Raw genomic sequence first — 71,354 nt, 5'->3', positions numbered from 1 at the left:
CAGAGAAAGAACTGGAAGAGCTTGAAGGGGCTCGAGACCCCATATGTACAACAATGCCAAGCAACCAGAGCTTCCAGGGACTAAGCCACTACCTAAAGACTATACATGGACTTACCCTGGACTCTGACCTCATAGGTAGCAATGAATATCCTAGTAAGAGCACCAGTGGAAGGGGAAGCCCTGGGTCCTACTAAGACTGAACCCCCAGTGAACTAGACTGGTGGGGGGAGGGCGGCAATGGGGGGAGGGTTGGGAGGGGAACACCCATAAGGAAGGGGAGGGGGGAGGGGGATGTTTGCCCGGATACCGGGAAAGGGAATAACACTCGAAATGTATATAAGAAATACTCAAGTTAATAAAATAAATAATAATAAAGTGTAAAAAAAAAACTCAGGTGTTAGCAGATGCTGGCGAGGATATGAAGAGGAACACTCCTCCATTGTTGGTGGGATTGCAAGCTAGTACAACCACTCTGGAAATCAGTCTGGCAGTTCCTTAGAAAATTAGGACCCAACTATACCACTCCTGGGCATATACCCAAAAGATGCTCCAACATATAACAAGGACACATGCTCCACTATGTTCATAGCAGCCTTATTTATAATAGCCAGAGAAACAACCCAGATGCCCTTCAACAGAGGAATGAATACAGAAAATGTGGGACAATTACACAATGGAGTACTACTCAGCTATTAATACAATGACTTCGTAAAATTCTTAGGCAAATGGATGGAACTATCGTCCTGAGTGAGGCAACCCAATCATAAAAGAACACATTTGGTCTGCACTCACTGATAAGTGGATATTAGCCCAAAAGCTTGGAATACCCAAGATACAATTCACAAACCACACGAAGCTCAAGAAGAAGGAAGACCGAAGTGTGGATGCTTCAGACCTTCGTAGAACGGGGAACAAAAATACTCACAGGAGGGAATACAGAGACAAAGTGTGGAGCAGAGACTGAGGAAAGGCCATCCAGAGACTGCCCCACTTGGGGATCCATTCCATATACAGACACCGAACCCAGATACTACTGCAGATGCCAAGAAGTGCTTGTTGACAGGAGCCTGGTATAGCTGTCTCCTGAGAGGCTCTGCCAGAGCATGACAAATACAGAGGCAGATGCTCACAGCCAAATATTGGACGGAGAACCTGGTCTCCAATGGAGGAGTTAGAGAAAGGACTGAAGGAACCGAAGGGGTTTGCAACCCCATAAGAAGAACAACAATGCCAACCAACCAGATCCCAGAGAGCTCCCAGGGACTAAACCACTATCCCAAGAGTACACTGGGATGGACCTACGGCTCCAATCACATATGTAGCAGAGGATGGCCTTGTGGGCTATCAATGGGAAGAGAGGCCCTTAGTCCTATCAAGGCTCGATGCCCCAGTGTAGGGGAATGTCAGGGCAGGGAGGTGGGAGAGAGTGGTTGGGTAGGTAGGAAGCACTCTCATAAAACCAGGGAGAGATAAGGGTGTTCTGGAGGGGAAACCAGGAAAGGGGATAACACTTGAAATGTAAATAAAAAACTATTTAATAAAAGAAAAAATGTCAAAAGAAAAAAATACTGGAGAATTCCAAAGGCTTGTGGAATTATATGTTGAGCCTCCAGCTATTCCTGGACTTTTGTCATAGACCATTGCCCAATCTATTTTTTTTTAAAGATTTATTTATTTCATGTATGTGAGTACACTGTTGATGTCTTCAGACACACCAGAAGAGGGCATCAGATCTCACTTCAGATGGTTGTGAGCCACCATGTGGTTGCTGGGATTTGAACTCAGGACCTCAGGAAGAGCAGTCAGTGCTCTTAACCACTGAGCCATCTCTCCAGCCTGACCATTGCCCAATCTAAATGGTTTGGTCTGTCAACTACCTTAGTGGTAAGGCTGTTGGCGTCCTATCATCAGTGGCTTCTTGATGTAAGGCTGAATTGTCAGCCCCTGCTGCGTTTTGTTTATGGACGGCCTGGATGGTCTGTGACTGTCTTTGATAACATTCCTTAACTAATTTAATTTTTTTATTAGGAGCCTGACCGGTTTTGTGGCCAGCCTCTGAAACTAAAGGGATATTAATTCGTGTTTCCCACTGTTGTAACAGATCTCTTCCCCATAAATTTATGGTTATATCAGCCACATACGGCCTTAATTTTCCTATACAACCTTCTAGCCCTGTATATTTTGTTTTATTTGGGATAAAGTCCCAACTCCTTGAAATTGGATGTCTACTTCTTGAAAAAGTAGACAACCTGTAGGTCAAAAGTTTGGAGAGATAATGGCAACATCTGCTCCGGTGTTGACCGTTCCTTCGGTCTCAATATTGTTCACTAATACTCTTAGCCTGGGCCTTTGATGCTCTATAGATGTTTGTCGAAATATTTGGTTTTGGCCCCTTTTTAGGTTTTTTTGAATCATTTATAGAATTTCCCTAAGCCTGGTTATTGGGTCTCACAATGTCTGTTTTCAGAGCAGTGGCATTTAATTGTCCTGATGAAGAGAAGTCTCCCTGCCTGGCATTGGGACCCACAAGAGCCCCTTGGGAGTTTTTGGGTAGTGTGGCCCCATTTGTCTGTTGTTGCTCTACGTTCCCTAGTCAAATGTTGGCATTTGCCACATCTTTAACATATTCCAGGAGGCATAAGGCTTCCTTTGGGATTAATTTGGTTTTCTCTGTAGTTTATCTTGAAATGACCCTGCTCACCACAATTAAGATATCAGAAATTTTGGGCTATCTCAAGGCCTCTAGGGGCACTTTCTTTTATTAAGATCCTATCAGGCAAACAAGGTCCGATATCAACTGTATGTCTAATCCCCTCATCTGTTGACGCTGACCTTTAATGGTCTGATTATTTCTTTCTATTTAGCATTTGTGTTTCAAAAGCTAAAGACACGATTATTGCCGTTCTTGGCTGATGGATCCAATATACTCCTTTCTATAGCAGAAGTCAATTTGTAAAACGTCAGGGAATGTTTTCTTTGGACCTTGAATGGTTTGAGAAAGGGGTTCAAGTCTTTTCCCTGTTTCCGTGACCTTGTCCCAGGCATTTAAAGCTGTCAAGGTTTCCTCATCATACTCAGCCTGAACCTCAACCCCAGCAAAACGACCCTCACCAAGCAGTTGATCTTTAGAAATATTGCTACCTCTGGTTTTATTTTGTAATGTTATCTCACTTACCTCTTCTCTCCACCATGAGAACCATTGTAAATGTGACCCAGGTCACATTTTAATATTTTAATATTAAATTTTAATATTGGTTTTTGACATATCTTCCCAGTCTTGGAGGATTGGTCTATTTTTAATAGCCCAAGAAGTCAGGATTTATTCTTAAAATGGCGAATGCATTCCAAATTTAGTGTCACTTTCCTTACATTTTCTCGGTTCTAACTCATCCATGGGTTGCCATTCAAATTCCTGGTAACCCTGTAGACGATCATCGTCTGGTGGTCTTTGTTGTATATGAACCAGAGAAACTAAAGTTCATTTTCTAACAAGCTTTGGTGGGCTTCCTCTGATTTTATCTTCTGTATCTACCTGAGTATTTTCCCCAATTAATATCTTAAGTTCCTCCCTTAAGGTCAGTGCCATGCTTCCTATCTCTCTCCTTTTGCTGTTCCTCCTGCTCCATAAACGTCTGTATCCTCTGTTCAAGGTTCTGCTTCCCTGCTTTCTTTCTTTATATTGTAATTCTGATACTCTGATGTCTATTCTATTTTGATTGATTGATTTTTAAAGACTCTCCTCCAAGCCTTGTTTCCAATCTTCATTATTTTATCTCTGCCACTCAGTCTGATCTGTGAGCTCTACCACCTTTTTTTCTAGTGTCTTCTCCAGCTCCTGTCTCCAAACTTCATTCTCCTCTCTGTTGCTTATCATAACCTATAAAGTCCTGTACCTTTAGTTTAGTCAGGTCCTAAACGTATCCCTCTGTTGATTAGTCTCATCTATTAATATATATAAAATATACACTTGTATTATCAATGTATAATTCTTATTACCTAATCTGGAGCTTTTTTTTTTTTTTTTTTTTTTTTTTCGGAGCTGGGGACCGAACCCAGGGCCTTGTGCTTCCTAGGCAAGCGCTCTACCACTGAGCTAAATCCCCAACCCCAATCTGTAGCTTCTTGTACCTTTGTCTCCCTCTGGTGTTCAACTCAGGATATTGTTCTCTCGAATTCTTTTATTCGAAGGGAGGCAAACTGTAGAAGGACCAGCAGCTTTTGTGTTTTTGAGCCCATCTCTGTCTTCCTGTAGGTTGTGGCAGGCAGTGTGTGTCAATCTCAGGTAGTCTGTAGTGTAAGAAAAGATCTGGCCATCCCACATCCTGTTTAGACATGGAGGACATGGGAAATCGAGCACGGGAAGTGGGGGATATGGGAAATCGAGCACGGAAATGGGGGATATGGGAAATCAGGCACAGGAAGGATCGCTCAGTGGAGATTCCCAGATCAGCCTGTTGCGTCTATGAGAAGGCTTTGGAAAGTTAAATGTCATTTTGTTGCTGTTGTTGTTGATCTTTAGTTGTGACGGCTGTTTTACAGGTAGTTGTAACCCAGGGTCCTTGGTCTTGTTTTAGGGTCAAGGAACCCCAATTGTGTTGTGGCACTGGACTAAGTTCCAGCACAGGGCTGGAGTGCTGTTTCTGGTTGTTGAGGTTTGCTTGGGGCTTGGGAGGGAGCCTCTCAGCTCTCTGAGGACCCCTTAGGCCCACTCGCGTTTAATTTACACACTGCTGCATGCAGCTTTAGAGCACAGCCCTAGCTGCTTAGGGGTGGGGGTGGGAGGGCGGTAATTATCTCAGGTTAGTTGAGTTCTAAGCCTCACGTTGGGTGCCAATTTGTTGCTGAAATTTCCAACCCCAATAAGCCTATATAAAAAACACACGCTCCAGTTATTATAATTAAAAGCTATAAACCTAGATTGGGCAGATCTAACATTATACCAACTTTTCCCCAGGTATGAGACCCCCTTGTTACTTGTGGTTTCCCCTGGCCACATGGCTCTGGTCCATCATGGCTTCCTCCTCCTCTTCTTCAGTCCTCTCTCCACCTCTCCCCTCCCCTCCCCTCCCCTCCTCCCTTCCCCTCCTCCCCTCCTCCCCTCCCTCCCCTCCCTTCCCCTCCCCTCCTCCCCTCCCTCCCCTCCCCCCTCCCCTCCCCTCCCCTCCCCTCCCCTCCTCCCCTCCCCTCCCCTCCTCCCCCCTCCCCCCTCCCCTCCCCTCCCCTCCCCTCCCCTCCTCCCTTCCCCTCCCCTCCTCCCCTCCCCTCCCCTCCTCTCCTTTCCACCTGCCCCCACTCACAAAAACCTCTTGACCTATCTTTGCCCTCCACCACGGGCAATCACGGGCTCTAGTCTTTATTGACTAGTTAAAATGGGGAGAAGTTTCACATAGGATCACCTGGGTAAGTGATCAACTGCTTATTGAAAACAGCAGTTTTGAAGAAACAAAATTAACATCAAAATAGAAACAACATCAAGACAGCCAGCAACATCTGTAGGCTTAGATTTTTCAAAACCTACTTTTTTAAAGAAACGATTTATTTATTTTAGGTAACTGAATACACTGTCATTGTCTTCAGAAACAATAGAAGAGGGCATCAGTTCCCATTTACAAGTGGTTGTGAGCCACCATGTGGTTGCTGGGAATTGAACTCAGGGCCCCTGGAAGAGCATTCAGTGCTCTTAACCTCTGAGCCATCTCCCCAGCCCCAAAACCTACTTTTAATAAGGGTTCTTAAGTGTTTTAACCTCCTTTCTAGCCCACCACCCACCAGAGGTAATGGAAAGGAAAGGTTAATTGAGCAAAGGAGGATGTGGACCTGTTTAGAGCAAATCCAATCTGTTTTGTCAGGATATCAGCAGTTCAGTTCAGACAAATCAGCAGTGGCAGCTTGATCCACTCGCAAACACCACTCATGACTCAGTAATGGGAAGTCAATCCAGAAGAAACCACAAGGCTCCGCCAATCAGCCCGAGTCAGCAGAAGTGGCAAGAAAACTACCAAAAGTTTTTTGGCACATTTCTCTCTATGAAGTCACAACAAATGATGACCAGCAAAAAAAAAAAAGGTAAGGCATACCAATACCACACAGCATCATCAGCGAAGACCAGCGTCCAACGATGATCAGCAAAGAGTGGCAAGGCGTACCAATACCATCCAGCATTATCCACTGTCCTTGTGCTATATTTATGTCCTTTCCAAACATCATGTGTTCTCTCAAGCATGCCCTTTAGCAAAACATCACATACTCTTTGCCCAGGCTCCCTCCAGAAAAACACCACGTGTTTGTTCTCAGCAAAACATCCCCTCCCCATGTGTCTGTTTCAGCAAAAGCATCCTCTCATAAGACAGTTTCCAGAAAAACATCACATGACACAACGAAGTCTCCAGAGAAACCACAAATTTCCACTTCAGACATCAAATTCCTATATGTGCTGAGCCATTTCACTGGCCCAAGAGATATCAGATACATACAATAGGCTCTACCAAACCACACTGCCTCTTAGTTAGGGTTCTCATCTCTCATTTCCACACAGGATGTTGTAAAAGGGGCTTTGATAGCTGCCTGTTTCGTCCACTTGCAGAAATGGTTTCTTGGTATCATCTCCTGGAAGACAGTAGAGTCTCCCTCTTTCCCCACAACCACAATCTCACTTTGACCCTGCCTCCTATGTCATATGAAATGGGGGAGCAGGGTCTTTATGGGATTTTTAAAAGATTTATTTATTTATGGGGCTGGGGATTTAGCTCAGTGGTAGAGCGCTTACCTAGGAAGCACAAGGCCCTGGGTTCGGTCCCCAGCTCCGAAAAAAAGAACCAAAAAAAAAAAAAGATTTATTTATTTCATGTATGCAAGTACATAGTCGCTGTCTTCAAACACACTAAAAGAGGGCATCAGATCCCCATTACAGATGGTTGTGAGCCACTATGTGGTTGCTGGGACTTGAACTCAGGACCTCTGGAAGAGCAGTCGGTGCTCTTAACCGCTGAGCCATCTCTCCAGCCCCTGTATGGGGTTTTTAACTTAAAATTTTTTTTTACATTTACTTTATTTGGTTTCTGTATATAAATGAGTGTAGTTCAGAAAACAACTTGAGAGAAGTGAGATCTTTCTTTCTATCTTCATCTTAGAATAGGGATCAGCTGCTCTCTAGGAACGTCGTGGGCTTGCAGGTTGGGACTACAGAGGCCTTTGGACTAAGTGACGACTGGTTGTCAAATCCCACTCACTACCCAATGAGAGACAGCTATTCTGAAACTACTCGAGAGCATTGACACACAAACCTCAAGGACTGAGTATTGGTTTCTCATTATTATTTTAAAGCCTTAATAAATGTATATATGTATGTACACACACATTCACACATGTATAGACAAGCACATATACATACTATATATATACATATATACACACACACACATATATATATACACATACGTACACACACATATGAATACATTTTCATCCTCTTGATTATGTCCCTCTAGAGAACCTGACTACAATAAGTTGTTACCAAAAGTGATTCTGGAGAAAAATAATTTTAAGGATGAGTTTTCTAGTGGGCTTAGCTGGAACGGATCTTCAGCGGGATACACAGAACCTATTAACACGAAAGACCCCGCAGATAGTATTTGGAGCACTGAATCCGTGGTGTGCACTATTTAAAGAACTTGTCTAGACAAATACACTTGATCTCCTACGTGAAAAATTCGAACGTTTGCGGGAAATGCTAGTTGGCTCCTTTTAGCATCCTTGAACAAAGTTACAAAAAGACAGTGAGCTGAGTGATAAAACTGACTGGCCCCAGACACGTATAAACATTCCGAGGGTTTCTAAGTGTGCAATGGGAGAGACTCTTTCCTCCTGAAGTCATAGAGCTCAGGTTTCAGAAAACCAAGCCCAAGCCCTCATTATACGATTAGCTGAGTTCCAACATAAACTTAGCTGTCAGCTTTGTTGAATGTCAGCAGTTACAGCACTGAGTTTTAAAAGAGTAGGATCCCTACTACCACCATCGTATGGTGTGAGAGGGCCCTAATGAGGTTGGAGGTGGTAACCCTTCAGATTCTGAGGGGTCCCTTTTCCTGGAAATGGGTGCTCCACTATTAGCAGAAGATGCACCATACCCTCCCTCCCGACCCCTGCAATGCTGCCTCCTCTGCCTTTGCCTAACTTGATTAATCCTGTCCCCTGTAGAGCAGGCTATGACCTTCCCTAAAGACATCAGACACAGCAATGCTGCTGTCCCCCAGGAGCCACCTATTGTCACCTTTAGATCTATAACAAGGCTCATGCTTAAGCAGCCCCTGGAGGTAAAGCAGACGTGAGATGACATATGAGCTGAACTTCACCACTAAAGAACCGAGGGCAACAGATTTTACAGGCATGGAGAAATGGTGGAAGGGACATAAAACCGAATCCGGCTGAGTTTATCATCAGCATGGGGTCACCAAGCAGAGGTTCCAAGCTTGATATTAAAGCTGGCACCGTTAGAAAATGACAACAGGGGGTTGGGGATTTAGCTCAGTGGTAGAGCGCTTGCCTAGCAAGTACAAGGCCCTGGGTTCGGTCCCCAGCTCCGGAAAAAAAAAAAAAAAAAAAAAGAAAAGAAGAGAAAAGAAAGAAAAAAAAAGAAAATTAAAAAAAAAAAGAAAATGACAACAGATACCAAGAGTTTGAAGTAGTTGTGAAAAGATGGCCTACTGAAAAGGAGCTAGAGGTGCCTAATAGTCCTTGGTTTCATGTCAAAGGAGAGATTTTTTAAGGCTTAAAGAAATTGGGATGCTGGAGTGAATTTTTTTTGCTTAAAAACTAATCCTTGGGACTGGAGAGATGGCTCAGCGATTAAGGGTACCTGCTGTCCTTCCAGAGGACCTTGGTTCAAATCTCAGCACCCACATGGCAGCTCACAACAAGCATACAAGCAGGCAAAACACCAATGTAACATATGTGTATATTATATATAATATGTATATATGTATATTACACATGTGTATATGTGATGTGTGTATACATATGTGTATATATACATATATATATATGTGTGTATATATATATAAATAAATATATATTCTAATCTTCCACAATGGGAGGGACCAGTGCCATCCCTTTCACTAGTACTATAAAGTGAAAAATAACGAGAGAGACACCAGCACTTTTGAAGAGTTCTGTTGTCGTCCTTCTTGTGCCAGGCCTTACGGTGGGAGATGTTGATTCTCAATTGGATGAGTTAAATATAACAGGTTTAATTGTGCCTGAAAGTAGTAGGGACCACTGGCACGTTGACTCACCGAAGGCTAGGTGAGCAGTCACCATACAGGAGCCCATACAAAGTGACGGCTGTAACCCTGGTTCACATGAGACTTTGGGACTGGCTAATCAATCGTGGTTTTCTGGAATGGAATAGGTAAGATTACTCACTTTCATTTTTTGTTCGATCTATACATGTGGAAAACTCTAGAACAAGTGAAAGCCTACATTGGATCAGAAAAATCACAGCCAAATAATTTCCAGACCAGAGCCAGTTTAAGGGGCAGCTCCCTGGAGGAAGGACTTCCCGACACCTACGAGCCTTCCTCTGTCCCACCCAAGGACCCACGGTGTTTTACCAGAGAATCTGTACATTGGGCAAAGGATTCTGGGTGATTCGTTGGATACTGATTCTGAGACTCCCCTCCCCAGACACTGTGAGCCTCCCATTAAAGTAAAAGCAAGATTGTAAGCAGCCTCACTCCATGGCCTCTGCATCAGTTCACACAGATTCCTGCCAGAGTTCCTGCCCTGGCTTCCCTGGATCACGGACTTCGAGCTGGAAGATAAACAAACCCTTCCCTCCCTAAGCCAGTCCCTATAGGTTGTGGCATTTTATCCCAACAATAAAAACCCTAAGAAATCAAACTCAAGTTGTCAGCATTGGTGACAAGTGTCTACACCCACTTAACCTTCTTGCCACCACATCCCTGGGTGTGAAGATTTCTGAGAAACAGTCATAGAGCCCAGGTTGCTGGAACTTACTACACAACTGGTGCGCTCCTTGAACTCCTTCCTAATCCTCTTGCCTTTCCTTGCCAGTGCTGGAATCACAGGCAAGTGCTACCACTCCAGACTCTATGGAATATTAACTAGCTCTTGACAGGTCCCCAGTCCCTGCCGCCATCCCACCAGAGAGAGTATTTTAGTTTTATTTATATTTATTGTTTTAACTTTTGTAGACTGGATCATAACATGTGATCTTGAACCCCAGATTTCCTCAGACTTTTGAGAGGGTTCTAGTTTTAAAATTCAAATCTGGAAGGCATAATGCATTTAGGATGGCCTGAAACCTACTACATAGCCCAGGTTGGCCTCGAACTGCAGCAATCCTCTTGCCCTCAGCCTCTTAGAAGGCTTTTAGTTTAGGCACAAGACACAGGTGTGATATTCAGGTGTGATGTAATTTTTTAAAAATGGGTTTTATTATGGCATTTTGTGTGTGTGCATGTGTGCATGTTCATTTGTGTGTGGGTTCATGCACATGTATGTGTGCATGTGTAAGTTAGGGGTCAACCTTAAGGGTCACTACTTTGTTTTATTTTGTGACAATGTCCTTCTTTGACCTGGGGCTTACTGATTATGCTAGGTTGGCTGGCCAGTGAGTTCTAGGGATGTACCTCTCTGTCTCCCCAGCCTGACGGTCCTGGGGGTTGTACTCAGGTCCTCCTGTTTACAGAGTAGGCACTTTACAAACTGAGTTACAATGGGCCATCTTCCTATTAACCTGGCTGGATCTAGAATCACTTTAAAAGGTATTGAGACATAGGTGTGTCTGCGGGGGCATTCACAGAGAGGATTAACTGAGGGGACAAATCCACCCTGAATGCAGGCAGCACTCTCCCATGGGCTGGGGCCTGTACTGAATGGAAGGGGGAAAGGGAAAAGCCAGCTAGGCACTGCCATTCCCTTCCTCCTCCTCCTCCTTCCTCCTTCTTCCTCCTCCTTCCTCCTTCCTCCTTCCTCCTTCCTCCTCCTCCTTCCTCCTTCCTCCTTCCTCCTTCCTCCTTCCTCCTTCCTCCTTCCTCCTTCCTCCTTCCTCCTTCCTCCTCCTTCCTCCTTCCTCCTCCTTCCTCCTTCCTCCTTCCTCCTCCTTCCTCCTTCCTCCTTCCTCCTTCCTCCTTCCTCCTTCCTCCTTCCTGGCTGCCTGTCTTTCTCTGACATGCCCTCCACACCAAGATGGACTGACACTTCTGAAACCATGAGCCAAAATAAACCCTCCTCTTAGAAAGAGAGGAAGGAAGGAAGGAAGGAAGGAAGGAAGGAAGGAAGGAAGGAAGGACAAAAGAAAGGGAGGGGGCAGGAGAGAGCCGGGAAGGAAGGTGATTTAGCTTTCAGCCTGCCATAAATAACCCCTGAGGAACGTAAAACAAACCTGCTGCCTGCTTGAGGAGGGGAAAGGGAGAAACTTAGGGATGAATTCCGTCTGTAGCCCAGAGCATTGCTCAACCTCAAGAAGTTTAATAACATGATATTGTGAACCATGGATGTTGGGATGCAGTCTGTGGGCTGAACATGAATTCCAACAGTCTGACACCACACACTTGGCAAAAGTTTGTTCCAGATTTAAAATTCTCAAGTTATTATAAAACATGGTTGACTAAGGACAGCTCAGTGGGCGGAGGTGCATGCTGCCAAGCTGATGAGTAAGGCTCAGTCCCTTGGACCCACATAATAAAAGCAGAGAACCAGCTATCAGCTCCACACATGTGCCATGGCACCACACACACGCACACACACACACACATGCACACATATACAAGCGTGCACGCACACATACACACACGCACACTCACACGAGCGTGCATGCACACATGCACGCACACGCACACACACACAAGCGTGCACGCACACACATATACACGCATACACACACACGCACACACACGAGCATGCACACACATGTGCACACACGAACATGCACGCGCGCGCACATACACACTCGCGCGCACACACACATGGTGTGCACGCACACATTCACACACTCACATGCACACACACACACACACGCATGCACACACACTAAATGAAATGTAATAAAACTTTTAGAAAAACAAAACAGAAGATGGCTGAATAGGTTACTACAGCACCTGCTCTTGGCCTCTCAGCTTTACGTTCTTCTCTACACCCACGGGATCTCTTTCCTGATGACAATTCCGTTGCACCTATATGACAGAACGCTCACCTTCACTTCTCCAGCCACGACTTCTAACTTCACCCTTGTGTCTGTGGTGCAGACGCCACACGACAGAGCCATCTGAGCTCCTCACTGTTGCTCTGTATCCCAACCCCTCACGTTTACCCAGATGGCTGTCTCTATACACACTTCCTTGTCAGTGAGACAGCAGAGTGACGGTCTTGCCAAGTTTATACCGTCCTCTTTGAGAAGCTTCAACATATCCGCTGAAGTTCTCAACATGGGGCTGCTATGCAGAAGTCAAAACTATTGGGGGGAGCAGCGATTCCCAGGGTATCCAAGTTGTGAGCCAATCTAGACCTGAAGTAGCTTAGAATGAAAACTACCAGTACATCGGGACCAGCCCGACATTCAGCTCTTCCTTGGGACTTTAAGGAGACGAGGAGCTATGGCTGGTCACTGAGGGACAGATAACGGCTGAATTCCCTGTAGAACTCTGCTGATCTTATGCTTTCAAGTCCGTGAGCACTCCACGTGTGTGTGTGGGGGGGGGGGAGAAAGGATATTGAATGCAGGAGTTTCTCCTTCTTTTCCTCCCTTTCTCTCTCTCTCTTTTTTTTTTTTTTTTTTTTTTTGGTTCTTTTTTTCGGAGCTGGGGACCGAACCCAGGGCCTTGCGCTTCCTAGGTAAGCGCTCTACCACTGAGCTAAATCCCCAGCCCCTCCCTTTCTCTTTTTATTTGTCATTTATTAATGTGCTTTCCCAAGTGGCTTTAGAATGTCCCTCACAGGAACCTGGCAGACTGCAGGGCCAGAATTCCTACTGCGGACGCTATTGCCATCTTATTGGCCATGACGACCTTTGCTCCAGTCCTGATGACCTGGATTCAATCCATGGGACCACACTGTGAAAGGAAAGAATGGACTCCCACAAGCTGTCCTCTGTTACCTGAATTCCCCCTGTGGTGTGTGACCCCCCTCACACACAAATCATAAATGTCATAAAAAATAAAACTTTAAAAGACTTAGAGGATAATGCAAAATACTATCTGTACCTATATTCGGAAAGCATCAATGAATAAAACAGAAGTAAGGGATTAAGACGGATATGGTGTAGGAATAAATGTCTCACTAGAAATGGCAGCTTCCTGTTTTGGAGAATGTTAAAGTCTCATTCACTGGTACACTTTACTGTTTTGGTTGTGATCATGTGTAAATCCTGGTCACTATCATACTCTGAAGTAATGTCTGAAAGGCTTAGAAAAATCAACTTGCCTTATTAAGACAACAAATGAAACTATATAGGTTCTTTTCTACGCCAAGGATTAAAACGCTGAGGGGTCTGGTGATGTGACGCAGCTCAGTTGTTTGACCACTTTCTGAGCATGCACCAGGCTCTGGGTTAACTGTCCCTGCACATCAACCAGGTGTGGTGGCATGGATCTCCAATCCCAGCAAGAGGACCTCAGACGATCAGTTATTCCTGTCTAGCCTAAGATATACGAGACCTTGTCTCAATAAGGAGTGGGAGTGGGAAGGAGGAGGAGAAGGGAGGGAGAGGAGGGGGAAGGGAGGGGGAAGGAGGGGGAAGGGAGGGGAGGAGGAGCCTATAGGGTAGGTGAGAAGAAGGTGGTATAGTCCCTGAGCAGTGCAAGATCTGTCAAAGTGTTGGCGCCAGCCTGCCGCTGTAAAACACCACCACAGGAGTTATCCAAAAACAGCAACTGTCAAAACAGCTACATCTCCTCAGCCTGCAGGAGGTACCCTACAGGAGCTGGCAGCACTTCCCACCTCAGCTTACGGCCTTCCCGAAATACCACAGCAGGAGCTGTTGACAATGATAACACCTTCTCCAGCCTCCCCCAGCCTCCCCAAGCAGCTCAGCAGTGATGGTGCCCCAGCCTAAGCAGCCTGTGGCTGAGAAGGACTTCCCATCCCAACCCATAGATAGACCCAGTGCAAGGAAAAGGGGGTGGGGGAAAAAAGCACCAATCCCTGAGCAGAAAACTGGCCAATCCCTGAGCTTCGAACAAAAACATACTAATCCCTGACACAAAAAACCACCAATCCCTTAGCTCCCCAAGCTCCGACTTGAAATCTCACCAATCGTTAATCTGGAAATCTCTCTCCTAAAAAGCTCCACCCTCTAAGAAATCCTATATAAGCCCTGCTCTCTTTTTTTTTTTTTTTTTTTTTTTTTTTCATCCCCTGCTGTCTGCTCCTGTCAGAGGCGGACACTCTCTACATCCTGGACCATCCAATAAATCTTTTTTGAGATTTGCTACCTGGTGGGACTCTCTGGTCAAAAGAAGCCAAGAAGCAATGGAGAAGGAACTGAAGAACTGGAGCGGGGCTGAGGCTCCTGAGTTCCTCAGCTCAGCTGGAGATACTCTCCCTTGGGAGCTGCACCGCCTCTGCTGAGGAGGCTTCCTCTCTGAACTGTGTTTCCTGAACTTCTGGGTTTCAGGATGCCCTTCCTACTGAGCAGGAACATTTACAGAAGGACGGTGGGCCAAGATCAAAGAAGAGTACAGAACACACCTTGTTGAGACCATCCAGATGCTCAATCGCGTTTACAGTATTGACTGCTAAACGACTTCGTTTAAGTCCTTTATTTTTTTTCCCCCCTTAAACAAGTAACTGGATACACACTGGTAAATGCTAACTTCCCATTCGACATATTTCAGTTCTGAATTCCTTTTTAACTTTTTCCTTCTGGGTTGAAGAGGGAACTAAAGGCCTTGTATATAACAATACACTTTCACTTTAAAACACCCAGTACTTGGAAGACAGAGACAGAAGATCGGGAGTTCAAAATCAGCCTGGGATACGGTGAAACTTACTCTCACAAAAAAAAAAAAAAAAGCCAAATAAAAAGCTGGTCATGATAGAGCTTGCCTGTACTCCCTACACTGGGGAGGCTGAGGCAGGAGAAGCCCCTTGACCAGGCCAGCCTGGCAGTCAAGTTTGTGATCCTTAAGTTGGACTCTGTCGTGTTAGGATCAGTCCAGCTCCTTCTGTAACCGCACAGGCCCAGGCCACTATGGAAGTCCCTTCTCCAACTATTGGTGTTGACAGTCTGGGCCTCCTGCGACTCAGAGGCTCCGAATGGTGATGACCGGCAGAGGGATGCTCAACCCAATCCTGGTCCTCGCCCGCCTCCCGCCCTTGCTTCGAGCATGCCTTTGGGGTTTCCACACAACGTAAAAGGGGGAGCACCAGGCCTGGAACCACCCTCCCTGCGGCGGAGAGCACGTCCGCCCAAACACAAGCCTGAACCCACAGTGGCCCCCTATCCGCCAAGAGCGCGCCCTGCTACCCGCGCCAGTCCGCGTGGGCGCCAGGACCGCGAACACCCACCCCGCCCGCGCGTCGAAGCAGCGGAGAAAGGAGCTCCGGCTTCCCATAGGCCAGGGCCCTGCAGGGGGCGGGCTCTCATGCAGAAGCGGGCTGCGGATTAGTGAAGCATCCGAACCGAGGGTCTGGATTGGCTGCTTCTTCGGGCGTCCTCCACGGAGAAGCGGCACGGGCGGAGGGCGTGGCGGGCGCTGGGCCCTCCCAGCCCCAGGAGTGCGGGCGCCCGCAGGAGGCCCGTCGTCGCTGCTTGGGACCCCGGCCCAGCTATCCCAGCCGCTTGGGACGTGCGGCGGCGCGGAGTGAGGTAAAAAGGCTGTGGCGGGCGCGAGTGTCGCTGCGCCGAGACTCGAGACCGGGCATTCCCCGCGTGCCTGGGGCTGCGCGTTGGGGGACCCTGTTGGAGGCCCGCGGCCCGGAGGGCACAAAGGCTGGCCGCAGTGGGGGCGCCTCGCGCCTTCGCCTCCATCTTGCGGGCCGTGCGGGGTGGAGGGGAGCGAAAAGGCAGGCTGTGGAGGACCGGCGCGGCCTGCAGAGCGCGTGGGGCCGCACCTCTGGCAGCCATGCAGCTGTGCGCGCGTCGACCTTGGTCGTGGGGAATCAGCGGGTCACAGCGACTCGCGTCCGGGTGGCCGCTGCTTCCCCTGGCACAGTGAACGCATCCGAGGAGGAAAGCAAAGCGTCTCACTGGTTATCTCTAAGATCTACCCTTGTCACCTGTTAGCCAGTCTCCACAGCCCCGGGGCACATGCCCCAAACTTAGTAATTTTATGATTACCATGTTTTATTCAGTGCGTTGTTTATTATTAAAAAAAAAAAAAAGGAAGCGAAAAACTGCCAATGCCCGAGCAGAGTAGACCTCACTTGGAATTGATGAGGTTTAGACACGGAAAGAGGTAGTCTGGTATACAACTTGCGACACTTTATGGTTCGGGCTTGGTTAAAATACAAGCCACCACTCCTCCTGTTCTCCCCAGCGGACTGGGTTAAATCTGGATCCCTTAGGAACAGTGTAAGGAACCCAGCTTCACATCATCACGAAACCTTTTTTAAAAGTTTTTCCCTGTCCCCACAACTGAAAAACATACCCTTCTCTGGGCGGCCTTTATGGGCTTCTGTTGGCACTGAGGTGGTTTCCCCATCCCCTAACAGGATGAAAGGTCTGTAAGGGAAGGAAGCCAAAAGAAAACAAGAACAAGTTAAGCCAAAAGTTGAGGAAACCGGGACCTTTAAAAGCCTTTAAATTGTTGGATTATTTTTACAGGTTAGGGAAGCAGCTGTGCTCTCGGAATTGAATCAGACGTCAGTCCCTTCCACACTACTAATTTAGGATAAGTTCACTTCTCTGTGCCTTAGTTTTCTCATCTATAAAGTGGAATTTAGGCCCCAGCACGACGAGGAAAAAAAAAGAAATGGATAGGTAGAGGAATAGTGCAAATCCCTAAAACACCTAAGATAAAAAGAGGTACTTGAAAAGACCTACTGGAGTGCTTAGAAAAGAGAGGCAGGTGCATCACCGAGACTCAGGCAAGCCTGGCCTACATAGTGTGTCCAGGATAGCCAGAGCTATATAACACAGAGACCCTGTCTCGTCTTGCCCCCGCTCAAGTACCAGTACCAAGCATCTGTATAATTCTTGCTTCTTCACTGTCTCTGTCCTTTCATTTTTTTTAACTTACCAAATTGTTTAATGAAACACTGCAATACCAATATCAACATTTGACAAGTATGACATGAGAAAAGAAAGCTTCACACCGGTTTCTCGTAATTTAAGTGGAAAAAAAAATCAACTAAATATCAAACCAAATTCTGGTATATACAAAAAAGATAATCCAGCACAGCAAATTAAAATAAATCTAGAATGTAAGTTGGCATTTGAAAACCAAATTATCACCGAACTGCCTCGACCTGCCAGCCGCCCAAGTAATGATAAAGAGATCTTTTATTAGTTTTGAAAACTTAGCCTTAGGTTAGGCTTGTTTCCAACTATCTCCTATAACTTAAATTAACCCGTTTATACTTATCTACCTTCTGCCACATGACTTGTTCCCTCTCCCCAGTACTGTCCCGTTTCTTTCTCCATTTCTGGCTGGCCATCCTTCCCTGTCCTTTCATTCTTGAGCCCTTTGTGAAGGCTGCTGTGACCTGGGAAAGTATTCATAGATTTAAAGTCCTTACCCTGTTGTGGCAGGAAGAGGGTCTGGAAGTATGTACCAGGCCCTGGCCCCCACTGCCTACCGCTGTCAGGGCAGCACCAATACACCACCACCATCCACCCACAGGGCCACTAGGACCACAAGGTTGAAACTTTTTAAAAATTTTAATTCTTGAACCTTTCATATGGGGGCTGGAGAGATGGCTTAGAAGTTACGTGCACTGGCTGCTGTTCTTCTATAGGACCCAGTCTCAGTGCCTGACACCCACATGGCCACTACAATTGTCCGCAACTCCAGTCCCAGGGGGTCCACCCCTCTTCTGGCTTCTGTAGGTACAGCATACATGTGCATAGGAAAATTGCATACCTGTATGCAGTGTGCTGATCATATCTGTCCTTCACCACAGTTCTCCTCAGGGATCCCCACCACGTGAAGCAGTTACTTGTGTGGAGGTCAGAGGCAGCACACATGCGTGTGGTAGGGACAGGACAGTTTATGAGAGCATTTTCTCTCCTTTTCTAAAAGCTGACCACAGTTTTCCTGATACCCACCCTGCATACAGCTAGTTTCGGCCATCTCAAGCCTGTCTTCCCTTTTGTCATTATGAATTTACCCCTTGTGTGTTACCGTCCTGCCTAGCTTGGCCTCCACTGTGCTGCCCGCTCCCAGAAGCCGTGAAGCCACATATCCTGTTGAGCTCCATGCCCTGCTCACACCTTTCCTCTTCCTCGCTTACTAGACACGATCTGCCGCTGGGTGTGTTATGGCGTTTCTCTCTGGACCTGTGAGTCCGGTGAGGCTTCATTGTTGAGGCCCCAAACCGAAAGGAGCATCCCTGCTGGTACAGGTGGCTGTCGGTGGCTGTGGGTACAGAGACCGCACTTGTCACAACAAAAATGTTGACAGTTGGGATAGATGCATGTTTCCTAGGGCGGTGCTGCTTAAAGAATCATGCAGAGGAATTTTCTGTTGTTCAGAGATTTGCTCCTTGGTGAATCATTCCTCTGTTTGAATGAGTTAGAAGTGAACGCGCTCCTTCCTGCACTTGCCAGTCCTCTCTCATTTGCTCTGAACAGGAATGTGTGGGAAGAAGCCAGGCAGCTGGGACAAGCTTGCTTGAGGGTGACTCAACAGATACCAGGAAGGGTCAGGTGTCCTGGTGTGTGTGTGTGTGTGTGTGTGTGTGTGTGTGTGTGTGTGTGTGTGTGTGTGTGTGTGTGTGAATGTGTGTGTATGAATGTGTGTAGATACAGTGCTGAATGTGGTTTTACTATGGGATGAGAGAAAGCCACTTGATCACACCTAGTGATGGCTGATGGTCAAATAGCCTTTGCAGGGTCTGGGAACTGAGAGATTTAACAGTGGGTTTCTGTTGCGCCCTGGAAGATGCTAAAGCACAGGTAGTCCCTTGATTGGCAGTTCTGTGTTCAGACCTTCCTCAGAAAGGGGGGCGGGTGGCATTGTTCATTTCCTGTGCTGGCGGTGACTAAGACCGTGGTATATCTGTAAAGGAAAGTTGGGTGTGTGGACCGAGGCCCACCCAAGAGGCTGTACCAGCATCTGCAAGGCAAGCCTTGGAACCCAGAGTATTCCAGCTGGGTCCCAGACGCTAGCCATGGAGCCGCAGGAGTTGGTGTTTGCTCTCCCATGTATGGTCTTGATCTTCTCCCTTGCTATCACTGTCACCCCGTTCTTCGCTTCGGGAGCGGGACTGTATACCCTAAACCTTGTATGCTGGACGTATGTGACGTCGTTGGCTGTACAGGAACTTACAAACCAGAGTACTGAGTTTCAGAAGACTTGGTGGTGGCTGTACGTTTTCTGTATGTATGAGTGTTTTGCCTATATGTATGTATGTGCACCACATGTGTGTCTGATGCCTGAGGAAGCAGAAGAGACAATCAGACCTCTAGAACTGGAGTTTAGATGGTTGTAAGCCACGATATAGATGCTGGGAATCAAACCCGGGTCCTGTGGTAGTCAGTGCTCTTCACCTCATAGCTCTCTCTCCAGCCCCCAGCAGTTTTGTTAAACAGTATCGGATCTGTCACTGTGAATGTTTTTTTAATGTTGGACTGAATGTATTTTGCATTATAAGATGGCTATGAACCTATTAGTGGGTAGGGGAAAGAGAAGGAAGGTTATGGCTTAACAGTGGTTAAGTTTGGGTATGGAGTTATGGTTATTATTTCATCCTGGCAGGATATGGAATCATGTAGGGACAGTTTTCTGGGTGTATCTATACTGGATTATTAGCTTAGGTTAGTTGAGGTGGGGTGCCACCTCACCTGTGGCTGGGGCCCCAGAATGGATGACAAGGGAAAGTGTGAGCACCATCTCTCAAGCATCACTTCGTGCACCTACTGTGCATGCAGTGTAGGCGCAGCCCACAGGCCCCCTCCCAGGACCTTCCCACTGTGACAGATGCATTCTTGAACTGTGAGCTAGGATAAACCCCAGCACCTCCATAGGTGCTTGTCAGCAGCAAGACCACAACCTATGCAGGGCAGACCATGATTTATTAGCAGATTCATAAGTCAGACTGTAAAGAGTGTGGTTCTCCCAACTGGGAGAATAACCACATAGATTCTGTCTTCAGAAGTATTATTCAGTGGAAATCATCAAGTTTCAGGCCTTTTTAAAAAGAAAAACTTTTTATTACATGTATTTTTGTGTAGCCAGATCATCCTCACATCCTGAACCTAGAATCTTGTACATGCTAAGTAGCCAAGTTCAGAATCTAACTCTTGATGAACCAGACAGCGGTCAGTGTACCAGAAGCTATGCTACCCTTAGATCTCCAGACGAGCTCTCGGGTTCTAGGTTCAATCCCTAGTACTGTTTTTTGGGGTTTTCTTTTGAGAGAGGGAGTTGTTTCTTTTGTTTTGTTTTGAAGTGGGGAGAGACAAGGTTTTGAATGGTATGTCTTGCCCTGTTCAGCACTTATAAAGTATCTATGTGGGAAGATACTTGTGTTTGTGTGTGTCTCATGTGATAGGAGTCACACTAAAACTAAACAATACTACTTGCCTGTGTTTGTGGGACTGACTGTTGAGTGGTAAAGACTTGGTTGTTATATGGAGGTTAGGCGCTGTTGCTAACAGAAGACAGGTGGGCTCTAGTGAGCCCTGAAGGATCTAGTGCTTACAGGAGTGAGCTGGGTGCATTTAAAGTAGGTTTTCCTTTGAAGTCGTGTCACAATGGCCTGAGCCCCATGTGCCCAGGTAAGGGGGAGCAGGAATTTCATATTCTACCTGAGTTGTATTTCGTGGCGTGAAAGCCAAACAGGATGAGCCTGAGGTGGCCACTCCTTCCCACCTTGTCAGCTTCTAGTCTCTGAGAAAAGTAAGGCTGTCCCTGTCCAGGTTTTGGTCTTGAGGTTAGTCCCAGTGCAGGTGACTGCACACACTCAAGTGCTCACTGCTCCCCGTACCCACTTCCATGTCCTTCAGGTCAGACTTCCTCCTGTCATCCCACCAGTGCTGGGAGGAGCGCTGGCTGCCCTCTGTTGTCTGGAGCTCTCGTTCTGCAGATCCCACTGAGTCTTTCCTTTTTCCCCAGCTCCTCCCTCACCAGTCACCTGGGTTGCTCTGCTTTCTCACACAAACTCACCCTGTTATCACCCAGCTTTCTGGGGCTTCCTGGGGCTGCCAAGGTCAGCATACACCAAGGCAGCCTGAGAAGGAGTGCTGATCTGCTTCTGGTCATTGGTCATTGAGAAACCCCATTTGGTCCATAGTCTGGTTGTCTCCTCCCACCAAAAAATAGTTAGAAGCATCCTCCTGAGCCCAGTGAAGGTCTAGGCATACCTGAAATTGCTATCCTCTGAGGTAGAAAGGATAGAACCAGACTCAGGCTGCTAACCAAGCCATTGGCTGAAGAGAACCACTACAGGGCTGGACCCCTTAATGAGATTGAGGTAAAGAAGTGACAACATACACACAGGCCCAAGATTCTTCTCTGAACTACCATCTATGGAGCTGCACACAGAAGCAAGGCCTTGCCGTTAACCCCTGTTCCATTCTCCCGAGTGCAGTAGCCACCTCTCCAGTCTGTCCCTGTGCGATGGCCACAACAGTGAGAAGAGCAACCCTAAGACAGTGATCTGTCCTGAGGTGTGGGGACCTGAAAAGCATCTCATGAGCAGATGGTCAGAGGGGTCTTATCACACGCCTCCACCGTGGGAAGTCGCCATTAGCCTGTGCTTACCTTCTTTGTCAGCTGCCAAGCTAGGAAGATAATGGCCTTGGGATGTGGGTCTGCCTCCCAGATCAGCTGGCTTACACTTCTTCTTTCTTCTGTCGCCGTGTTTTTTGACCCAATGAAGCACAGGCTAGCCAAGTCACCCCTGTCCTGACTCTTAGGAGACAGTGCCACAACGACAGAGGACAAAGTCATACTTGGGCATTCCCTTTGAAGGGTCTGGGGCTGAGGAAGAGCCAGATGTTGGCACTCGGCCATGGAAGTCATCACCATTCCTTTGGCCAGAAAAGTTTGTCTTCACTTAAAAATCAAGATTTTGATGCATACATCAAAAAAAATCTATTTTTCTCTTTTCTTCCCTCGTTTTGTAGGTTCCTGAAGGCTTCAAAGGAAACCTGACAGGGGAGGCTCCATGTCCCTGGGTGAAGATGAGGCTGAGACAAAAGTGTCTGTCAACACAGAGGTCCCATCCTGTGGCAGGTGGGACTCTGGGAATCTGCTGTCCCCAGGGCAAGAACCAGAGCATCTGGAAGTCCAGGGAGGGCCACAGTGGAGGGCCGAGGCTGACCCTGGCTGCATCTCTGGAGTTTTCTTGTCACAGACCTACACTGCCAGCAAAGAACCAGTAGCAGGCAGGTCTGAGCCTCCCCTCAGTGGCCCACTTCCTTCTGCCAGTGTGGGAACTGGAGAGCTTTTACACCCTATGGGAAGCCAAGTAAGTAGGAGGGAGCTGAGGCTGGAGCCAAGCTGGGGCTGTTGTTGGGGTGTCCATTTCCCTGACTCTTACCCTCGCCCCAGGCACTGTAAGGTGGGAGCTGTGTGATCCAGGAATGAGTTGTTTTACAGGTTCTCCTGGTGAGTTGGACCTTGAAGTTGGCAAAGGGTTCTGTGTGTTCTCCTGTTCCCAAAGAGTCGCTGAGGACTTCTGAAGCACAGTGATAGGTTCATTAGGAGCCTACTGTCCAGAGGACTAGGATCAGGAGTCGCTTAACAAGGGAACCCCACCCCCGTCCTGCTTCTGATTTAGTGATCTGAAAGCCTTTAGGGGACCCTGGGAAGACTTGGTAGAGGGCTGTGGGCTCCCAGACCAAATCCTCCTGGTGCTGGCCAGAACCTGAAGCTCCTTTAGTGGGCAGCTGTCTCTGACCTCCATGACTCTGAAGAACAAGGCAGCGCCCTCTCTCTCTGGTGAGCCGTGTGAGGCAGGGGTCCCCTGTGTCCTAAGGCCAGTGCATCTTCTCAGCCCTGCAGCAGGGAGATCTGCTGCTGCTGGCTCTGACAGCCTGTTATGTTCAGCCCACCACAGCCCAGAACAGCTCTGATTTGAGCGTGTGGCTGCTCACTGTGCTCGGAGCCCCATCCTGTGAGACGGCTCCAAGCGTGACTTGGAGAGAATAGTGCCAGGGTCCTTACAGAAGGTGGTGTAGACAGTTCATTAGCCTCAGGTCATCTGGTTCTGAAGCCCTGGTGTTGGTTACCCTGTCTTCTTCTGTGGTGACTTACTCCCTGAAGATTAGAAATCCAGAGTGAAGAGGGACTGATTTTCCCAGCCTACTGGCGCGTGAACTGAACAGGGCACACCTACCCCACCCTGTGGTTAATGGTGATGGAGAGGTTTCACTTGCCATGACCCATAGTCAGAGAGGCTTCTGCATGCAGAACTGTCTTTGAGTTCTCCTCTCAAAACGTGAATAAGTAACTTTTGAAAAGATGGGTGGGGCTTAGTTGCAGGAGACTTCCCAAGATGGGATGAGTCTTGGTACTAACCACTAGCAGTAGGCAGACACCTTGAGATCTTCCCTGAATACCTCGGGCACACAAGCAAATCTGTCTTTCTACCTTCCTTTCTTGTTTCTTCCTTTTCTTTGTTTTTATTGATATTCTTCCCGAATCCCCTCCCTCAATCTTGTGAAGAAAACTGTTCTTTAAAATCAAGAAGTCTGCTCAGTTTCATCACAGTGCCCTTCCCCCTTGTTATTGTAGATGGAGGAAAACAAGCCTCCTGCCTCCCGGGACCTACTTCCAGCTATTAAAGTCCTTGGAACTATAACCGTTTGCTCAGGACGTGAGGCTGACAGTGAAGACTTCCAGCCTGCAGTTGCTCCATCTCAGGTGTTGGGCCTTGGCCAGCAGCCACACATCTCAGGTCTCCCTCTCCTGTCCCAGTGGAAGCCCACGGTGAGCCCAGGCGCTCCTCAGCTCTCTAGCAGAAGCATCTCTGTCTCCTCAGTGGGCAGCAGTCTCCAGGACCACCTAGACAAGGCAGAACCTCAGAGTGGCTCCTTTGCCCACATCTCCTCTCAGGAGTTGACTGTACCCCAGGCAGCCCACTCTGTGGTGGGGGCAGGGTCTCCATTCCAGTGGTCAACACAGCCTGTGGCCTCTGGCGGTGATGCTACAGGCCTGGGTAAGAGACACCTCTCCTTTCAGGCAGAATACTGGGCCTGTGTGCTTCCAAATTCTCTGCCTCCTTCCCCTAACCGTCACTCTCCACTCTGGAACCCAAATAAAGAGTACGAAGATCTGCTTGACTACACTTACCCTCTGAGGCCTGGGCCTCAGCTCCCCAAGCAACTTGAAAGTCATGTGCTGGCTGACCCTGTCATGCAGGACTCAGGTGTAGATCTGGACAGTTTCTCTGTCTCCCCAGCAAGCACTCTCAAGTCACCCACTAATGTCTCCCACAATTGCTCATCAGCGGAAGTGCCTACTCTGCCATTGTCTGGAGCCAGAGAGCCATGTCTTGAGCGCTGGCCCTTGGGAGTGTCCCAGAAACAGGGTGGCGCAAGCTTGGCATCCTGGAACCAGTTGGCATCGACCCCTAGAACCCCAGGCACGGAAGGTGCTTCTTGGGAGAACAGAGAGGCAGCCCTGAGGGGCACAACAGAGGACTATCTCCCTAGAGGCAAGAACGCCAGTGCGGGCTCTCCCCAGCTGAAGACGAAGGAGAAAGGACCACCCTTTCCCAGAGGAGAGAGGGAGAAGACAGGCAGACAGAGTGCTGGTTGTCCAGCCTGTGTAAAGCCTGAGTGGCCATCAGAAGAGGAGATTGGAAGTGATGAGGAGTACCTTGCTCTGCCCTCCAGGCTGACGCAGGTCTCTAGTTTAGTGTCCTACTCAGGTGCCAGGCCCACCTACGTGAACCCACCCACTGGGGCTGCTGAGGGACACAGGTCACTGCAAGTGTCAGACAGTGATGAGCCAGCTTCCCCCACGCTGGACTCCAGCCAAAGGCAGCATCCTTCTGGCACTACCTTTCAAGGGCCTGTGGGCCAGAGCCCCTGCTTCGGGCATTCTGTCCAGCCCCAGGACTCTAGAGGTAAAAGTAGGCTGATGAGCAGCCAGACCCTTGGGGTCTCTGCAAAACAGCTGAAAACTCACCCCTCCTCAAAAGCTGTGTCTGACAAGTGGCTGTTGTCAGAGCCAGTGGCTGGAGAGAAGCTTCCCAGGAGAATAGAAGAGCAGGAGAAAGCGTCTCTACTGCAGTGTGTGCAGGTAAAGATGTTCATGGAGAAGCTTCTGGAAGAAGTGGTCTTTCCCCAGCCCACCAACAGCATGTCTCAGGACCCTCAACATATATGACCCCAAATTCTAGGTGTCGTTCTCCTTTAATGATTGTAAAAATTGGCAGAGAAATTAGGTCACGTGTAGCAGCAGTGTTGTGTGTGCTTTGGTAGAAGTTGATCAGTGTTCACTGTAGCTCGGGTAGCTCTAATTTACTCATTCACCATGCATCTGCTTTTCTGCATAGAAAGTTTAGTGTTCGCTAACGGTCCTTGTTCCTCGGTAGTCCCATTCTCACCTTCAGGACTGCATTCTGAGCCTGGTTCTGATATCACGTCTTGCTGAGACACAACCAAGTATGGCATTCATTATCCTCACAGAGGAGAATCTGGAGTCATGGGGTGGAGGTGGAGACAAACGACCAGATGAAAAAACTCTAGACAGTTTGTATGCCAAAATGGTGGCATTTTTAGCCTTTGGACAAAGTAAATAGCAGCTCAGTCAGATGTACCATGTAGACTTCTTTTGTTGTACTGGGCCCTGAACATGGCTGAAGTAGGCAGACTTCATCACTCAGCTCAGTCCAGCCCACCAATTGTTCTTGTTTCCACAGACATTTTGCTGTCAGCTAGAAGAGCTGATCTGCTGGTTGTATAATGTCACAGATGTTGCTGACCTCAGCGCTCCACCCAGGGCCAGCCTTACAGGTCTCAAGTCTTCTCTGCAGCTTTACCGGGTAATATGTAGTCCTGGCTTGTTCATCCATGGGGATGGGAGTTAAATCACTTTTACAAAATAAAAAAAATATCAAGTAACTGGAATCTTGTAGCACAGTTGACTATTTTATCTGATAAATCTAATTAAGGCGTCTTTTTCAAATTCTCAGTGTTGAACACTAAAATATGAGGTAACTTGTAAGTGAGAGAGAGGATAATCCCAGTCACTGAGAGGAGAGACGCTTCAGAGGAGTTTGCATGGGATTCTGGCAGACATCTCAGGATTAGAATCCTAGGCTTTGATTTGCAGACACTAGTCCAGTATGACAATTAGCTAGACGTGTACAGCTGTGCAGTGGCCGCCACACCAGACAGTGCAGACACCGAAAGTTCTTTTGGAAGGACTGTATTGGTGTTTATGGAGCTGAGCTGAAACTACTGGATTCAGGCACAGACAAGAACAGATTTATGCCAAATTTATCCAAAAGTTTGACATCAGTTTGTGCCTGTGTTTGGGACTTCAGGTTTTATTTCGGCCTTTGTGTTACTAAGGTCTGTTATTTCACCCCTGTGAGTTTTAGTTAACTTGATACTAGATTAAAAATATATTGAATTGGAGGGTAAGTCAGTAACTACTACCTCAGTTAACCTTGGCTGACTTTAGTCGCGTGGTGGTGGGTAGCGTTTCTGGCCCAGGCCTGCTGCTAGTCTGGAGGGAGGGAAGAGCACAGGTCTTCATAACCTAACCCTTCTTCAGCAGCAGGGGGAGGTTTACTTCAGCTTCTACTCATTCACCACCAGCCTCTGACTTGGCATCATGGGGTGAGGAGACCACACCTCATCTGGAGGGGAGGCCCTTTGTTTTCTGTCTTAGAAGCAACTAAAATCCAGCCTGGCCAGCCAGCTGTCCCCTCCTGGTGGGGATGCTGTTAGATACAGTGTAGAGACAGGACCGTGAGGACGGAGATGAAGGCTGAATCTGAAGGTGCACCCCGTTCACTGCTGTGTGATGGGGAGTCCCGGGACAGGGACTGCTCTGACTTCCCTCAGGAGCTTTTCCTGGCCGAGCTAAACAAGTCAGGTGGACTTATAACATTCTCCATCTTAGCCCTCGTAACACGCTGTGACTCAACTCCCAGACGAGCCATCTTGCATTGTAGGTAGCTGGGATCTGAGCCAGGAGTCACCCCTGCATGCTGGTCCAGCTTAGGCCTCTGTGTGTACACAGCTACAGCGGTGGGAGGCTTCTGTGGCTGTGCTCACAGTTCAGCTATCACTCACCCTCCCTCCTATACTGCATCTTAATGTAGCAGGGACAAGGCAATGTCTAAACTGCTAAGCACAAGACAATAAAAGACAGAAAACAAATCCAAGAACAAAATGAGCACCTTCAAAATACTAACCAGTGATGCCTGTCCCATGTCATGGGTTCAATTTTATACAGTTCTTAGTGGCTAAGGGAAGATTTTTTTTTAAAAAATTGCTATAGCCTTTAATCTCAGCACTGAGAAAACAGGCAAGCTAGCTCTGAGTTTGTGGCCAGCCCAGTGCACACGGTGAGTTCAGGGACAGCCTGGATTCCATAACAAGACCATATCGGTGAAGAAGTAAGAATAGGAATCATCAAGGCCTTGTAGCTTCGAGGGGAGACCTGCTTGGATGAGCTCTTCAGAAAAGAGCAGCTACCCTGATACCAAGGTGTAGCATGGGGTCAACAGAGGGGGCATAGAGAGAGAGAGGTCCCAGCTCTGCATGGTCAGTGCAGTGGCAGACTGCTGCTGGAGGGTGTGCTTTATCGTGTCAACCCCATAGCGCAGAACACCAGCAAGTAGGATACAGCACGGAATCAGTGTTCAAGAGGCAGCCTCTTCTGGGGAGAACCTTCTGTTGGGGGGGATGCAGGTTTGTGGTCTTACCACTAGGGGGAGTAAAGAGCCTCTGTGAGACCAGCCTGAGCTAAAGCAAAACCCTGTCTCCAAAAACAAAAACAATGCATGTATTCTATGGGCTCAGAGGCTTGACACAGCCAGACCGCCGAAGGACTCCTGAGCGCATGCTACCTGTCTGCCATGTTAGAGAGGGCTAGCGGAACCTAGCACAGTGTTCATCTTAGACAACTTCTACAGCAATGGTATTAAAGCTTTTCTTCTCCTGATATCTTAAGCAATTTAAGAAAGATATAGACGAACATCAGTCCCTGACAGAGAGCGTCTTGGAGAAGGGAGAGATTCTTCTTCAGTGCCTGCTGGATAACACCCCAGGTGGGTAACCGAGAGCAGTCTGTTTGGTTATGCTTGTATACACGTAATTGACTTACCTGTAGGTCCAGTGTGAGGCCACCACCGTTCTACTAGCCATTTTAACTGACTTGTTGCTTTTTCTAATACCTGCTTCTGAAGTATCTACATCGTTCATCCACATCTTTAATCAAATGACTATTAACACTAGTAGTTTGTTTCTTATTGCTTGGCTAGCCAAGAACTCACTACAGATAGGCCAGGCTAGCCCTGAATCTGTAAGGATTCTCCTGCCTGTGCCTTGAGTCCTGGAATTACAAGCTTGAGCCACCACAATCTCATTTTGTGAGACAGTCTCCTAGCACCTGATAGCCTTGTGATAGGTATTTATTTGCATTCCTGTGTATGATATGGATTCCAGAGGTCAAAGTCAAGTCATCAGACTTGGCAACAAAACTTTTGAGACCTACTGTGCTGGCTCTATAATATCTTTTGTTTATTTTGAAACAGGGACTCACTATATAATAGCCCTAGCTGTCTTGAACTCACGAAGCTAGCCTTCAGCTCAGAGATCCACCTGTCTCTGCCTCCCAAGTGCTGGGATTAGAGGCTATGCCACCATGCCCAGGAAATCCCTCACTTCCCCTTTAAAAGACTTTATTTTCAGTATGGATGTATCTCTGTGAAGGTATATGCGTATAAGTACAGGTCCCCTTGGAGGACAGGACATCAGATCCCCTCCCAGCTACAGTGGCTTGTAAGCAGCACAATGCAATGCGATGAACTCAGGTCCTCGGGAAGACCTGTGTTAGCCTAACCACTGAGACACCTGCACCGGCATGTCTATGTTTGTTTTCGTGTGTGTGTGTGTGTGTGTGTGTGTGTGTGTGTGTGTGTGTGTGTATACCACATGCATGCAAGAACATGTGGACATCAGAAGGTGTTGGATCCCCTGCAACTGTACCTAAAAGGTAATTGTGAGTCTCCAGGCAGGTTAGGAACCAAAGTTGGGTGTTCTCCAAGAGCAGTAAGTGTTCTTAACCATCTCTAGCTTTGAGTGGCCTTCTTTTATTTGGCCTTTGTTTGCTTGAAGCCACTGCCAAGGAAATCTGTGGCCGTGAGCGTGAAAGATAGACGCTACCACTGCTCAGCGGCTGCACCTCCAGCCTTGTACTTCGGGTTTCAGAAGTAGCCAGAGCTCTCCTGTTCTACAAGTAAAGATGCATACTGCCTAATAGAGTCCCACAAAGAACCCGCTAGCTTCCTTCCATCACTGTCGCCAACCCATGATGGTGGAGTTGTGGGCATGAAAGGAAGTTATTGTAAATCAGGCACCAAACCTACAAAAAATACTCTTTTTAAATAATCTTTTTAATGTAGTGTGTGAGGCAAGGCACAGGCATACTCCCCCTGGCTTCTTCCCGGCTGCCCGCCATCTTGCTGAACCCTTTTTTTTAAAAAGATTTGTTTATTATGTATACAGCATTCTGCCTGCAACTATGCCTGCAGGCCAGAAGAGGGAACCAGATCTCATCACACGTGATTATGAGCCACTGTGTGGTTGCTGGGAATTGAACTCAGACTTCTGGAAGGTCAGTGCTCTTTTTAACCGCTGAGCCATCTCTCCAGCCCCTTCCTTCAGCTTTTCTTTTTTTTTTTTTTTTTTTTCCCCCTGAGCTGGGGACCGAACCCAGGGCCTTGCGCTTCCTAGGCAAGCGCTCTACCGGGTTGGGGATTTAGCTCAGTGGTGGAGCACTTGCCTAGGAAGTGCAAGGCCCTGGGTTCGGTCCCCAGCTCCGGAAAAAAAAGAACCAAAAAAAAAAAAAAAAAAGGCTCGAGGCAAGCGCTCTACCACTGAGCTAAATCCCCAACCCCTCCTTCAGCTTTTCTTTTTTTTTTTTTTTTTTTTTTTTTTTCCTTTTCTTTTTTTTCGGAGCCGGGGACCGAACCCAGGGCCTTGCACTTGCTAGGCAAGCGCTCTACCACTGAGCTAAATCCCCAACCCCTCCTTCAGCTTTTCTACTTGGCTTCCAGGTATCAAGCTCTGACTGTGAGGGCTGCATGGCAAGCACCGCCTTCTCTGAGCCATCTTGCCGGGCCCCAAGAAGTGCACTTTTATCAGTCTCTGGTGATGTGTGCATTCCGGTGTGTGTGCATGGCACAGGTATATAAGAGGTCCACGCTCTCAAAATCAGACCCAGGAATCCAGAATTTGATCTAGTCCTCAGTTGTGGCTGGGGTAGTCAATGTAAGCCCTCAAACCAGGAACAGACTGATTAAAGACTTAGACTTATTAGGGGAATGAATGGGGAACTGTATGATCAGAACACATTATATAAATTTCACAAGTGGATGTAGTACGGATGGATGTATGAATTTTGAGAATTAAACGGGAGTTGGGCATGTGGTGCATGCCTCTGATCCCAGCATGATCAGGAGACAGAGGCAGCTGGCTCTGCACTCAAGGGCTAGCCTGGTCAGGACAAGACAGCCCAGGGCAGCCAGGGCTATTACACAGAGAAACCCTGTTGGTTGGGGTAGGAGTGGAGAACTGAACTGATCGGGGTCAGGGTTAGTCACATACAAGCCAGACTCAAACCCATTTGTAGGGTAAATTCCAAATTTAGCACAAAATGAGAACTTGAAGAGTATTTCTAACTGCTTGTTGCCAAGAACTGATGTATCCTTAAAGCCTTAAATTGATAAGTAGCTAGTCACATTGTGTAGTACTGTATAAGAAGGTACTAGAAGAATCCAGTTATATTATGCCTCAGTTCCAGGGGAAGAATTTACATGGGAACTAAATGGCATAGACATTCATGATGAACCTTATAAGAGGTGATGGCCAGGTACCTACTGGAAAAGTTACAGAATATGGTTTCTCAGGGTTGGTTCCGCTGCCATACAGAACTACATAACTTTGTTGTAGGGTGTTCCTGTGCATTGCAGGATGTTTTACAACACAGAAGCCCTCACAACCCTGCAGTGCTAACACCTAAAACATTTCCAGGCAGTGCCAGGTGTACCCTGGGAAGTGAACACATGGAGAGGTTTCAATGGAGAGCAACCACTAACAGGTCTCCAGCAGTGTGAACTGGTGAGCCCTTTGCCTCCCTGAAGGCCTGTTTTGAAAGTCCTCCTATATTCTCTTACATAGGATTTTTAGGTGTTGCTTTTGTAGCTTAGCCTTAATGGTTTTGTTTTGGTTGTTTTGTATATGAATGGATGTGATTGTGTATGTATGTATGTATGTATGTATGTATGTATGTATGTGTCTCTGTGTGTGTATGTGTGTGTGTGTAAGTGGTCAGGTGATAACTTGTGAAGTTAGTTCTTTTCTACCCTTATACATATTTTAAAGATTGAATTTAGGTTGTAAGCTTTTGTGATAAATGCCTTAACTTGCTAAGCCATCACACCAGCCTCAAGTTTTAGGTTTTGTATTGGGGCAGAAATTTGGTGTAGCAAGCTTTATTGCTTCCGACTACACTGGCATTTACCAAACAATCTTAGCATCGGGCTAGAGAGACTTGTAGATCCAGGGCCTGAGCAGGAAGAGTTCGGTATAGGCCTTCTCTTCACAGAGGGCATCCATTAATCCATGTGTAATAGAAGGCTGCCCAAAACTATTTTGACTTTCACTTTTAAATAAATCCATTAATACTTAAATGAGTAAGCTAACAAGAACACTCCACTTTGTCCTCCTCTGAGAAGAGACTTAGGAGTCAAACTGGCCAGAAGAGGCTTTTGGGTTTCATTGTGTCTCGGAAGATGCCCAGATACTTTCAGATTGGTGCTCTAACCACTCCCAGCGCTCCTCCAGGAATAACTGGAAAGCTTAGCTGTTTTGTTCAAGTCACTCTTGATGCTTTCTACTTCCTCTTCCCAGAAGCCTCCTGTTAGCACACACACTGTCCCATCCTGCTTCTTAAGTGCCTGCTTTCTTTCTTGGCTCCAAGTGTAACTGCAGGAGTGGCTGAGGCTTGCCCCTACCGCCAAGAGGCCCCTGTCAGCACCCTGTCAAAGGAAGTTTGATTAGTTACAGAAATACAGGCTGACATCTTCTTTTATACCCCAACTGCTTATGAGTCACGTGACTGGGACTCATGGCAATTACACCAAATGAGGCCCCCATGTGAATGTATACAATGAAAGCATGGGTGTGGAAAAAGGAAAATCAAAAACAGGGCTGCAGAGATGGCTCAGAGGTCTGCCCTTCCACAGGTCCTGAGTTCAATTCCCAGCAACCACATGATGGCCCGCAACCATCTGTAATGGGATCTGATGCTCTCTTATGGCCTACAGGCATAATGCAGGCAGGACACTATCTACATAATAAATCTTAAGGAAAGAGAAACCTGTACCCTTTCTTCCATGACTGTTTAAAGTTTCAGATAATAAGTTCCAGAGTTCTGCGGCATTCAGGAAGACTGGACGGAGCTTGGCTCAGCCACCCTGGCAACATTCATCCCTCTGCCACCAGAGAATTGTTAGGCCAGCACTGGGCCCTGACGTGGCTTCCTAAGGGGCTGACCTCAGCCGGCTCCCCTTCCCTTCCGGCCCCATCTAGTCCACATTGTGAGCAGAACAAAGGCTTCCTCTTTCTTATCCTCTGCTGGCAGATGTTGCTCTGACAGGAAGCTAGGGAGCGTTTATCACAGCTGATAAAGCTCGGGAAAGCAAGCAGCTTCTGTATTTAACAAAAGAAAACAGCCAGGCATTTGTGAGCGCTCTGACCCAGCACCTCTCTCTTCCCCTTTCGACAGGCAGGGCTGACTCTTAGCCCATTCTCAAACCATTCCTCCAGTTTTGGCCACTGATCCTTCTGACCCCCAAAAGTGCACAAACTTCCCCAGTACAACATAAGCCTCTGGAGCCTCTAGAGGGCACCTCACTGTGTAAAGGAAGAGTAAATGGCTGGGACAGTGGCTGAGTGCTTGCGTATCTCACATAAAGCCTTGGTTGGCTTCAGTCCCCAGAATGGCATAAACTGCTGTAGTGTTCTGCAGTGGTGTGTACCTGTATCAGAAGCTCAAGGTCATATACAGCAAGAAAGGTTAGGTCAGCCTGAGCTGTATGAGACCCTGCTGGGGTAGGAGTCACTGAAATTATGACAGTCCTATCTGAGCAACATGCTACACCTTTTTATAACCTGACCATTAGTTTTAAAGGATGTCCTTGTGAGGATCGCAGAGCAGTCTGGAGAGCTGGAGAGCCGTGCAGATCACCTCTATGACTCTATCTTAGCGTCTTTGGACAAGCTGGCTGGCTGCACCCTCATCCCTGACAACAAGCCAAGAGCAGCAGCAGAACACCTGCACGAAGGGCCTTGACTCAGTAAGTAGAGAAACCCAAGAAGAGAACTTGCTATCCAGCCACTGTGCTAGTAAATAAGCACACGGCTGTCCTAGTGAATAATTACTTCCTAGGTACCTGGCTGGGGTAATTAATACTCATAATTCTGAAGGAAGACTGCCCTTGCCGGGAACATGGGTCTTCCTGTGGTAGAACTCACTGTTTCCAGTATCTATTTACATGTGCTTGTTGAACAGCATCCCACGTCCCATACCTGTCTTCTCTTTACCTCCTCTGCTACCCACAGTCCACAGTGGTAATCCTTACAGTGCTCCTTTCTCTAGTGTGGGACCATGATCAGACTGTGACCGTGGCTGTCCTGGAGACTTTCTTGCCCAGGTCACTTAGCACCTGTCTCCGAGCATCTCTGACAACACAGACATCTACAGAAACCCAGTTACCTGCCAGATCTCTATGCTACAAAGGACCTTTGCAAATCTCCCATACCACATCATTCCCCAAAACTGGGGGATGACACATCTTAGAGACTTAATTAATGCTACTTGTTAAATACAACTTTTAGACTGGGAATGAGATAGGAAAAAGCCAAGAGAAAAACAAGGTTACCTGGTGCCTATCCTGGGATCTCCACTATCTAGCACTTCAGAATCCCACGTTGGACTGCATTTTTTCCTCTTACAAAATGTTTATCAAATAAATCTGTGAGCAAATGCTGGAAATATGTCGAGCAGAGACTCCAGCAGAGGGAGGACGGTAGTACAAACCTGTAATCTCATCCTTCTGGAGGCCGAAGCAAGAGGATTCTATAGAAGCCAGCCCAGGCTACATACCAAGGCCATCTCTAAAAAAAAAAAAAAATAGTAGGCACTTGTATTTGCATCAAAGTGATGTAAATAGATGTGGTGGGGCCATTTCTGCCTCTGCAACAGGACTGTAACCCTTGCTGTTCTCTCTTTCAGGCAGAGGTGGCGTCATCAGCTAATTGGCCGTTGGGAAGAAAACTCAAGAACTCCTTGCAAGGGCCATTTAATAGTTAAGGAAGGGGAGAGATTCAACTTTACCGTACTTTAAGATGCCTTTCTCACCTCTGAAGGGTTGAGTTATTACTGTTTTCATTTACTATGAATCCTCCAAACTAAGACCTTATCTTTTGGTGCCTCTCTACCAAAAATATGTGGCTTTATAACTATTTGGTAAAACACTTCGACTTGTGGGTCTCCTGCACCCCACCCCTCTGTTTAAAAACCAGCAGACAAATGTGTTGAAGCCATCTACAGAAAGCGGTCGCAGACAAAATGTGTTGAAGCCATCTACAGAAAGAAGGTCCCAAATACTTGGGGATTCTCAGGCATACAGGGGGGTGGGATCTAAGAGAGGGAAAAATGTTAGCCCTTAGTCCACAGAAGTCAGGAGATCCTCTACAGCGTCCTTTGGCAGCGGCCTACCGGGTGCCACCTGTAGTGGTTAGTCTCCCACCCTGTGGAGAAGATGCCTCAGGAGTTGGCCTGCCATCATGCTTCTGAACTACAAGCTTTGCTTACCTCTGGGGCACTCAAACCGCTACTCCTCTCTCCTTTAGAAGACTAGTCAAAGGAAGGGAATGGGTAGAAACAGCCACGTGGTCTGATCTGTACATAAATTAAAACAGCCATTGGTGATGGGGGCGTGGGGAGGGAGACGACTCTGTGATTTGGGAGTCAACAGGTAGTGCCTTGTCAGTAAGAAAAAATTTTTGTGGACCTATCACAATCCCTATCTATCAAGCTGTTCAAAGCATTAATTACAGCTTTTGAAGCAAAGTGTTTGTATGCTGGGTACCACAAATTCCACAAAGTATCAGAGGTGGGCTTTTCAGCTTTAAAAAAGAAAATAGCTGCTTAGATAAGCATGTACGTGACTTTAGTCCTAGCGCTTGGGTTTGAGGACAGCCTAGTTTATGTTAATTAGAGTCCAGGCTGGCCAGGCCTTTATAAAGAAAAGATTAGCTATTCATTAAGTTTATATAAAACACAGTATTTTCACATGCCTGCTGCTACACAGTATGACTTACCGTGTTTACGGGCATGATCCAAATTAAAGATTTTTGTTGTTACTGGTTTGTTTTTGGTTTTTTGAGACAAGGTTTCTCTGTAACAGAACCCTGGCTGACTGGGACTCCCTCTGTAGACCAGGCTGGCCTCAAACTCACAGAGCTCCATCTGCCTCTGCCTCCCAAACGTTGGGATTAAAGTCATGCACCACCACCGCCCAACTCAAATTAGTTTTATTCTGCCATCTCTAAGTTAAGCTTATTTCTTATACTGTACATGCTGCATGACATGGTGCATGGTGCTTTCAAAAGGTTAAAACAAAACTTTTCTAGAAAATAATTAAGTTAAATGTAAAACATCCTATGAAACCTAAATTGGCCAGAAGCACATCTTACCCTTTTGATGTGGCTTTAAACTGCCTTTCACCAATGTTAGAGGAGCCCTCAGGTATTAAACCCATTTGACAAGCATGAAAGTCAGGGGACTCAGAAAAGAGCGAGCTGTACCAACTGAATGCAAAATGGGGCAACCCTCTTCTTTCACTGTGTAATTACAACCCATTCACCTGACATGGTGCGCAGCAGAGTGCTTGCCTGGACATGGTCTGGTTTGCTCAGCCTCTTTGTAACAGAAAGGCAGCCTTTACTGTAACTTTAGGGTCTGGCTGGCCTTGGCTGGGACTGCTGTTTAGGAACATCAACCCAGCTGTTAGTTACATCTTCTGGTGTGTGTTATGATTCAACTAAAATTGTCTCAGCCTCGGATGTCGCCGCCATTTCCACGTGCAAATGTGGCCAGGCTAGACTCAAATAGCCTTTTTAGAATTTATAAATGGTCCCTTAAATTCATTGAGTTCACAGTAAAGTAGCATCTCGAGACAGGGTTCTTACAGGTCTACAGGTAAGCTCTAGCACAAAGAGGATTCAGACACAAGCTGTTTTGAAACTTAGATGGAACCCAAAGGAAACAGTAGGACAAGGTTTGGCCAAATACATGCCCGAGGGAACTTCTATCCAAGTGAGCACAGGAAGTTAGGGTGAGCCACGGACACAGAGAATGCTCCTCATGCAACTTACTCCACGGCAGTCATTTTTAAAATATATTGAGGAATAATCTTCTATTATGTGAACAAGTTGGAGTCTTGAAATGTTTATACTTGAAAAATGGGGGCTAGAGAGATGGCTCAGGTTGAGAGTGCTGACTGCTCTTCCAGAGGTCCTGAGTTCAAATCCCAGCAACCACATGGTGGCTCACAACCATCTGTAATGGGGTCTGATGCCCTCTTCTGGTGTGTAAGAAAAATGGGTTATTTCTCCTCTAAAACAGCAATTGTCAGCACATACATAAAAGCAAACAGTGAAGGATGCTGAAATGATCTGGTAGCCCTAAGCTTGCTGCCAGTGGGGAAAGAGCACTAGAATTTTACAAAGTCTGTAAATATGTTTATATTAAAAATAAAGTCATATAATATTTTCTGCTAACAGAATAAGCTGACAGTTTGGACAACTTTTGCTGTGTAAAATTAAAGAGCTTGGCATCATTTGTCTTATACTGGTTTTGTATCATTTAGTTATTGACAGAAAATGGCTTATGAACTCTTTCTCCCTTTGTATTGACAAGGAAAAAAACCAACAGCTACAAAAGAAAAAGTAAAAGAGATACCCAATTACTGGTGACCTGAGGAATTTCCAGTTAACCTTCTTTATATATAAGGATGAATAGACCCAACAAGCGCATCTATAATACAAAGTAAACTATGATTTTATTGTGAAATTCTCATAGATGGAAAATTAAATTGAATATTTATTCTGTCCATTTTTCATTTTACAATAATCTTACCACTTATTTTTGTACCATGTATTTCAATTGTCTGTTTAGTGAAAAATAAACCTGTAATTTTTGGCTTATTTTTAGATTAATATTTTATCATTAAAGACCCCATAATAAAATGTGTTGTCAACAGCCACACCCTAAGCCCCCAATTGAAGAATGCTTGGCTGCCGCTTAAACCAAAGGAAACAACCTTTGACTTTTGTCACCTTAAAATGCTAGTGTCTACAAGAGACTCTGTTTCCCACAGTAAGACAAAAGCAGTCTAGGATCTCGAAGGTCCTAGTTAACAAAACTTTCACACATGCAAAATTTCACCGAAATAAATATATTATTTCTCCCATCATTCCCATCTAGCGTTCATGTTTTCAGTTAATTTGGGGAATAGAATGTCTACAGTTAGGGCAATCAACATTTCCTGCTTTCTAATCTAATGCTTAACCTCTCCTCCAACATGAGTTATACAGTTGAGAAGAATAAAGGTGACACCTGGAAGTGGAGGCAGGAGGATCAGGAGTTCAAGGCCATCCTTGGTTACAAGTGAATTTGAGGCCTCTTGAGCTATGTGAGACACTGTCTCAAAAAAATGGGTGCAGTCTGGGACATGCCTTTAATCCCAGCACTTCTGAGGAAAAGGCAGGTGGGGGAGGGGTGGTCAGCCTGTTTTACATACTTAAGTTCCAGGCTAGCCAGGGCTACATAGTGAGACACTGTATCAAAAAAGGAGGAAAAAAAGCCAGGTGTGGTGGCGCACACCTTTAATCTCAGCACTCAGATACAGAGACAGGCGGATCCCTGAGTTCAAGGCCAGCCTGGTCTACAGAGAGTTCTAGGACAGCCAGCGATACACAGAGAAACCCTGTCTCCAATAGCCAAAAAAAATAAAAATAAAAAATAAAGAAGAAATAGAAAGGCTTGTGTGTCCTCAGACTCAGCATGAAGAAACAGCAGCACACATACCAGATCACTGCCTATGAGGAAGCATGTGCTGTGCTCCATCTCGACCACACATGCATGACAAGTGCTGCTGGTGAGGCCACTTCGGATGGTCTGGGCTGGAGATGAAGCGCTAAGAAGCACACAGTCCACAGAGTTTGAGTTCCTTGAACCAGTGAGGTTGGTGAAGTCTACACAGCAGAAAGCTTCTAGGTCACTCATCAGACTGTTACTAGAAAGCAAACCCTGGGCGCTGTGCTGTTAAGATAGGTCTACAGTGCTGCACACACAAATGGCTGTTGAGTAGACTGCAAAGCTCTATTTCCCTTTAACCATAGGAATTAAAACAATACTTATCACCATACAGTTTGATATTACTTCCAATAAGTACAATATTTATTAAACATATCTTCAGTTTTGTTACATAGTGTGCAACAAATTACAATATTCTGCAGCCACAAATTATATGCAGAGTATGAAGAAACTATTAATCAGATAGTGTAATCTTTCCATTTATAACTCTACCAGGAAGAACTAGCAAATCAGATCTTACATATAACGTCTCACTAAACTTTATGCATGGAAACTGACAGACACTGGTTGTGCTGTTTGATACAAAATGGCTGAACTTCATCTTCAGAAGACTAAACCCAACATCTAAACATGCCAATATAAACATCAAAACAAAATATATTCTAACCAACCACGGGAAACGATCTGGTATCAGGAAAGCAACAAGGATTACACACATTATTTTATAAACCAGCACACAAAGGTTTAAAACAGTTCTGAAAATGAAGTTAGCTGTCTTGAGTCAAGGGAATAAAAAAAAAAGTCAGTATTGACCATTTACAATCTCTGACCTTGTGGAAACGGTAAGAATCTGTTGTAGTGCAGCTACATACAGTACAATTCAGGCAATTTGTTTTTTCACTTGGGTTCAGATTGCGAATTCATTGCTGTGAGAAAAGGACGGAGGCGGATTTTAGCAGCAGCCTCCACCTGACTGCTTGACTGGAGTGCTCTGGATTTTAACATTGGACTTCTCCGCACCTCCAGCTGTTGCTCCAGGACCCATCCGCTTTTTAATCTCCGCTGCCATGGTCATGAAAGACTGTTCTACATTCGTTGCGTTCTTAGCACTGGTTTCCAAAAATGGAATTCCAAGGGAATCTGCAAATTCCTGAGAGAATAATAAGGCACAATGAACAATGGAAAGTCTCTCTCTGACCTAGTCTGCTCCTGCCTTCTGAAATGGGAATGGGGAACTCCGCTCACTGGCTTTTAGCAGGTGAGGCAGTCCCCACAATTAGAATGCAGTGTTAAAGTCAAACCCACACATACCTTGGCTGTTGTGTAGTCTACTACTTTCTTTGTGGTCAGGTCACATTTGTTCCCTACCAACAACTTGTTGACATTTTCGCTGGCGTAGCGATCGATCTCCTGCAGCCACTGTTTCACGTTATTGAAGGACTCCTGCAGAGGGAGAGAAAAGGGTGATGCAGCTCGGGACACCAGTGACCAACTGAGAAAGGGCTCGAGGCCACTGTTAGCTATAACTAAGGAAAGAAATCTGCTAACACAACGGTGCGCACCCAGTCAATGGGAAGAAGGACTCACAGGCCTGGAGTGAAAATAGCTTATTTGGAAAGGGAAACAGTTGACATTTAATGATAAGCAAGCCCAATTTTAAATTGAAATTTTAAAATATTGGTAAGACCTAGTTTCTGAAACGGTAAAATTCTGGTTTATGAGCTGGGTGCAGTGGCACAGCTTTAATTCCAGGACTTGGGAGACAGATACAGATTGATCTCGAGTTCCAGGCCAGCCCAGTCTACAAAAGCTGTTGCAGGTCAGCCCGGACTACACAGTGAGATCCTGACTGAAAAACAAAACAAAACAAAACAAAAAACTGGTTATGAAGAACACTAGTGTCAGCACTATTATTTGGCCTAGGGTGCACAATGGCTGACAAGTTGCTGGGCATACAGAAAGCCCTGATCTTAAACCCCACTGTAAGACGGGATGGGAGGAGAAATCTACAAACAACAGGTAAGGATTTTCCATTTTGTTTTTCACATAAAAATGTTTTACGTGAGGCTGGGCATGGTATGGTGGTGCATGCCTTTAGTTCCAGTGCTGGGGGACAGAAGCAGGCAGATCTCTGAGCTCAAGGTCAGCTTTATATACAGCCAAGACTACAGAGAAACTCATCTTAAAGAACAAACAAAAATTATGGTAACAGTCTACAGATGTTTAAAATTAACAAGTTACGTCTGCTTTGGGTTTTTACTTTACTGAGATGAGATCCTGCTCTGCTGCCTAGGCTGGTCTCAATCTCCTGGGCTCCTGAGATCCTATTTCAGCCTCCCAAGCAGCTAACTAGAGGCACAGGACATCATGCTAATGGAGCATTTTCTTTCCCTATTCATATTCCATTACCTTTTGCTTGTAATGGTAAATCTCTTAAGTTATCTCCAAATTAACTATCTCATTCAGATAGTTCAGATTTAACATTTGCTACAAGCAAATGAGTTTTTTGTTTTTATTTCTCGAATAGTAAAAATAAATTTCTGACCGAAAGTCTGTTCAAAAGCCTTCAAGGACAGCCAGTCCACACAGTGAGTTCAGGCTAGCCAAAATTACAGTGAGATTGTGTCAAAATCATCCACACACATACACAAAAGTAACTAACTTCCTGCTTTGTTGGTAGCATATAATATTCTCTAGAAACTTACCTGGTCTGTCACATCATACACAACTATGATGCCATGGGCTCCTCTGTAATAACTGGAGGTGATTGTTCGAAATCTTTCCTGGCCTGCTGTGTCCCACTATAGAAAAAAATCAGGGAAGGCAAACAATTCCATTAAAACATACTTGGGGGAACATGCAGGAGAAAACTGTAGATTACTAGGATTTGAAATGCCAGCAGTATTTAATGCTTACATTATTAAATTGCATTGCAAGTATCAAATATGTTAAAATCCAGAAGAGAAGATAATGCCTACGGTTTAGCAGGTAGTACTGATGCCAAAATTCTAAATTCTTTGAGAATATAAGCTATGCTAGGCTAGGCTAGGCCGTCAGTAAAACTAGAGTCCAGAGCCACAGCTTACTTCTTGGCTGCAGCCACTTGTCACAGACCAGGCTCTGCCACGCCCTAGGGTAACAAGGAGGCGCTATCTCAGTCTGAGCAGAAATAATGTAAGGAGAATGTTCCTTAACACCTTTGAAATGAAGCTCATTTCTTCTAAGTGGAGAAGAGCATGGAGGGAAGGTTCAACTGTTAAGAGGATATATTGGTCTTCCAGAGAACCTGAGTTCAATTCCCAGTACCCAGATTAATGCTTGTAACTAACTCTAGCTTCAAAGGCATCCAATGCCTCTGGTTTCTTCAGGCACATGCATTCATATACACATATGCTTAATAAAAATACCTTTTAATGAGAAAAGACAGATAAGATTGGCCAGCAAGAGCTATGCAAACCTGACAACCTGAGGTTGATCCCTGGAACCCATGACAGAAGGAAGAAACTATAAGAAGGTATCCTCAGGTCAAGTATGGGGACTGCCTATAGTCCCTGCACTGAGGCAACAAAGGCAGGTGGAGCTCTGTGGGTTCAAGACTAGCCTTTTCTATATACAGCAAGTTCTAGGCCAACTACGGTTATATAGTTTGAGACCCTCTTTTAAAAATAAAAATCCTCTGACCACCACAGATGTGCCATGGCACAGAAGTCCCACACACATGGTAATATTAATAGGGCCTTTTAAATTTTTATTTTGATTTTGGTTTTCAAAATAGGGTTTCTGTGTAGTCCTGCCTGTCCTGGAATGTTGTAGATCAGGCCATCCTCCAACTCAGAAATCTGCCTCTGCCTCTGCCTCTGTAATTCCTCCCCTGTGCTGAAATTAAAGGTGTCCACCATCATGCCTGGCTGACAATTATTAATTATGTTTTTAAAGACAAAAATGTGTAACACATTAGGATACCTTATCATTTAGATGCACATGTGCACGCATACACACACACAAAAACTACATTTGGGGAAATGTGAAAACTAGATATATAATATTAATGATAATTCTGTTAAATATAATGGTGAAACAGATAATAAAATGTAGATGCATATTAATTATAGTAAGTCTTTTTTTTTTTTTTTTTGTAAAATTGGGCATAGTGGTGCATAACTGTAGTCCCAGCAGCAGTGAGGGCGCAGAAGCAGGATGATTACAACAAATTCAAAGCCAGCCAAGGCTACATAGTAAGTCTGTCTCAAAACACCCCCAAAGCCTTTAAACATTAACAAAGGAAACTTCCAGATGAAACAGAAAGCAGCCAGGTGTGGTGGCACACACCTTTAATCCTAACACTTGGGAGGCAGAAGCAGGTAGATCTGTGAGTTCAGGGCCAGCTTAGTCTACAAAGCAGTTTTCAGAAGAGTCAGGTCTGTTAAATGGTAAAGAGAGGGAGAAAAGAAAATGAAAGCAAATAATATTCAAGGTGAGCAGCTACTTATCTAAAATCCAAAATAAAATCAATACTGGCTTCATTTCACTTTTCCCTCTGGAGTCTTCCAACCCAGCTCAGGGAGACCTGGCCATCATGACAGAGCATAAAACATGAAGGGACAGACTTAGAGCACTTGGAAGAAAGCACACGGCCTGACAAGCTGACATGCAGTGGGCTAGACGTACAATTTTGCATTTACATTCTTATAACATTTTCTTTTTGTGTGTATATATGGCATGTATATGTAGGGACCTAAGGCCTTCCTGGATTACACTCCACCTTACTCACTGAGCCCAGAGCTGACTGAATGGCTGACAAAGCTGTCCCGTGCTCCTGTAACCCACTCTCTGCCTTCCATGGATTACAGACAGGTGGGTCCCCACCTACAGCGTCTTCACAGGTGAACTCAGGTCCTCGAAGTCACAAGTACTACTGGACCATATCTGCAGCCCTTTCTACACACGCCCCAAATTAAAGACAAGCAAACCTAAATCTTAACAATACAGACAGGGGTTGGGGATTTAGCTCAGTGGTAAGAGCGCTTGCCTAGGAAGTGCAAGGCCCTGGGTTCGGTCCCCAGCTCCGAAAAAAAAAAAAAAAAAACAATACAGACTGCTAGGGAAGGTGCTTAATGTAACAGTGAATGTAAACTCATGCATTCCTTTTTTATTCTTTAGTAGATTAACAATAAGCATGAAGTCCACGAAGACCAAGAGAGAAATTTTATTTTATTTTTTTTCATTTTTCTTTTTTTCGGAGCTGGGGACCGAACTCAGGGCCTTGTGCTTACTAGGCAAGCGCTCTACCACTGAGCTAAATTCCCAACCCCGAGAAATTTTATTTTTATGTATGAGTGTTTTGCCTGCACGTATATCTGTACACTAAGTACATGCCTGTCGGCCACAGAGGCAAGAAGGCATCGGACTTCATGGGGCTGAAATTATGGTGTGTGCAGCACTGAACCCCCAGTGCACTGAGCCACTTCTCCACACCCAAAGGAAGAAAATTTTTAAGAAATTCAGAAAAGTTTGTCTCACATACTGTACTGTACTATATTTTAGGGAACCCTTTTATAAAAGGTACTTGAAAATGCAAGACATGAAAGTTCGATGCCAAAAGAAAAGTAATTAACTTGATTCACACAGCTTCAAACTGCAGAGGAATTCTACAAAAGTTAAAGGACACTGACTCCAGCCCAATATAAAGAATGGAGAGCTAGAGCCAGTAAACTAAAAGTACCTGCTTTTGAAAATGGTGAATTTCCTAAATATGTTTATGTAACAACACCAGATAAGGAAAGAAAATTCCTGTTAAAAACTCCTGTTACAGAGAGTAAACTGCAAGATCCTTTCCAGACAAAGGAAGTAACAAAATTAAAATATTTTAAAATACACAAATCCTGTAGAGATTGATGACCACATATTCTACTGATACCTAGGCTTGGATGGGTCCTCTACAATATTGTGTCACATAGCGTATCATACAATAGCATACCCCAGAGCCCACTGACCTGTCTCCAAGATCAGAAAGGGACACACATAGCAAGAGCCATGTAATTCTCAAAACTACCTCATAAATTAGTAAGCCAGGAGACAGTACGAGGGGTGGAGCTGAGCAAACTTGTTATTTTTCTAAGTCAACATCAAAAAGCTTGGCATACCCCCATAACCCCAGCACTTGGGAGGCAGACGCAAGCAGATCTCCGAGTTGGAGGCCAGCCTGACCTACAGAGTTCCAAAACAGCCAAGGCTACACAGAGAAACCCTGCCTCAAAAACCCAAGAGAAAAAGAAAAGAAAGAAATATCAAAATCAAAATAATAACTTTGACTCAAAATTCAGGACTTCAGCACAGAGCAAAATCCATTTCCATGAAAAGAGCAATGGTCAGTCTTCAGTGTTCCTTTACACTAAGCCTGCTCTACAACACACTAACTTCTGAAATTAAAACCCTACTTAAACAAACAAAAACTCCTATTAACTGTGCGCGTGCACACTCGCATGTCTGTGTGTCTGTGTCTCTGTGTGTGTGATGATACTCATATTGTGAACACCCTTGCCACACAGAGGTCAAAGGAGAACTTGCAGGAAGTCCCTTCTCTCCACACAGGTCCACACAGGTCCTGGGAGTCGGACTCAGGCCGTCCGTAACTCACCAAGCACCTGCTGGGCTGTCATACTGGCCCATCATCACTTTTTCCTTCTTTTTTTTTTTTGGGGTTCTTTTTTTTGGAGCTAGGGACCGAACCCAGGGCCTTGCGCTTCCTAGGTAAGCACTCTACCACTGAGCTAAATCCCCAGCCCCCACTTTTTCCTTCTTAACCTGTTGGCAGTTCCTAGACTCATGCTCAAGACATAGAAGCATTCGACTGGAGTGGGAGTGAGGACAGACAAGGTACTGAAGATAGCAAGGGAACACAGGTTGAAGATGGAGAGCGCTGGTTCTCCATCTTGGTTCTCCTAAACAAACGATTCTCTGAGCATCCTTTTTGTCTGAGAGTAAAACACGCATATTTAAGAGTTTCCTTCCAATAAAACTCTGTTTCTACAGTTGGAATATAGGACCTTAAAAAAGGAGAAACACTCACAGAACGAAACAGTCGCCTTTAAAGCAAAGAGGCTCCCCTAGGTTCCTTCTAACATGTGGTACCACTCAGCACAGGAGGAGACACCCAGAAGATGCCAAGTAACACTGTGAGACGAGGAGCTCAGACTTCTGACTTAGTAGGAGAAAAGGCTGACTTAATTAAGTAGAGTCTGCCTTACAAACAAATTTCAACAAAGAGGACGTGAGCTGTAGCTCCATGTGAACAGTGCAGACTTAGCATATGGGAGACCTCGGGTTCAATCCTCGAAATAGATGTTTATCAATAAGAAAAGTTAAGCCTGGGAAATGCTTTTTGGTCTAAAATCTGTATCAATGCATGACTCTTTTTAAGAAACTTTATATTCAACTTTGTTAGCATACTACATACATACTATACATTACCAACATAATTTCCAAGACCACTTACTATCTGAAGCTTGATTGTTTTCCCGTCTAGCTCTATAGTCCGTATCTTGAAATCCACACCAATCGTGCTGATGTAGCTTTCCGTATACGTGTCATCCTGAGGGACAGTCAGTGAAATCAATGTTTAACACAGGAGATCTGTTAGTTTGCTTACATTATAAACTAAGTTTTTAATCATCTGACTCTATCTTGTTTTATGTTCTAATTATCTCATTACAAAATACCAATTAGTTAAAAGTTTCTTTTTACTTTGAGATATTTCTCAAGTGTTTTTTTTTTTTTTTTTCATACATCTGTAATGGTTTGTATATGTGCTGCCCAAGGTGTGGCCCTGTTGGAGTGGGTGTATCACTGTGGTTTGGGCTTTAAAGTTCTCATTCTAGCTGCCTGGAAGTCAGTATCCTGCTAGTAGTCTTCAGATGAAGATGTAGAACTGTCAGCTTCTCCTACACCAGGCCTGCCTGGTGCTCGCCATGCTTCCGCCTTGATGATAATGAACTGAACCTCTGAACCAATTAAAATGTTGTCCTTGTAAGGGTTGCCTTGGGGGCTGGAGAGATGGCTCAGGGGTTAAGAGCACTGAGTTCAAATCCCAGCAACCACATCGTAGCTCACAACCATCTGTAATGGGATCTGATGCCCTCTTCTGGTGTGTCTGAAGACAGCTACAGTGTACTCATATAGAATAAGTAAATAATTTTTTTTTTTTTTTAAAAAAGAGTTGCCTTAGTCTGTTTACAGCAGTAAAACCCCAACTAAAGACAGCATCTCTTGGTAAATTCTTTACATGTCAGGAAAAGATTCTGTAATTGTCAGAGCTCCCCTACCCCTATGAGTTTTCCTAACTGCTAACCAGTAAAGTTCTTGAACCTCAAACATCCAATTCATTAACCACAAAACAGTGCTCATTTCATTTTCCTCTTAGGGATGGATTTCAGAGTCTGTTTTACAACCTGGTTGAGTTTTTAAATTGAAATTTAATGCATGTAAGGGATTCCTTGTTTATTAGTATGTAACTCTGTGGTTTTTAGTAAACATATAAAGTTATACAACCATTATTTAATTCCAGAGTATTTCACTACCCAAAAGGAGACTCATTAGCAGTTTCTACTGCCTTTTCTCTTTCAGATCATGGCAACCAAACTATTCACTATCCCTGGAGCTTTGCCTAGGGAACACTTCGTAGACATGAGAGTCTTGCTGGTAGCTACTGCTGGCCTCAGACACGAGCCTCCTACTCAGACTTTGGAATGCTGACATTACAGGCATACCACACCTTACTCAGATTAATAGTTGTTTTTTTAAGTATATTACTTTATCAAGTTGTTCGTGGTGGCGCACACTTTTACTCCTGCACTCAGGAGGCAGGGATCGGTAGATCTCTGTGAATTCAAGGTCAGCCTGGACTGTAATATTGAGTTCAGCAAAGGATACATACTAAGACCCTGTCTCAAGACAAATTACTCAATGTCTGTGTGTAGACATGTGCGTGCCTAGTACATACATGTGGTGGTCATAGGACAATCTGTGTTAGTCAGCTTTCTCCTTCCACCCTGTCAGTCCTGGGGACAAGGCTTAGCTCATCAGCCTTGGCAGCAGGCATTTTTTTTTTAACCTGCTGATTCATCTCACCAGACGTACTGCTTCAGGTTTTTTTTTTTTGTTTGTTTGTTTGTTTGTTTTTTTTGGTTCTTTTTTCCGGAGCTGGGGACCGAACCCAGGGCCTTGCGCTTCCTAGGCAAGCGCTCTACTGCTGAGCTAAATCCCCAACCCCTGCTTGTCAATTTTGTAAACCAATGTTTCTCTTTTTGGGGACATGCTAGTAATCTCAGTACTTGGGAGTCTGGGGCAGAAAAGTCACTTAAAATCTGAGGCCATCCTGTCTAGGAAATCAAAGGCCAGACAGGGATACACAGTGAGGCTCTACTTCAAATGAAAGAATTCATGAGGGGCCCTGAGATGGCTCAGAGAACAACACTGACTGCCTCCAAGCCTAACAACTTGAGTTCAATGTTGTTAGGACTCAAAAAGTACAAGGAGGAAACCAGCTCCTGCAAGTTGTCTCTTGACCTTCGACCTGCTACTATGCTTGTGTGTGCTTCTGCCCAGGCACACATACATAGAAAAACAAGTAACTGGTTGGGTTTCTGGGGGGGTTTTGTTGTTGTTGTTGTTGTTGCTGTTTTGGTTTTTTTGGTGTGTTCTGTTTTTTGAGACAGGGTTTCTCTGTGTAGCCTTGACTTCTCTCCACAGACCAGGGTGACCTCAAACTCACAGATCCACCTGCCTCTACCTCCCAAGTGCTGGGAGGCTGGGATTAAAGGTATGCACCACCACCCAGAGTAAGTAACTGTTTTAAAAGAAGTTTTCATTAAAAGCAATTCCAGAATTGGGGCTGGAGAGATGGCTCAGTGGTTAAGAGCCTGGCTGCTTTTCCAGAGTTCAACTCCCAACAACCACATGGTGGCTCACAATATCTTATGATAGGATCTAATGCCCTCTTCTGGCACAATGGTGTACGTGCACATAGAGCACTCACTCGCACATAACTTTTTTAAAAATCCAGACTGGAACGACTAATCATCACAGAACTGTAAGGCAATACCTCAGAGTACTCTGGAAACAATGATGGACCTCAACTTAGTCAAGCCAGACTCTAGTAAGAGCAGTGTATGACATAAACTGCCAGGCAGTGAGGTAGCCACTAGCCCCAAGTGGCTTATGAAGTAAGGAACTAATTTTAAAAAATTTTAAATTTAAAAAAAAATTTAAAAAAAAAAAAAGCTACAAAGAACTATGTTATCACAGCTCTAGAGCTTAATCTGAGTTACAGGATTGTACGTGTCACCTCAACACATGTAACATATAACAGCCCACTCTGCCGGCTGGTAACACTTCTCTTTAGTCTTTTAAGATATGGCTCGAGTCTGTCTTTTCAGGTCACTTTCAATATAGGCCAAGGCCCTCATCTTCCTCTCCTCCTGTGTGGGACTCAGCAGCCTTCTACAACGAGCACTGGACACCAACTTTATCTCATACTTCCCTGCACTTCTTCCTTGGCCATTTCTTTTCTTTTCTTCTTCTTTTTCCTCTTCTTCTTCTTCTTCTTCTTCTTCTTCTTCTTCTTCTTCTTCTTCTTCTTCTTCTTCTTCTTCTTCTTCTCCTTATTATTATTATTATTATTATTATTATTATTATTATTATTTCTTCCTCCTCTTCCTCTTCTTCTTCTCCTTCTTTTTGTTTTTTTTTTTTTTTAAACTGACTTCAAGCCCAAAGTGACGCCCGCTCTTCACCTCCCAAGTGGGAAGATTACAGGCAATGCACTACCAGAGCCAGCTCTCCCTTGACTTTCTTTTAAAAACATTTATTTTAACAATCAAAGACACCACTGGGGGTAGGGGCGCGTTGCTTGGGAGCACTTGGGAAGAACTATATAAAATTGTTTGATTTTTGTCTAAAACAAAAACCACTGCATTATTTGACCAACTAAGCACACTGCTATGTGTAAAAAGTATTTTAACTTCAACTTACCGCAAACCTAAGGAGAAGGCAAGACTTTCCAACCCCAGAGTCGCCAATCAGGAGTAACTTGAATAAATAATCACTGCAAAGAGAGAAGGGAACCGCATTTATAGTAAGAGCGTGTGGCACCGTAAGCTCTACAAGGAAGCAAAGCTAATGACAAGCAACGTCATGAAGACTGCAGGTCCTGAAAAGCCAACAGCAGCCCTTGGTGCACAGCTGAACTCCAGTAAGGCAGGCAATGCCACCATGGGCTCTCAGATGAGTGGGCTTCCTCTTCCAAAGAAAGTACAACAGGAAGCTCATGATTCCTGTTCTGAGAGGACCGAGGAGCCTTACGCTAACAAAATCCCAGCCCTCTACCCTATCAGAATAGAGGAGGTTATGCTCCTAGTAAAATAAGCCTCTCCAGGCTTAGTGGCCCAACCCTATAATTTCAGCAAGCACTTGGGAGGGGGAGACTGGAGAATCATGAGTTTTAGGCCAGCCTCATAACAAGTTAGAGGTCCAGCCTGGAATATATGAGACCTTCTCACAACAACAAAAGTCTCTCTTTCAAATTCGAAAACCAAATGACTCACTATGCAGAATAATCCTCCAATGAAATAATTTCTATGATCCTTTTCTAGACTTAGGTCTAATGTCCCCTCATATGGCTCCATGGTAAAGAGCACTGGCTTTTCTAGCAGAGGACCCAGGTTTGAGTTCCAATGCTCCCAAGAACTCCATTCAGTCCCAAGAGTTCTGATGCCCTCTTCTGGCCTTCCAGGGCACTGCATAACATGGTGCACAAGCAGACGAAACACCCATACACATATTTAAAGCATGTGAAAGCCTGTATTTTGAATGTTGAACTCTAGAAACATAATAAAAATGCTACCAACATTTTAAGCTTATTGAAGTAAGTCTTCAGAGACCTGGACAAGTAGGTTCTGGCGATAGAGATAATAGCTATGGGGAGAGAGTTCACCAAGCATATACACTCTATATTAAATCCCCAAGCTGGGTGCTTGGGGGGCATCTTGGCTCTGAAGCAGGTTATGGTGGCATGCCTTAAGGGGCCAAGGTAGGACTGCTAATCTACATGGAGAACTCTAGGCCAGCCTGGGCTACAGGGTTAAGACCCTATCAAAAAGGGTAGGAAGGAAACTTGCTAGACTCTGATAGATAGATAGATAGATAGATAGATAGATAGATAGATAGATAGATAGATAGGCAGGCAGGCAGGCAGGCAGGCAGGCAGGCAGGCAGGCAGGCAGGCAGGCAGGCAGGCAGGCAGGCAGGCAGGCAGGCAGGCAGACATAGATATAGATATAGATATAGATATAGATATAGATATAGATATTGTCATCAGTGTAACCATAATGCCTAAAATGAAAGGGAAATTTTTCTTAAGTTCTGTTGGGACGGTTTTGATTTAGCTTTAGTTTTTAATCACTATGTATCCCTCGATGTCCTGAAACCTGCTATGTAGATCATGTTGTTCTCCAACTCAGAGATCCAGACTCTGACACCTAAGTAAGGAGATGAAAGGCATGTGACACTACATCCAGCTTTCTTTTTACATTAACTGTGTGTGCTCATGCACACGCCACATGGAGGTCAGAGGACACCTTGTAGGAGTTAGTCCTCTCTATCATGCACATTCTAGAAAGTTAACTGAGGCTGTCAAGCTTGATGGACAAGTCTTTACCATGGAACCAATTTCCTCGTGCAGAATGAGAATATTTGAAAGAGAAACTTTAACTTTCCTTTAGTTATGCCACTAGTAGAAACAACAGACCCCAGGGAACTGAAAGATCCCCCAGGGATCTCATGCCAGGAAAAGAAAAGCACAGAAGCCTGGTGCCAGCACACAGTCCTAGCCATTTCTCAGACCACCTTGGGATGAGAGACTGAAGCCGGACAGTGACAGGCAAGAATTCACCTTGACAGAGACTGGTTGGTTGCATAGAGAACTCTGGCCTCTACTTAGACCTCACCCTCATGTCAGAGCCCTAAAGAGGGACTCAAGGTGTTGCTGGATCTCTTTGCCCTTCTTCCCAATGTGTCATGCTGAATAAATGTCCCCCTTTCTGCTTTTTGCTATTAATTTGGCTCTTTTCACTGGCTTGCCAAAGATGAGTGGCCAAACCTAGCTTGTTGGGGCCACTCGATGGCACAGGCTTTGATTTTGATTCTGGTATCCCACTGCTAGGACTGACTCAAATAAGCACCACTTAAAGATGTCTTCCCGACCTAAAGGCAGCAGATGATCCCATCCCCCGCAGGAGTCCCTGTCCTCCCTAAGCCTGACTACTCTCACAATCTAAGCACACCCCCAAATCAAGACTCTGAGTCATTTCAGAAGGTACACTTCATTTTGAGCTTTGTTATTTAATTAAAAAACAGCTAATCTATTAAGACTAATCTTTATTGTGGAAACTATAATTCCAATGTAAGCAAGTTGTGACTATCCATAAATTGTTACCTATCTCTGCTTGCAGAGCTGTATTATTAAACATCTTTTTGATTTTACCAAATTACCACAGTATACTTACTCCTAAATATATCTGAACAAAAAAATTAAAAGGAAAAATCTAAACTGCTAGTGAGCAGTGAAGCAGAGGTCACAGAAGAAAATAAAGGGCCTTTTTGAACAAATCAGTGCTGGGGCATACCGGTTCAGCTGCCGAACACATGTCTATCACACATGATGCTCTGCATTATACACAGCTGCACACCCCTATAACCCCTGTAGTTGGGAGGTGAAGGCAGGAAGATCAGAAGACTCTAGACCAGGCTGACATACATGAGACCCTACCTTTAAAACAAACAAACAAACAAACAAACAAAAAGTTTCAGGACGGAGATGGCTCAGTGGTTAAGAGCACTCGTTGCTGCTCCAGAGGCCCTAAGTTAGACGCTCAGCGACCACGTGGCCGCTCACAACCATGGACACTGCATGCACATGGTGGATGGGCATACATGCAAACAAAACACCTATATACATAAAAATAGTAAAATGTTTTCATCAGTAAAGGAGGCCTGGGCATGTATATATAACAAAGTACTTGCCTAGCACACGCCAGACCCTACATTTCATGTCCAGGCCTTTTACAAATCAAAAAGAAACACAGATAAGTTGCCAAATTTGAGATTTCCAATCTGACACTGTCTGAACAGCATATCCTCCCTAAGCTGTCCTGAGTCCTGTTACAATAAAGGACTGAACTGGGCCACCAATGATGTCTGAGGTGTCATTGCCTTTTTAAAGAACTATTGATTTTATATATTTGAGTACACTGTGATCAGACACACCAGAAGGGGGCATCAGATCTCATTGCAGATGGTTGTGAGCCACCATGTGGTTGCTGGGAATTGAACTCAGGATCTCTGGAAGAGCAGTCAGTGCTCTAACCACTGAGCCATCTCTCCAGCCCAGTGTCATTGCTTAAAGATCAACCAACGACTCTGGTTTATTCAGCACAATGACAAGGATGGAAGATATAGAAACACTGTTACTAGCTATAGCACTGACCTTTTAAAAAAAGCATTTAACGGGGTTGGGATTTAGCTCAGTGGTACAGCGCTTGCCTAGGAAGCACAAGGCCCTGGGTTCGGTCCCCAGCTCCGAAAAAAAGAACCAAAAAAAAAGCATTTAACTTAACATAGTCTAAAATTTTGCGAGCCACCATGTGGTTGCTGGGAATTGAACTCAGGACCTCTGGAAGAGTAGTCGGATGCTCTTAACCGCTGAGCCATCTCTCCAGCCCAAGAAAGATTTTTTTTTTTGTTCTTTTTTTCGGAGCTGGGGACCGAACCCAGGGCCTTGCGCTTCCTAGGCAAGCGCTCTACCACTGAGCTAAATCCCCAACGCCATAAAATTTTGCAAATCTTATTTTTGAGCATGGAGTTTTCAAGTAAGTCAAAGCCATTACAGAAGCTGGGGTTGGTGGTGCATGCCTATAACCCTGCACTCTGGAGGCTGAGGTGACAAGACTGCCACCAGTTCAAGGCCAGCTTGGGTTACCTTGGAGACACTGTTGCCTCAAGACAACAAAACAAAACCACAGCCAGCCAGCCAGCCAAAACTAGGGGTAATATTAAATAAAGAGCCTAGCTCCTAAACCATAAGCTTTACTAGCAAAACAGAGGCATGAAAACGATAATTTATAATCATCTTCACTCAGGCTTTTTAAAAACATACAGGAGCAAACTTTAAGGCTCTCTCAAAGGCAAAGCCAGAAAAATTTGAGCCACAAAGTATATACAACCACATTTTGGATTATAACTCAAAAAATAAACATATAAATTACTCTATTGTGGTATAAATGGTTAACTAAATAATTTGGAGAAACAGCTCTTCCTTATAGAATCTCCATGCACATACAGAAGGAAAACAGAAAACGAGTAGATCACCAAGAGGAAAACCTGCAGGCGAAGTTAAATTAGTAGGTACAACTTAAGAGAAAAATAAGGTATTTGTGTGGCTTCAAATTACATCCTCCCAAGTGTTGATTGCGCTGGCGGGCTTTGTTGTTTGGGAGAAACTTCTTATGAAACAGGGTCTCATGGAGCCCAGGCTGGCTTCTGACTCCACAGGAAGCAAAGGCTGCCCAAAACCTCTTGATCACCCACCCTGACTAAGAGCTGGTTTTACAGCCTGGCACCACACCTAGCATTGCATTGCTGATTTTAGCAACTCTATCCAGTAACTGCTTTAAATCCTTCTTCCCTGGGAGACGGAGCAAATCTGGTCAGTATCTAATAAAACAGACAAAGGGGGAAGACACTTTTGAAGGACACTAGTGTTCAAGGGCACTAGCGGTTCTCCAAACTTAAGTCATTTACAATGCTGTACAGATATTACAACAATGTTCCAGTAATAGCATCACCAGAATGAAAAGTCAAATCCCATACTGGTTGTCATAAGATTTCTGATACAGTGCAATGAATAGAAAAAGCACTGATTTCTGTAGCATTTTCCCAAAATCTATCACCTTAACCAGTTATAAATTAACCAGATGAACTCATTACACTTGAGAGGCAGAGACAAGGATCAATATAAAATAAAGGCAACCTAGTCAGCTCCAGGTCAGAAAGGACTACACAGTAAGACCCTACGTCAGAAAGGGGGAGTGGGTGTGGCTGGAAGGTGGCCCAGCAGTGACTGCTGCAGAAGACTAAGGCTCTGTTCCCAGAACCTGTATGGCAGCTCATGAGAATCTCTAACTCCACTTCTAGGGAATTCGACACTCTCTTCTGGACTGTGCTGACATCAGGAACACTTGTGGTGCATATACATATATGAAGGTGAAAACCAAACACATAAAATAAATGCAAATGAATCCTTGAAAAAGAAAACTAAAGCAACACGCAAATGTAAAGTGAGAGGCAGTCTAGGCACACTTCAAAGATATCCAGACTCAGGGCTGAGGACAGCTCAGTAGGAAGAATGCCTGCTTAGCATGCATGAAGCCCTGGGTTTAACCACCAGGACAACATAAACCCAGCCTGAAGACCCATTCCCATACTGTAATCCTAGCCTGTAGAAGATAAAGGCGGCCCATAAACTCAAGGGCTCACTCAGCTAAATTGTGAGGTTAAGGCCAGCCCGGAGAAGAAAGCTATCTTGGGGCTAGAGAAATGGTTCAGGCATTAATAGAACATACTGCTCTATCAGAGGATTTGAATTTGGCTCATAACCATCTGTAACTCCAGCTCCGGGGGGATCCCATGCCTCAGTCTTCCACAAGCACCTTCCATTATCATTCAAACAGTCCTATACAGATATACATATACACAGATAAACTAAAAAGATAAACTTATGGGGCTGGAGAGATGGCTTAGTGCTTAAGAGCACTGGCGGCTGTACCAGAGGACCTGAGTTCAATTCCCAGTACCTACATTGCAACTCACAACCACCAATAACTACTTCCAGGGGATCTAACTTTCCTGGCCTCCCTGGGCACCAGCCACACACAATACAGATGTGTATACAGGTAACACACCCATCCACATAAAGAACAGAAAAATAAAAAATAAACTGTAAAAAGGAACCTGTCTCAGCAATAGTGGTTCAGAAAGCAAAGGCAGGAGCATCTCTGTGAGTTCAAGGCCAGCCTGGTCTACAGAATGAACTCCAGGACAACCAGAGCTATGCAGAGAAGCCCTGTCTCCAAAAAAAAAAAAAAAAAAAAGAAAGGAAGAAAGAAAGGAAGGAAGGAAGGAAGGAAGAGAAACAAAGAATTAATGAATGTCAACATCATTAAGCCAAGCAGAGTAGCACATGCCTATAACCTTAGTACTCTGGAGACAGCAAAAGAATGCTCTCCTACAAGTCTTCAGTCTGCTTCAGGCCAACAACGGCTAGCTACATAAGCAAGATCCTGTCTCAAAAAGACAAAAGCCCTACAAGTGCCGAGACAATCAATGAAAAAGGAGGGACATCGGAGAACAAAGGTAACTAATATAAAGAGAGCAATCCAGAGTAATCTGGATCAAACCCTAGGCCAGAAAAAGAACATTCATGGAAACAGTGATGAGTCAGAAATTTAAAAACCTCAATTAAAAAATAAAAATAAAAAACAGCCGGGCAGTAGAGGCTCACGCCTTTAATCCCAGCACTTGGGAGGCTTTGAATTTGAGGTCAGCCTGGTGATCTACAAAGCAAGCTTCAGAATGGTAAGGGCTACATAAAGTAACAAAAAAAAAAAAAAAAAAAAGGGAAAACAAACAGCGCAGCGCAGCACAGCACAGCACAGCACACTTGTAATCCCAACACTGGGGAGACTGAAGGATCGCTGTGGCTTCTTGCCAGCCAATCTAGCCAAACCAGCCCTTTTCTTTACATGAACCGGTGAACAATTTTGACACTAAGTCTTTGGAACTGAGATTGACTTTTTCAAAAATACTAATTAGCATCTGTTAATTATACATTATGCATTTTAGTATGGCATTGCATATCTATCTTGGTCATACTCACATGGCCCTCCCTCTCTTGTCCTACTTCTAAGGGTCACTGATCCTCTTCAACTAATACTCCCTCTACTTCCATTGGAGGTGGGGGTGGCAATGAACTTCATTAGTGTTGTTTACAGGAGCACAGGCACCTCGTCAGTGGCTACACCACTGAGGAAAATGAATCTCCTTCCCCCAGCAAACAGCTCCGGAAGACTCTCAGGGAAGGCTGTGTTGGGAGGGAGAAGCCCTTGCTGATCCATGACAGGAAGCCAATGGTTCAATCTTGGGAAGGTCTTACATAAGTACTCATAGCTGCTCCAGGAGTTCAAAAATGCTAATGGCTTCCATGGCTTTTCACTCTCAGAAAGACTTCACAACTTCTAAGGTCCCAATAAAAAACATGCAATAGACAAGAAAGAGAAAAGCAAGACAGACACAGTATTTAAGAGATCAAAGGCCACCTAGACCCAACTATAGATGTCGTATTCCATGACTGCGGCCATCTCTGCATTTTAAGTTTAGAACTGGAATTTACAATTCTACCTTAGCCTTCTCAGTAGCCTACAATTACAGGCATGGACCACCATGTAAACTTCACAAACCCTCTTGTCAGAACTGTGTACCTAAGACTCCCAAGGTTCCCCTGCCTACTCTAGGAGTACAGGAACATGTCATTAGTCCCTACTCAAAACAGCCTCTCTCTGTTTTTAAATCTCTCTGTTGGAGTCTGGTGGCAGGCATTTAATCTCAAGTTAACTGGAAAGCTAAAACAGGAGTATCACAAGTTCAAGGCCTACCCAGCTACAGAGCGAGTTCAAGGCCAACCTGAACTCCCCTTTTGACCAAGTGTTGAAATACAAAAGAGAAAAGTTCAGTGGCAGAGTATATGCCTAGCATGGAAAACGGTCTAGTAAAGCCCCCAGTCTGAAAGCACGTGTGTCGGGCTGGGCATGCCTCACTGCCTGCACTCTCACAGAGGGCTCAGTTCAAGTCACAGCACCCACAGGAAGTCACCACCACCTCTAACTCCAGCTTCGGCAGATGACACCTTCCTACAGACATGCATGTACCAATACACATGAAATAAAAATAAGGCTTTTTAAAAGTGTGTGTGTGTGTGTGTGTGTGTGTGATAAAAAATTTTCCATGAATTTTAAAGTAGATGTTTATCTAAATGTTATCTGGCTTAAATTTAAAAATTTTAGGGTTGGGGGGATGCATTTGGAGACCATAAATTCAATCAATGTTGGCAACAAAAAGCAGGGTTTTTTCCTTTAAATTATATTCTAGGGGTGCTGAAGAGATAGCCCAGCATTTAAGAGCACTAGATGCAGAATGTTCCAGAGGATCCAGGTTCAATTCCCATAATTCCAATTCCAGGGAATTCAAGTCCCTTTTCTAGCTCTTCTGACACCAGGCATCCATTAGGTGCAGACAAATAAGAAGGAAAAACACCCATAAACATAAATATCAATTTTTAAAAAAAATTAATCATATTATAGTACCAAAGCAGCAATTTCAGCCCCAACTTCTACAGGAAAACAACAGGCAGACCACTCCTTTCTCTTTAAAAGGCAGAGGGAGCAATTTACCAATGTCTCTTACTAAGACACTCCAATGTGAAATTCAGACAGGGTAATAAAAAGTAAGTCACATCTAAAATAGCTCACATAATGGCACTCAGGTTTTGGTTTTCTGTCCTTTCCGACTTTTCTCTGAGACAAATCTGTAGGCCAAGCTGCCCTGGAATCAAGACTGGCTTTAAACTCCTGACTCTCCTGGGTACTGAGATTTGCAGCCTGAACATTTAGTAAAGGTTCCAAAAGCTGCCTGTCTACCTGACAACCACAGACATGATGCTTCGGACACTAAAATCACATTCCTCACAGTAAGGACCCAAATCACCTTTCTTCCAATTGTTCTACAAGGAGGAGGAGAGAATGACAGGGGCCATCTGCCTGGCATGTGCAAGTACTGGATTTGACTACCAGCCACATACACACTCACAAACAAAACAGTAAAAAGCAGTGAAAACTACATGAAAGCCAGGAATGATATTAATACACTGTCAGACAGATAACTGATTAGTCCAATTTTATTATCAAACACTTAAAAGGGAAAGGCACTTAATTGAAACAGCTCTATTTCAGAAAAGCATAAAAGTGTAAAAGACTGCTAACATTTTCAGGAAATCTGGAGTCTCATTTTAAAGTGAAGGAGGAATAGGAAGAAAAGATCACTGTCATTAAACTGCTCTGCCCAACCCCAGAGAAGGTTGCTCACTTTTAATCAGAGCATCTGGGAAATGGGTATTCAGTCATTCCCATCTACACAGTGAGGTTTGGTTTGGTTTAGCTTTTTAAATTCACTATGGGGGCTGGGGATTTAGCTCAGTGGTAGAGCGCTTACCTAGGAAGCGCAAGGCCCTGGGTTCGGTCCCCAGCTCCGAAAAAAAAAGAACCAAAAAAAAAAAAAAAAAAAAAATTCACTATGTAGGCCAGCCTGGCCTCAAACCTCAGGCAATCCTCCTGCTTCAACCTCCCAAGTACTGGAATCATATGATGAGCCACCGTGCCGTGCTACTTTGTCACCTTAACTAATAAACAATCATGAGACTTCAGCTCAATCCTTAGGGCCCACATGAACTTACTCTCACAGACTGTCTTACACACACACACACACACACAGAGTAATAAATATAAATTTTTCAAGCACTGGGATTAAAGTCTTGCGCCACCACCTGGCTCTATTAAAAATTCTTTAAACTTTGGTGGCTTAGGAGATGCTTGTGTGTCTGACAAGCATGGGGACCAGAGTTAGAAAGCATCCACTTCATTTAAAAAACAAAACAAAACAAAACTGGTGTGGTGTCCCATACCTGTTATCATCTCAGCACCAGGGAAGTAGACAAAGGAAGATCCCTGACGCTAGCTGGCTGGCCAACCTAGCCATTTCTGTGAACCCCATATCCCAGTGAGAAACCTTGTCTCAAGAAAATAAATAAACAGGGGCTGGACAAGTGGCTCACTGGTTAAGAACACTGGTTGTCCTTCCAGAAGATCCTAGTGTGGTTCCCAGCAACCACATGCAAGCCCAAACAATCTGTAATTCAGATGACTGCCTCTTCTGACCTCTTGGACACTGCATGTACACAATAAGGGGGAAACACTCAAAAACACAAAATGAAAATAATAAAAGGTAAAAATTAAATGGAAAGCTCCTAAGGAATGAAACCCAAGGTTGGCCTTTGACCACCAAATGCATGCAGGCATTCGTACACATACACCCAACACTCATACATGCTCATACATACAACACTCATACATACATGAGAACACACATGCACACACAAAGCTTAAGGTCTGTGTTAGAGCTCAGCTGTAGGATGCTGGATAGCTTTAACACGCAAAGCTATAGATTCAAATCTCAGCACTCAGCAGGCAGAGACAGAAGATCAGAAGCTGAAGGTCATCCTCAGGTATAAAGTGAGCTTGAGGCCAGGTTGGGATCCTTGATAATTTGTCTCATGATAAAAAATAAATAAAACTTCCCTAGAAGCTAATAGATTATGACAACTACTTCTTGTATGAGGTTAATTAGTATCAAGTCTGTATTTATATCTGTCTATCTCTCTTTTGAGACAAAATCCCTATGTCACCGTTGACAGTCTAGAATTCTCTAATATAGACTGGGGTGGTCTTGAACCTTCAGTGAGCCTCCTGCCCTGCCTCAAGTGCTCAGAGCACAGGCTCCTCCACTCCTGGCTCTGTTTAGCATCTTCAATCAGTGTGTTGGAATAATCACTGCCTGCTTCACTCCCTAGCTCTGAAAATCAAATCTTGGGCCAGCAGCATATCTCAGTGCCTATAGCCATGACTAAAGACAGTTACCACCCCAGAACCTGCATAGTAGCCAGAGAGAACTGATCCTGCAAGCTGCCCTCTGACCTCCACCCATTCACTGTAGCAGTCACGTGCCCCCTCTCCAAACATACAATAAGTGTAAAATGTCAAAGCTGTCTTCCAGATCTCCAGAAAAAAAAAAAAAAAGTTTTGGCCCTTTCCATATACTTTACCACACAGTTCACATCACACTGTCAGTTAAATGCAAGTGCCTCAGACATTACTCTTAGTTAATATATGCTTGCACTTAAAATAGTAATAAAATATCTATCATCACCTCTAATCTTGAGCAAGTTTCATAAATCCTTTCCTCAAACTCCTGGTCAATTTACTACACAGTCTAGAATGCAAATATAAGCCAGATACTGGCATGCTTGAGAACTCAGGAAGAATGACTAAAGCACTGTCCATTCAGGGCACGGTGACTCCTATCTGTAATGTCAGCACTTGGGAGGCAGAAACAGGAAGACTGCTGCAAATACAAAGTCAGCCTCATTTACAAAGGGTGTTTCAGGAGAGCCAGGACGACATCACAAAACACAAAAAGAGTTATTAGCCTTGCTATTTATTAGCCATTCCTCTTCCATTTCCTCCAGAAAAATCTCCCCTGCCTCACTTCTGTGCTAATAACTCTCCTTTTTTAGAGAGCACGTTTTGCTCTCTAAAATTATTTGTTTAGATTATTGGGGGAGGGACACACATGAAAAGAACAACCTGCAGGTGCCAGTTCTCTCCTTCCACCATATAGGTCCCAAGGATGGAACTCATAAAGGTGGCAGATGGCTTCCTCTGCTGAACTACCTTACATGTCTCTTCTAGAACAGTCTTCCAAAACCCAACAGCCAACCAGAACAAGTGACTCTGCCCTAAAGTCACACTGTCCTGACCCATGCTGCACATCTGCATGCTCTATCTCCTAGTATCTGACATGTATAGAACCTATTTTGTATGTTATGTTATGTTACAGGCCCCTTGAGGTTAAGGTTTACACTCCTAAGTCCTAGCTTGCTTTAAAATGATTTATACTGTTTACAACATGATCTGGATAGCTGTCCTTTTTACATACTCATGGACACACTACTACCTTAATAGGTAGTAAAAATGACTGTCTCTTGTACTACTTTATAAAAAGAGAAATAGTCTAAGTAACATCTAACTTTGGTCATTTATAGTTAAATCTCTTACAGTATTTAAAAATATAAGAATGCGGTACATAAAATAAATAAATAAATCTTTTTAAAAGATACATATAACAAGGGCTGGAGAGATCGCTTAGTAGTGAAGAATATTTCTCTTCTTGGAGAAAACTCTAACTCCATTCCCAGCACCCACATCAGCTGGTCACAAGTACTCTAACTCCAGTGCCAGGGGATGTCTCTAACCCAGCAGTCCTCAACCTGTGAGTGGCAACTCCTTTGATGGGGGTCAAAGGACCCTTTCACAGGAGTCACATACCAGATATCCTGCGTTATCAGATATTTACATTATGATTCATAACGATAGCAATATTACCGTTATGAAATAGACATGAAAATGCCATGGGTAGGGGTCACCCCAACATGAATTGTATTGAAGGGTCATAGCATTAGGAAATTTGAGAAGAATAAAAATATTTAAATACATATGTAACAAATATAGGAATCTTCTCAAATAGAAATTAGAAACCTTCCTAACAAATCCATGTTCTTCTCTGTTTCCCTAAAATCTAACTAGGAATCCCAATAACTTTTCATGACATGTCATGGAACCTCATTCCCTAAACTGATTTTGTGCTGGGAGAGGGGCTGCCACCACAGTAAGTGTGTCACCATATGAACTGTTCCCAACTTCTTAAAGAAATACAAAAGCCTGGGTCAACCACAGAGCTCTGTGGATAAAGTGCTTATCTGAGTTCAGTTCCCTGAAGCCACCCACAAAGGGAGAAAGAACAAGCTCCCAAAATCTGTCCCGACCTCTGCCGCAAACAAAGTGGCACCTGTGCACCTGCAATCACATGTGTCACAATAAAAATAAAGTATGTAAAGTTCTACCAAGATACCAAGACTTCTGCTTAACCCAAATGAAAAAGCACATTTCAGTATTAAACCAGCCTTAGAAAACTTGAACTTAGAATGTCTTTTGCAAGAGCCATGTGACACACACATGACAAGTCAGCTGAGCTGATGGATGGACCTTTCCTGGGGACACACTTAGCGGGGACTGACCAAAGCAACAAATAAGCCCAGGTTTTAGGGCAGTATTGATTTCTCTTATTAAAAAAAAAAAACAAAACAAACAAACAAAAAAATCCCTCTCCCTTAAAGATTTCTGACACTAAAGTATAATAAAAATGACATCTCTTCGAGTTATTTTCATATATGGAAGCCAGAGGAGAATTTTAGGGTCAAAGAGAGAGCCCAACAATATCTATCCAAGAAAAGACAAGAGCAGTTCCCATGAAGGTGCCAGGTGTGTCACATCTGCTAGAGTGACTTCTTGAGTAAGCAAGAAAAAGGAATGCATTAACTTTTCATGACACGTCATGGAACCTCATTCCCTATCTACAGGCATTCAACCAGGTAATCTAAAACCTACAGTTCTATCATCAAAGGCCCCATTAGTTTCTTTTCAAAATTGTCTGCAAACTTGTACTTTAATTTGGTGGTGCCAGGAAGACGTTTCTAGTTTATTTTTAGTTCAGTTTTGTTGATGTTGTTAACCTACCGGAAACAAAAGGTGACTGAGAGACTCATGTGTCCCCCTAAAACAAAAATTTCACAAATGTTCAGGATTTTAGAAGGGTCACATCTCACAATTCTTACACAACTCTTCCAGGAGACAAGCCCTAAAGGAAACTAAACATTGTAAATAGCTTCTCGCCATCTCCTCATTCCCCTCAAGCCCACGCAGTCCCAAGAAGCATCCATATTACCAGAAATCCAACCGTGAGAGAGCTCTAACAAGCTCAGGATTTACAAGTAAAGCTGGTTTCCTCCCTGTCGACGCTGACAGCTCCGCAGAGCCGGCGCAGGGTCTGACAGTGCCCTCTAGCAGAACTCTCCCACCTACCTCCCCTTAAAAACAAGTCCTCCTCCAGCCGTCACTGCCTCCAGGGACGCGCCCTTCCTGGCCGCTGTCCGAGGCCCACTCCCCAACGCCCGGCCGCGGCACCTAGCTCCCCGCCGGCTGCGCCCCGGACCCGGCCCGGAGGCCCGACCCCTCCCCGCTGCGGCCCTCGGCCATCAGACAATGGGGCCCTCGGGCTGCTCCGTCTCGTTCGCCTGGTCGACCTTCCGAGTGCTGCGCAGCGAGCCTCCAGGCGGCCCTCACCCCAGCTGGACGCCCTCACCCCGGCCCGCCCCGGCTCTCCTGCACTCACTATTCGGGATTCATGCTGGACATGTCACTGCAGCTGCCGCCGCCGCCACCGCCCTTGCTGACGCAGCCGCCGCCCCAAGCCTCCGCGCCACGGGTAAAGGAAGGGGAGGAATGAGCTAAGCTGTTCCGGTAGAGCAAACGTCGACCCCACTCCGACCCTTAGAACACAATCAGCAGCCGCCGCCACTCAGTGATCGCTTCCACCCAAAATGGCCGCCGGCGAACCAGGAACTGGGGAAGCCTAGGCCAAGGGGCCTGTCGCGGCCCAGAGGGCGGCAGCGTCGCGGGGCACGCTGGGAAAGAGAGTCGTGAGCACTCCGCGCGCTGGGCAGCCTGACGAGGCCGAGGGCAGCCTGCACTCGGCTTCCCACTAGGCCCCACGTCCTCTACGCATGCGCCCTTGCGAGCTTGTCGCCCGCCCCGTCCCGATTCCCTCACCCCCACACCCCGCCCTTCCTGCTCCCCTCCCCGCTGGCCTGCTGGCTAGGACTTCGCTCGGACTCCCCCTAGCGGATTGGCTAAGGTCGAGCGGACTGTGTTGATGTCATCAGTGAGACGTGGCAGCAGGGCGAGTCAGTGCCCCACGGGGAGGGGGAGGAGGAAGGAACCGGGCGGAGGGAGGTGCCGCAGCCGAGGGGGAGGGGGCTCCCAGGAACGCTGGGACGCGAATGAGGCGGGGTGGGGACAACTTGACGAGTTCTGCTCTGGCAAGAACGCAGTGGCCAACCCCATCAGAGTCTGGGGCTGCTCTAAGGACAAAAGGAAAGTCAGGTGGCCTGTGTAGCCTTGGGCTTTCACACTCACCCGACTCCTTTTCTGATTTTTTTTTTTTGTTTTTACCGTTTTACTCTAGCAACTTGATGTTGAAATAGCTGCAAATGGACCCTGCTCCAGTCTCTCTTCTGCCCCCGTCCATTTGCACACGCAATCAGATTTACCTGTCTGAAACTGCTCCTCCATCTAGACCTCCCAACCTTTGAAGGCTCTGCATTGTGCTTTTGAGACTCAGGCTAAAATGAACCTTAACCTAGTCTTTCTACTTGAGGCCTTAAAGTTGAATTGGTTTTTGGGGTTGGGTTGGTTTGTTAAGTTTTGGGGGTTGTTTGTTTGTTTTGCTGTTGGTGCTGCTGCTGTTTGTTTTTTATTAGTTAAATTCTGTGTCCGTCTGTAACATTGGGTAATAATAAGTGTCTTTTTAAGCCAGGAAACTCATTCTGGACTCCAGAACTAATATTAATACATTTTTCAGACCTTAACTTTAATCAGCTCAGGAATTTAAATCTCCACTAAACTTTAACACATTATCTTGGGTTATTTATTCCAAAGGGCATAATATAATACACTGTCCAAAGTTTATCTTCCAACTTGTTCTAAGCAAGAATATTATCTCCAACTGCGGATTTACTTTTAATTTCTGAATTTCAGTGACACAAAAATAAGCAAAAGAGGCTGTTCTCATCTCTAACCATATACTCAGTATATTTTACACATCCCTCTGGACTTCCTCCATGTGACTTGACAGCCTCATCAGACCATACATAGATAGGTTTTGGGGGTTTTGGTTTTTTTTGTTATCGTTGTGGTTTTTGGTATTTTGAGACAGGGTTTCTCTGTGTAGCCCTGGCTGTCCTGGAACTCCCTCTATAGACCAGGCCAGCCTCAAACTCAGAGGTTCACTAGCCTCTGCCTCCTGAGTGCTGGGGCCATCATGCCCATCCTATATGGCTCTTTTCTGTGTTAACTTCTGAAATAACCCTAGACGGATGAATGAAGCACCACACATGTTTAGATATGTCCTCCTATCATTTCACAGAATAAAAACTCCGAAGTGTCCCCAAACTCAATTTTTCAAGCAAAGATCTTGTTGTTATTGTTGTTTTTTTTTTTCTGTGATTTATCATTTAAGCCAGACAGAGTGAAGCAATGCCTTTCATTCCTGCCCTTGGGAGGCAGAGACAGGTGCTTCTCTGTGAGTTTGAGGCCAGCCTGTTCTACATAGTAAGTTCTAGGACAGAGCTACACAGTGAACTTCTGTCTCAATACCCACCCCCAAATCTATCATTTAATTTTAATTTTATGTATATGAATGTCTTGCCTGCCTGCATGTATGTATGTATGTATGTATGTATGTATGTATGTATGTGTTCCATGCATGTGCCTCTTGGCCTCAAAAGCCAGAATAGGGCATTTGATACTCTGAATCTTGAGTTACAGTGTGATAGATGCTGGGAACTGAGCATGGGTCCTCAACAAGAACAAAAAATGTCCTCACCAGATGAGCCATCTCTCCAACCCAAGCTGGGGTTTTAGTGGCGGTATTTTAATATAGGCTTAAGGGCTGGAGAGATGGCTCAGTGGTTAAGAGCACTGACTGCTCTTCCAGAGGTCCTGAGTTCAAATCCCAGCAACCACATGGTGGCTCACAACCATCTGTAATGGGATCTGATGCCCTCTTCTGAAGTCAGCGACAGTGTACCCACATACATGAAATAAATAAATCTTTAATATAGGCTTAAGCATGAAGGTTAAGGAAAGCAGACTCTCAGAAAGAAAGCACTACAGAGTGCACTACCACCATACAGAGAGGCTACCACCAAAACTCCATTTTTTTTATCTGTCTGCCTCCTCAGAGGTAAATTTGCTCAACTTTCTTTCATTAACTATTTAACTTCCCAACAAATCATCTTCTAGTAACCCCCCAAGCCATCATGGCTGTGGATTAGTGAGTGCCAGCTTCCTATATCCTACTGCAACATAGGTGTTATTGATATTAAGGTTCCTTGGGCTGGAGAGATGGCTCAGTGGTCAAGAGCACTGACTCCTCTTCCGGAGGTCCTGAGTTCAAATCCCAGCAACCACATGGTGGCTCACAACCATCTATAACACTAGTTTTATAGTAAAGCACTTTTCCTGGCCTCTAGGTGGTGTACATACATACATACATTCATACAGGTAAAACATTCAAAAAAAGAAATAATAATAATAATAACAATAACAATAACAATAATAATAGTATACTTCCTGCCTTCCCAGACAGGATCTCACTGTGTGGCTCTGGCTGTCCTGCTCCCTGACCACACTGGCCTTGAACTCACAGAGCTCCAGCTGTTTCTGCCTTCCAAGTGTTGGGATCAAGTTCCTGTGCCACTACTCCCAACTCTTAGATGTATCTTAAAATAATCTCTTTCTTCCTCCCTCTCTCCCTCTCCTCCCCCCATTTCTTATGTAGGCATATATATGTGTCTGCCAGCATTACGTGTGACCATGTGTCCCTGTATAAAGGCTAAAGGTCAACCGCACATGCCTTCCTTCCTCTGCCACTCTCCACCTTGCTTTCTGAGACCAGGTCTCTCACTGAACCTGGAGCTCGATCTCCAGTTGGCCATTGAGCTCCTGGATCCTTCCATCTATGCTCCAGCACAAGTGCATAAGATGTGTATCACCGGCTTTCACATGGGACGAAGGGTCCTCCGGTAAAGTGCATATGCAACACTTTACCCACCAAGCCATCTCCCCAACCCCCAAACGTTACCGGTAGGTAACGAATTTTGCTGGTGCGAACTTATTATATTTCATGTTTACCCTTTGGCCAATAGTTCAGATTAAAAACTCAAAGCAGGGGTTGGGGATTTAGCTCAGTGGTAGAGCGCTTGCCTAGGAAGGGCAAGGCCCTGGGTTCGGTCCCCAGCTCCGGGAAAAAAAGAACCAAAAAAAAAAAAAAAAAAAAAAAAAAAAAACTCAAAGCAATCCAAACACTGGTGGCTCTCGTTTGCAACCCTAGCACTGGAAAGGCTGAGACAGGTGCATGGGTGGGAATCTGAGGAGAGTCTGAGCCACACAGTGAGTTCTAACCTAAGCTCATGTGAAACTCACTCAAAGACAGAATTTGCCTACAATCTCAGAATGATTCACTGAAACACTACACGCTCTTCTGACTGCCCTGAGGTTGAGGGAGAGCCTTTCTGGAGGGTGGAGGTCTGATCTGCAGCTGAGCACAGACACAACACGAGTGAAGCTTGGCTTTGAGTCTCAGCATGACAGAGACAGCAGAAAGGCCCTCCTAGGTAGCTCTGCCTTTAAAAGGGAAAAAGGAAAAAAGATTTATATTTATATATGTGTGTATGTGTCTGTGTGTAGGTATTCACACATGTGTGCTGGCACCCAGGGGAGACCAGAAGACAGCATTGCATCCCCTGGAGCTAAAGTTACAGAGGGTCCTTGGATAGAATTCTCATCATCTGCAAGAGCAGCGATTACTGTTAACCCCTGAGCTATCTCTCCAGAGCCGCCTCCTCCTCCTCATTCACATTTATTTATCATTTATTTATTTACCTGTGTGGGTATACAGGGGTGGGGGGTGTACATGTCAGGGCACACACGAGGACAGAAATGTGTGGGTGTACGGAGGTACCTGTCAGGGCACACATGTGAGAAGGGCCGAGACCAAGTCTCAGGGCTTCACTGTCTCAACAGACGGCTTCTGAGATTTAGCTCGGAACACCAGTCCTGGCAGCAAGCACCTTCACCTGCTGATCCTCTCCAGCCCTTCTGGCTGTCCCCCCTTTCCTCTCTCCCTTTTCTCTCTTGTTTCCACTCTTTTTCAGGTGTATATGACCCGGTACATAATAAATGTATGTAGACCTTGATCTGGGTTTGGGGAGAGAAGGAAGGGTAGGTGTGCTTTGCTATTTTGAGATAGGTTCTCATGGAACTCAGGCTGGCCTCAAATTCACTGTGTAGTCGAGGATAGCTTCGAACTCCCCTGAGCTCCGTGTTCTGTGATTTCTAGCATGCCCTACCATGCCCACCCAGCTGTACTTGAAATATATGCTTAAACAATATAAAATTGAATGACTACAACTCTTTGTCTTTAAGGAGATTACCATTCAGTTAGAAAATTCTGAGAATACAGACAAGGCCTCTGGGGAAAAGTACAAAAATACACGTAAAGGATATGGCCTTTAGAGACTGCTAGGCATGAGGAGTGGGAGGAAGGGATCGTCTGAAAAGAGACGCAAAGGATGCATGTCTTTGGTTTGAGGGAAATAGCCTGTATCTTCATTGTAATGACGGCTAGGTATATAACCGTACATACTTGTCAAAACCCAGGTCACTTGGCTTTGAGTCCCAACATCACCAAAAGAACTCACGGTCCTATACATCCAAAAACTATGAATTAGGATCAGCAAGATGGCTCACGGGTAATGGCACTTGCCGTGAAGGCCTGACAACCTGAGTTTGTTCCCCAAACCATCTAAAGGTGGAAAGCAAGATTTGGCCCCTCAGAGTTGACCCCTGACAGGTGTGCTGTGATATGTACATATAGACCACACACCACCACCACTGCAGTAACTAAACGAGATTTGGTTAAAACGTTAAAATCGTAATTTACTTATGTATAAATCGTATGCTCTTGTATAGTACTAACCTCAGAGCACACCAGCAGCCATCTCCATGCTTCAGCTGTGCCTGCTTGCACAAGATCTTCAATCACAACTGGACATCCCTTCACAGATGGAGGGAGTGGGGAGGGTCGTGGAACTCTAGCCTAGTGTCCCGTATCCAGGCACTCTCCACCTACTTGTATGTAATTTTACCCTAATTACATGTTGCCTGGTGAGGGCCTAAAGTGTATGTGCTGGGGAATTCTAAGGTAGGGGCCTCCATCCGTGTGGCTAGTGGGGAGCCATTATCTCCACTGGGTAGAAACTTCCAGTGCAGCTTGGTAACTACCCATCCACGATCAGTTTGTAAGTCCAATAAATAGGATCAAACTCCTTGTCATTGGAACCTTAGCGAGGGCTCGGGGTGGACATTGCCTAGTTTCCCGACAGGAGAAAAATCCTTGTAATATACATTGTCAGTTATGAATCAGGCATCTAGGAAATGGTGAGAGGTGGGTGAAAACATAGAAGAAAAGTTTCAGTATTTTCAGATAGGTCTCTGGTATGAACGAGGTCAGCCCCCCACCCCAAAAGAAAAAGGCTGAAATTTTGATCATTACAGAAATTGGAGAGGAGAAGCCACTTAACTTGGAGTGTGCACGCTGATTTGAGGATTACTGGTCTAGGCTCTTTGGGAGTTAAGGTAAGAGATGTCTGGGCTTAGGTGAGATCATGAGGAGCCCCTGCTTCAGCCCGGTCAGCAGCAAGCAACACCACGTGGAGGAGCGAGAGGTGGTGAGATTAGCTGGCAGCTGTGTGAGCCTGCAGGTAGGAGCATCGGCCTAACTGTTAAAGAGTAACTAGATTCCTCGTGGTAACAGCACGTTTATCCAGTCCCGGAGCAATCTACCGGGAACAGAAAGGAGGGGAGATTCCTAAAGGAGATAGAATCTGCCAGTTTGCAGGGAAGGGTGGAGCTAAAAATTACGAAAATATCCAGCTCACCGCCTGCCAACAAGGAAGCAAGGCCCCTGCAAAGTGAGAGAATAGAAAGAAATAGGGTAGAGAAGGAAGCCTCTGTGCTCTGAGGACAGACAGAGCTGGCTGCTGGGGACTAATACACACCACACACACACACACACACACACACACACACACACACACACACACACACACAAAGCCTGGGTGCTGGAGATGAGACTCAATGGGAGAGACATTCTTAGTAGCGTGTGCAAGGTTGTGCTCAGTGCCCCTCACGCACACGCCAGAGAAAGCCTGCCAAAATAGAAGTCTGTCAAAGGTGAACAAAGCTAGACTTGGGCTTTGAAACTCACCTTCCAGGAAACATGAGGCAGGAAGTGCTTTAAAGCTAAGCTATGGGGTGGGGGGGAAAAAAGCTAAGTTATGCTCTTGGGAAAGACTTTGTGGAACTAGGGTTGGCTCACTTAACTGGGCCAAATAAGTTTGTTCAGTCAAGTTTATTTGGAAGAAATAGTTATTTGGAGAATAATAGTTCATTGTTATAGACATAGTAAAATAGTTATTACTACTACTACTACTACTATTATTATTATTATTATTATTATTATTATTATTATTATTGACAAGTTATCTCTCTACAGGTAAAATGAGCCAATACAAAGCAGATTAGATGATATTAAATGCAGGTTTATTGGGGTTCGGGATTTAGCTCAGTGGTAGAGCGCTTGCCTAGCAAGTGCAAGGCCCTGGGTTCAGTCCCCAGCTCTGGAGAGAAAAAAAAATGCAGATTTATTGGAAAGCTGCTCTCGGGTGAGTTTTCTGACCCCCAAGGAAGGAGGCCAGGAAAGTCACTGTGAGAAAAGAGAGAGGAGAGGGGGGAGAGAAAGAAAGAAAGCACATATACAGAGAGAGAAGGAGAGACCAAAATGTCTGGATTACACAGGAAGGAGCCTCTAGGGGAAGAGCAGCCCAGTCCCTGGGCTGGAGAGTTCAGAGTTTGCCAGGTAGGGACTGAGGGATGCTGGGAGAGCCAGGAGGCAAGGTATACTCTGGTATGTTAAATATGCACCTCAGCCCCTTGTCCTGGGGCCTGAAACCAAACAATTATTTATGTTTTTCTTTTTAACTTTCTGAATGTGTTTGTGAGTATTTGACTCCCGTGTGCTGAGGCCAGAAGAGAGCGATGGATCCCTGGAGCTAGAGTTAAAGGCGGTTAGAAGCCGCCAATCCTGAGTGTGGGGTAAAAGGAAAAACACCCTAACCCTGACCTGACACCAAGACCAAGC

General features: G+C 45.2%; 2 protein-coding genes across 4 annotated transcripts; one reads left to right on the top strand and one right to left on the bottom strand.

Annotated features, from left to right (window-relative positions):
- Positions 1-15,688: 15,688 nt before the first annotated feature.
- On the top strand, positions 15,689-37,588 carry Cep68 (centrosomal protein 68). Of its 2 annotated transcripts, NM_001427307.1 has the most exons (7): positions 15,713-15,826; positions 22,250-22,593; positions 23,862-25,373; positions 25,996-26,118; positions 28,263-28,359; positions 33,499-33,672; positions 34,611-37,588. In NM_001427307.1, the coding sequence occupies exons 2-6, from the start codon at positions 22,291-22,293 to the stop codon at positions 33,666-33,668; spliced, it is 2,205 nt and encodes a 734-aa protein (NP_001414236.1). In that variant the 5' UTR covers positions 15,713-15,826; positions 22,250-22,290; the 3' UTR covers positions 33,669-33,672; positions 34,611-37,588. The 2 variants fall into 2 exon arrangements, with proteins under 2 accessions (XP_038948796.1, NP_001414236.1); XM_039092868.2 differs by lacking the exons at positions 33,499-33,672; positions 34,611-37,588 and adding an exon at positions 31,346-33,492 and having other exon boundaries at positions 15,689-15,826.
- A 1,226-nt stretch (positions 37,589-38,814) lies between these two features.
- On the bottom strand, positions 38,815-63,999 carry Rab1a (RAB1A, member RAS oncogene family). 2 transcript variants are annotated; one of them, NM_031090.3, is made up of 6 exons: positions 63,705-63,904; positions 49,509-49,581; positions 45,976-46,071; positions 41,186-41,281; positions 39,792-39,923; positions 38,815-39,630 (listed from the first exon to the last, which is right to left on the bottom strand). In NM_031090.3, exons 1-6 carry the CDS (start codon positions 63,725-63,727, stop codon positions 39,433-39,435), a joined length of 618 nt encoding a protein of 205 aa, NP_112352.2. In that variant the 5' UTR covers positions 63,728-63,904; the 3' UTR covers positions 38,815-39,432. The 2 variants fall into 2 exon arrangements, with proteins under 2 accessions (NP_112352.2, XP_038948414.1); XM_039092486.2 differs by lacking the exon at positions 45,976-46,071 and having other exon boundaries at positions 63,705-63,999.
- Positions 64,000-71,354: the final 7,355 nt, after the last annotated feature.

The sequence above is a fragment of the Rattus norvegicus genome, chromosome 14 (genome assembly GCF_036323735.1).
Source record: "Rattus norvegicus strain BN/NHsdMcwi chromosome 14, GRCr8, whole genome shotgun sequence".
Classification (NCBI taxonomy): Eukaryota; Metazoa; Chordata; class Mammalia; order Rodentia; family Muridae; genus Rattus; species Rattus norvegicus.
Note: the sequence above shows the minus strand (reverse complement) of the source record. Positions and strands in the feature narration are given on the sequence as shown.

Bases quoted from the DNA above. Each gene is read 5' to 3' on its own strand.
- Rab1a (NM_031090.3), bottom strand. From the start codon at position 63,727: ATGTCCAGCATGAATCCCGAATA. The intron at 49,582-63,704 runs GTGAGTGCAGGA...CTCTCTTTGCAG, and splicing joins TCCAGCATGAATCCCGAATA to TGATTATTTATTCAAGTTAC. The intron at 41,282-45,975 runs GTAAGTGGTCTT...TTTTTTCTATAG, and splicing joins AAACAATCAAGCTTCAGATA to TGGGACACAGCAGGCCAGGA.
- Cep68 (NM_001427307.1), top strand. From the start codon at position 22,291: ATGTCCCTGGGTGAAGATGAGGCTGAGACAAAAGTGTCTGTCAACACA. The intron at 22,594-23,861 runs GTAAGTAGGAGG...TTGTTATTGTAG, and splicing joins TACACCCTATGGGAAGCCAA to ATGGAGGAAAACAAGCCTCC. The intron at 26,119-28,262 runs GTAATATGTAGT...TGATATCTTAAG, and splicing joins CTTCTCTGCAGCTTTACCGG to CAATTTAAGAAAGATATAGA.